The sequence below is a fragment of the Ipomoea nil genome, unplaced genomic scaffold, assembly GCF_001879475.1.
Source record: "Ipomoea nil cultivar Tokyo-kokei standard unplaced genomic scaffold, Asagao_1.1 scaffold0980, whole genome shotgun sequence".
Lineage (NCBI taxonomy): Eukaryota > Viridiplantae > Streptophyta > Magnoliopsida > Solanales > Convolvulaceae > Ipomoea > Ipomoea nil.
In genome coordinates, this window is record NW_017617408.1 from 816889 (window position 1) to 888977 (window position 72089).

Genomic DNA, 72089 nt, shown 5'->3' on the forward strand with positions numbered 1-72089 from the left:
GTTGTTCTTCCTTCGGGTTGTAAAACCTCTAGATCCTAAACGGATCACTAGTCGGAAGATAAAATCGGTTGGTTATATCGAAGTAAAATGGCCGAGCTTGTAATTTTAAATTACATGCAATGGGAGTGCCACAGTTACTTCAATATATATTCTCTTGTGATGAGAATGAAATCCATTAGGATGCTACTTCCTAAGAGCTGTTTAGCGAAACTTGGAAGTTTATCGAAATGGATGTATCGCTTTCTTAATAGACATGGAACAACCCGAGGGTTTCGTGGTTCCGCGCTATGGAAAGAAAGTGTGTAACTGGTAAGATCATTGTTTGGTTTGAAGAAACAATTGCCTTAGTACTTGGCATGTAAGTTTTTATCATACAATGATGTGTCACTAGTTCAGTATAAACAAATGTGATAAATGTCTACGTAATGCGTATGATAGATGAGGTTATCACTATTTGTCTATACACGATAAACTCAACGTGGGTAGTAACGATCACATGATCAATTCTACCGAGAACATGTTAAATTTGAGATTTGACATGCGATCAAAGGTGTGGGCTTGGCAGATTTAATCCTTGAGATTAAAATTGTGAGAAGACCGTATGGTCTCGTGTTAAGCCAATCTCATTGTGTTGATTAAATCCTTGCAAAGGATGTTAATCAAGTGGCTTGGACATCGTTAGATACTAACGTACAACTAGCCAATAATCACGAGTATTGTACTTCTCATGGAGAATACATTCAGATTATTGGTAGTTTAATTGTACCTAATAGGTTGTACTAGGCTGGATATTGCCTTAGCGGTTAACGAACTCGGTAGACATACGAGTAACCCTAGTGTTACGCACTAGAAGGCAATAGTGGAAGTTATGAGATACTTATGTATGCTTGTGACTTTGGACTGCACAACGTGGATATCTAGCCATACTGGGAAAGTATAGCACGGATATCAAAGGACGCTAAGTCCATCAAAAGCTACGTCTTTACGTAGGCCAGTGCAGTCGGTTGGACGGAAATTCTCGAAATGAATTTGTGATAGCTAAGATCCGACGGGATCAAAGCTGAGAGCCTTACACTCGTGTCGCGAGCGAGTAGGCCGAATGGCTAAGCCATTATTTCGAGAATGTTCCTAGTGGTGAACTCGTACCTCCAATTTGTGTGCATTGTGATAGTCAAGCCAAAATTGGTTAAGTACAGAGTTAAATGTGGAATGGTAAGTCTAGACTTATAAGTCGTAGATATAATACCATTAAACAATTTCTCACAACGGGGGTTATCTCTATTGACTACGTGATGTCAAAAGATAACGTAGCGGCCGCTAACTCGCTCCCGAGGGTAAGCAAATGGTTGTGGAGAAATTGGAACGAGGAATGGGTCTAAAGCCCTTAGACTAAAAGTTCTATAGTGGACACCCAACCTAGCTAGCACCTAGGTTCAATGGGACAACTAAATTATGGAACGGAGCGTGTCACTGTGGGGGTCTCGGACTCCCCACCACTCCTCGTTAGAACAGTGACTCCCGCGCTAGGTTAGCATGTTGATGCTTTAATGATTCGAATGTCGGTTGACATGTGTGAGTATGCGGGATACTCGGAAAAGAATCACCTATGTGAGAGAGAAGTGAGGGTCGCTTCAAAGGAGAATTGATGGGCACAATTCTTCACAAACTCTTGCAGAACCAGGACGGTGACCCACGACCAAAATGGGCACACTCATGAGAACAGAGCATGGTTGGGAGGTTCCTGTGTGAGATATGTCATCGTCTACACAAACGGCAGTCGGTTCAAAGACATCGCGTTCTACCGTACAGCCAGTAGAGTAAACATGTCTTTACAAGGGAAGGTTCAAAGGGTATAGTGATCCCTACCTATCCTATGCAGGGATCGACCGTTTGAACACAGTTGTTTCCGATTTCAAAATACCCTGAAAATCAATTTTTCATTCATGTGGGGGATTGTTGGAAAAATAGCATTAAAATGGCATAAAATGACACATTAAGTGGCTATTTTGTGGTACAATTATCAGTGGGGTCCACTTCCAATTTGGGTCGGGTCAAAGTGGATTCGGGTTCTTCGTAGTGAGACGAAGAGATTGATATATTGTACGCTCAAAACGGATAATGGGTGAATGAGATATTGATTCTCAAAGTAGATCCATTGAGTTGGAAAAATGTAAGGGAAAAGTGAGCTTTGTCCCACATTGATTTGGAAAGAGGATTTCACCCCCCTTTTATACAAGAGTTTTTTTAGAGCTTGTAAAATTGTATAGCATAGAGGCTCTCTCGCGCGGGGGGAGGGGGGGGGGGGTGCAAATCAAATTCCAACTAGACGAGATTGAAAAAGGCTTGATTCAAGCCTGAGCTCGTGTGCGCCGGCACCTGGGGGCACGATTGTCGTCCGGAAATTGGCTGGCCTTGCGGGCTAAGTTATGCCAATTTCTGTACAGTTTTCCAACACTATATGGCCACACCACGAGAGATCACCCGAGACTCTCGTGTGACTTACACGAGAGTCAAACTCTCGTGTTGTGAGCACACACGAGAGTTCAGTCTCGTGTGCACTGAAGCACGAACTTTCGTGCATCCCGAAAGTAACTGAGCTGAAACAGCGCGGACCATTTGTTGGTTCTGGACTGTTACAGGATTAATCTTGTATTAATTCCACCTTTTGAATTTTTGAGTTAAATCTCAATAATGGTGGCTGTTTCAGGTGTTACAAATCGTGGATTAAATGCTAAACTAAATGCTATTGATTCCTTACCTCCTATATAAGAAGGGGTGTAGCAGCAGTGTTTCAACACAGACTGAAAACAACACACACAACACTGAAATTCTGTTTTCCCAGCTCCAAAATCTCTGCTCCTACTCCCTTCTTGTAGCCGTGTTCGTCCCATGCTCTTGTTCGCCAAGTTCATTCGTTTGGGTGCTCAAACGTCGAACCGTTGTACGTTTTATCCTGGGAAGCCTAGGCCACAACGCTCCTAGCACTTTTGGGAGGTGGCAAATAAGGTTTTAAGGAAAGAATGGCACTCGCCTAACTCGTACATTTCTTTCTTCCTTCTCCTTCTTTCTCGTTTGGATTATGCTTTTAAGCAAAAATCTGTTCTCTATCTTTTGATATATTAGTTGGATTGGACTTATAATCCGAGGATTATTAGTTTCAATTTTGGTTAATATATATTGGTATATCTTTTTCGTAGATATACATGTATATATAACCTTCGGATCCGTTTATATATATTTGTGTGTGTATATATATTTCGGGTAAATATCCAATAATATTTTATATACTTGTGTGTGTATATATAAATATTATTTTTGGGATATTAAATCGATTGTGGTTCATTATCTCCAACAAACATTTCACGAAAAGTCAATTAGCCCCACAAACTTTTTAAAAGCTCAATTAAACACATGAACACACGATTTTTAGTCAGTTGACCCTATTAATCGGTCACCTCTCACGTAAAAACCGGTAAATGCCCCGTTGCGCGCCACATAAGCGTTGGAGTGAGTACTTAAATGCCACATAAGTATAAATAAAAAATTACTTGATCTTAGACTTTGTAATTCCAAACTACTTTTCAGATGCATATTTCCCCCCCCCCCCCCCCCCCCCCCCCCCCCCCCCCCCATCCGCAAAGTTGAACTCTTCGAATCAGTTACAAACTCACTACATTGTGCCTGCAGAACAGCAACCAAGTTTTGGGATTCAGTCAATTCCCGCGATAGTTCATCATTCTTTGTGAGAATTTGTTGCTTCACATCCTCAAGTTTATTTAGGGCTGAACGTGATTTTAAATCCTTTTTTTTTTTTAATTTCTTTAATTTAATTTTTTTTTATTTATGCTTACGTGGCAGCCAAGTACCCACTCCAACGCTTATGTGAAACGCATAGGAGCATTTACCGGTTTTTACCTGAGAAGTGACCGGCTAATGGGGTCAACTGATTAAAAATTGTGTGCTCATGTGTTTAATTGAACTTTTAAAAAGTTCATGGGGCTAATTAAATTTTCGCGAAATGTTTAGGGGCCTATTTGACCCTTTTCTCTTTATTAAATGCAGACACATAATTTATTAACTACAGATACATAATATGTTAATTGTATTAGATACATTATTTATGTGCCTACAATTATGTGCTTCCAGTTAATATACTATGTGCTTACAGTTAACATATTATGTGCCAACAATTTATTCATAGGCACAAGAACAATTAACGAATGCACATAATATGTTAATTGTATACATATAATCTTGATATTTTTGGGATCAAGTTCACAATTCAAGATAAACCCTGATCCATTGTATAATTTGTCGGGCAAAACTAGAAGTGTTTACTGGGGATAAAAATGTAATTCAATATTAGAATGAAATTCAACGAGCTATATTAATTTTGAAATTAACATATATATATATATATATATATATATATTATGGTCAGAGGATCAAATTGGGGAGAATAGGATAAACACAACTAAAATGACGAATTTGCCATTGGTTTTAATGCCTAATCGACCGCATCCCTGGGGACGAATTTGAGTAAAATTTTCACAGTCAAAAGACCAAATTAAGTTGCGAAAAAGACAATGACACAAATTAACAAATGACTATATTCAAGGGATCAATTTGAAAATTTACTCTTAAATATTTATTTTAGTGTACTATAAGTTTATTTTTTTAGGTCCAATACTAAAAATGTAATATAGTATACACTAAAAATAAAGTACACTAAATGAACCTTTAGTATACTAAAATTAAACACTTGTATCCAAAATATATGATTGCTATATTTGAGGGAGGAAAAGAAGTATTTTCATATAATTAAGAATGAAAAGTGTTATTTTTTCATGCATTTAATAACTAAGAATCAATAATTTCTCTAATTAATAATTTAATTAAGCTCGTTGCTTGACTATGTCACGATAAAAGACATCAGTGAGGGGTTCGAATCCCACTGAAAATATGAATGAGAAAAAAATTTAATATGTTAGAAGATGTAGATTGGATCTTTGTGCAGGGTCCCGTGAATTTGAGATTAATTTGACGAAATTAGGATCACTTAAGCATAAAAAATAATAATTTAATTAAAGTAAAATAGTAAATGCATTTGCAATTATTGCACATCAGATAATTATTAAAGTTTAATATAGTCATATATATTACATTCCTTTTTTTCATTTATTTTATTGGAGTACTACTAACATAGTATCTGTTCATAATTACTTTCTCAATCTACTGAAACACAAAGAGCCAATAGTCCACCTCCCTTGAAGCTCGAATCCAGAACTTCCCACATAGAGGAGCAACTAGATGTCATATATATTTCATTCCCTTTTCATTATAACTCATTAATTTAATTTCACTTATGTTTTGTACTCCGTATTAAACTTTTTTTAAAAAAATTAATTATAATAAGATATTTTTTTCTCTGTTTAACTTGGTGTGAGATTAATTAATTCATAGGTAACCTATAATACCTGATAGTACTAATCCCACGTGTTAAGCGGTCAAGGTACTTAATACGATCAAGTCAAAGCAAATAAAGTCTTTTATTGATCAAGAAGGACCTAACACAATCTAAGTGATTATCTCGAGGGCCGACTGACTGCGGTCGGGCAGCTCTGTAGATAATCTATCGATCGTTCCAAAAGTCCCCCACACTATAGCCGTCGCGGGTACTTATAGCCGCTAGGCCGGAGACGTCTCCGGCCGGCCAGCATGTAACCCACATAGCATCCACGCGTCACCATCCCACGAGCCCTCTCTGTCAACGTGTAATATTGCCACGTGCCTCTTCTCGAGATCCTTAACAAGTGTAGCTAGTCGGGTGGCGAAGGCAATCGGTCGGGAAGTCCACCGGTCGGGTCCGACCGTCTTCTATAAGAATATCCAACCTGTCAAACCTGCACAAAGAACAAGAGAAACCGAGGCATGTCGGTCGGGATATATCTTACCAAAAGCCCCCCAGCCCAGGCCTTTTTGACCGCTCGGGAAAAAACGGGACGAGATGAAAAGGTCCAATCACTCGACCTGCAATCCCGACCGGACAGCTGTCACTTGTCGTGCCACGTATCCGCTTCTGCGCGCCTCAGAGTCTGTAACGGTCAAATCGCGCAAGTGGGGCATTTCCGGCCCAAATATTTTCCTATAAATAGGCCCTTCTGAGGTTCATTTGAACTTTTACCAACTCGTGAAAGGCAATCGGAGCATCCCGAGCGAATTGCACTGTGCGTCGATCGAGCAAACATCTTTCAACCACTTCAATCAATCAGCAGTCGATAGGTAAGCTTTCGTTTTCCTATTATTTTCTTTTATCTTTTACTTTACTCGCACAACGGCTAACTTCGGCAGCCAACTAACCTCGACCGAACCATAATCGACCCCTCCTGCTGAAAACGCGACCGTCTCCTTTAGGAAATGTCAAGTTCAGATAGTCAAAATATCTCGGGAGCGGATTACGACGATGCGGTCGAGGAACTTAGCGCGGAAATAGAAATAGAGGCCTCCTCGCCTGAAGCTATCGAGGTCGTTCAACGACCACACAGAGTTCCCAGGCGCCACCACTCTTCCAGCTCAGAGAGCTCATCAAGGTCGAGTCGTTCAGATAGCTCGAGCAGCGAAAGTGACAGTAGCAACGGCACCTCAACAAGTGGCCGAGGAAATCCGGACGAGGACGTTCGGGAAACGCCCACACGGACAATAGGAGCTGACCTCGAGGCTTCTACCGCAACCAACGATCGGGAAACCACACCAGACCCGATCGAAGAAGAGCCGATCGCACCGGCCGTCGGACCGGAGCTAATCTTCCTTAACAGCGAAAGCGTCGAGTAGCAAGAATACCTGCTGACGACCGGCGAAGCAGCAAGGATTGCTGAAAGGCTGAACGGTCGGGTTCGATTCGACACCCGACGATCCTTAGGAAACATAAAGGAACGCCACCAAGGAAAGTGGATCGGGATGCACTATGATTCCCTACTAACCCCGATCACTTTCCCTTTCTCCGGCCTCTTAACCGCGTTCTTGGGCTATTACCGGGTATTACCCACCCAGATATGCCCGAACGCCCACCGAATCCTAGCATGCTTTCCCTAGATATGCGCTCGGCATGAGGTCGCATGCTCGATAGAGTTCTTCAACTTCATCTACCAGGTCAAGCCCTTGGCGGCGAAGTATGGGGGCGGCTTCTTGATGATTCAGTCCCGAGCTGACCTATGTACAATTGACAATCTGCCCGGGAACAACCGCGGGTGGAAGAACCGCATATTCTCGGTCGAATACGACCCTTGGATTCTCCCGGTCAACCGGACGTGGGGAACGCATTATCCGAGGCAAGTCCAGCCGATCGAGACCCAAGCCCTCCTAGATGCAGTCTTTCGGATCTCCAGTGAGATCAATGAATACAAGATATTCCGATCGAGGGAGAGCTATGACGCTGCCCGACTGCCGCCACCTCAATACGACCTAGAGGAGAAGTACAAACCCCGACCAACGGGCGTATCGATAGCAGTAGCGGCTTCTCGGGCTAAACCGACCAAGAAAGGTCTAACACCAATCTAACCTTCCCGACCAGAATTTTTCCCGATTAAAACTTTGATTTATTATTTTAACCGTATGATTTTATTTGCAGAGATGGGTCCTCCACGCAGCTTCCAGTCGGGTAGCGCACCCCGAGCCCCCCAAGCCAAAATAACGCTTGGGAAGAAGAAGAACGATGCCGGATCATCCGGCAATAAAGAAACCGAGGGCGACCCTATCCCGACCGCTCGCCCACTAGGCGCTTCCACAATAACCACGGCTGAAGGGGCCGTGGTCGAGGACATAACGACTGATGTCCTGGCTCCTCGGGCCGTCAGTCATAAGGGAAAGGAGACGGCGACCGTGGCGAACACGGAAGAGGGGGGCGCACTCGAGCGCCAACGGAAACAAAACAACCCCCCGAGCGGAGCTGTCACGGGCAGCGACTCTATCCTCACCCGAATCGACAATCTTAGACCGGTCAGGGAGGACCTCAGCAAGCTCACGCCCGGACAGGTGGCCGAGAAAAGCGGCCATGACTTAGTAGAGGTATAATTTCATTATTTCTTTAATTTCATAACTATAGTCGCTCGAGCTAACGTGCTTCCTCTTGCAGCTATCTCGAGCGATCCAACATCTTCAGCGCCAGGCGCTGTTAGCCAATGAGACCGACGCTCTGAAGAAGATCGCCGATCGACGAGGGAAAGAAATCACCGATCTTCGGGACAAGCTAAAGTCGACCGAAAAGGCCTTGGCTATTGCCGAGAAATCTACTGGGGCGTCCCTAAAAGAGGCGCCCGACCTCAAGTCCCGACTGGGGAACCTTGAGGGCCTTGCAAAGTTCCTTTGCCGGGATGAAGCATCGGGTGAAAAGTTCTTCAAAGAACTAATGAAGACAAAGGTCGGGGAGGACATGATCTGGATGTTCGGGCATTGGGCCTTCAAGTCCGGCCAACGGACTATACGAGAGGAAACCCGATCCATTATGGAAGAGGTTTTCGAGGGTGATGATCTGAAGTCCGTGCTGTCGACCCTTCCGGACGAGGTTGCCGACCCCGGCCTAGCGCCCTTCACCGAGCCATCTGTTGAGGATGCGGCCGAGCCCAGTAGCGCTGCGAAGAACGTAGACACGGTCGTGTAGTTGCCGACCATGTAATAGTTTATTTTTTTCTTTTTTGAAGTGCACTCCTTCGGGAGCCCGGTCCCGTTTTGTACCGGGCACGTTTATTATTAAATAAAATTAACTTTTTGTCAAACTCTGTCTTGTTCGACTTTCACGATTTTAACTAATCACTTCTTGGTCGTTCTTTGCCCGACCTAGTGGCCCACCGGTCTTCTTCTGACCTGGCCTTTTTGACCGGGCATTTGCCCGACCGCTCGGCCTGGCCCTTTCCCCTAGCCCCCACACTCGCCGTGCTCATGAGGCACGAGTGAGTGCAACAGTGGAAAGAAGTAATGCTGATCGGGTATGTATCTTGAAGCTCTGATTTCCCCGATCGATGGCGTGACCCGAATGTCCGCCGAAGATGAGCGTAGTAAGCCGAGCGTTATTAATTGTCCGGCTGAAATGTAGGCGACTTTTTAAAGCCAATTTAGGTTTGTACCCCTATCGGTCGGGACCGAGGGAGAGGTGTGTACCTTTGTCAGTTATAACTGAACTCAAATCCCGGTAGATTCGGGCAAGTTTAAGCGACATTGTGGTCGTGGGGCTTACACCCCTCTTCGATTGTTGATGCTGAATCTCGGTCTGGCGTAGCACGAGCAAGATCAACTTTTGAAGTAGATTTAACCAAAACTACTTAACATTTAACTGATGCGAAAACCGATCGGACCACCGTGTACAAACGGTCGAGCAATCACCGATCGATATTACATTATTAATTCCTGTACGTAGACGGTCAAATATTTACAAACCTAACAAAGACAATTAACGATGGACGTGCCCACTCGCAGGTTGAGCCCCCACTCCATCTACAATTATGTAATTACATTAATGTCTAAACAGTACAAGGTTTTCCGAGTTCCAAGTGCCCTCGATTACTCTCCCGGTCGTTGTCTCCAACCGGTAAGTGCCCGGGCGAACAACGGCCGCAACAACATAGGGGCCTTCCCAATTTTGAGCTAATTTGCCGCCTTCTAACGGTTGGCTTGCCTCTCGACGTCGTAGTACATAGTCTCCAACTTGAAAATAGCGGGGATTGACCCAGACTTCCTTTGTGTTTTTGACTCTCTTCTGGTACTCGGCCATACGCCGAGCTGCAATCTCTCTTTTTTCTTCAACACCATCTAGATCCACGGCCATAGAGTGTTCATTTTCTTCCGCATTATAAGATCGCTCCCTGGCGGTCGGGATCCATGCTTCGATCGGTAATCGTGCTTCAGCTCCATAAACTAAAGCAAACAGTGTTTCCAACGTGGCCTCTCTCGGGGTCGTACGATATGTCCAAAGCACGTACGGGAGCTCATCCGCCCAGCTACGACCGGCAGAGTGCAACTTCTTCTTTAAGCCCTCCAGGATAGTGTGGTTGGCGTTTTCGACTTGTCCATTGCCTTGCGGGTAAGCCACCGACGATCGAACTGAGGTTGTCCCGTTCGTTGCCAAGAAATTGTGGAAATACTGGCTTACGAACTGCCGGTCGTTGTCACTGATCAGATGAATGGGCACACCGAACCGGGAGATAACATCCCTGGCGCACTGCTGAGAAGTGATCGTGGCTAAGGGTTCAGCCTTGATCCACTTGGAGAAATAATCGATAGCCACGATGACGAAACGTCTCCGACCGGTTAACTGTGGGAAAGGTCCCAAAATGTCCACCCCCCAACGAGTAAAATGAATTGCGGTCGTGACCGGCTGATAGAACGTAGCCGGTCGTCCAGGCATCCGAGTATATAACTGGCATGTCTCGCACCCTCTTGCTAGCTTTTCGCAATCAAGCTGAATAGATGGCCAATAGTATCCGATCACCATAATACGTCGAGCGAGTGACCGACCTCCTTGATGCGCCAAGCAAATGCCCGAGTGCAATTCCTTCATCACAAGGTCCGCTTCGAATGAAGTCAAACAACGCATCAATGGACCTCCATACGACCGTCTATACAAACGACCTTCTTGAGCTTGAAACCTTGGTGCTCTTAACTTGGCCTTCCGGGCGCGTTGAGGGTTGTCTGGTAACCGACCGTGCTGGATATATTCCATTAAATCCGAAATCCAAGTTTCCTCGGCCGGCTAGATAGGTGCAACTGGCAATCGGTGTATGCTATGCCTCAGGATCATCAGGATCCGAGCTATCATGGACATGTGTTCAGGGGCATCTTGTGCCAGCTTAGATAAGATGTCGGCATTGGCGTTGTCCAGTCGGGGAACATGATGAACGCTGTACCCCCGAAACAAAGTTAGCTTCTCCATGGCGAGATCTCGGTAAGCTTGCAACCGCTCTCCGTTGACTTCGTAGTCGCCCAAGACCTGTCCGACCACAAGTGCAGAGTCAGTGTGAGCCCGAATGTATTCAGCCCCTAAGTCTCGAGCACACTGTAGGCCATTGACAAAGGCCTCATACTCGGCTTCATTGTTGGTTGGGTGGAACTGATACATCAATGCATAGTAGACTTTGAAACCCTTCGGGCTTGTAATTACGACTCCCCCACCTGATCCTTTCTTGCTGCTCAATCCATCGGTGGCCAACAACCACCATGCCGCCTCAGGATCCTTGACCGCCGGGGGTCGTGTCTCTCGAGTGGTACACTCGACCAAAAAATCTGCCAAAGCTTGACCCTTTATAGCTGGTCTCGGTCGGTACTCAATTGCATACTGAGTCAGCATCAGCGCCCACTTGACTATGCGTCCAAAAGAAGAAGCGGTGCGGAGAACTGCCCCGATCGGCTGATCGGTTAACACATGAATGACTCGACCTTGAAGGTAGGGGGCCAACTTCTTTGCCGCTATGTACAAAGCATAGACTATCTTCTCTAGCCGGGAGTAACAGAGCTCGGGACCATGGAGCGCATGGCTCACATAGTAAACCGGTCGTTGCACTCCCTCCGAACCGCACTTACAGCTCGATCGGAAACGGCGAGATAGACATCCAGTTCTTCCCCGAGCTCGGGTTTTGACAACACGATCGGTGATATTAGATATTCTTTGAGCTCGTCAAAAGCCACTCGGCACTCGTCATCCCACACGAACCCATTAACTTTGCGCTATACCTTGAAGAATGGTAAGGTGCGCTCGGCCAATTTTGAAAGGAAACGGCTCAAGGCAGCCAACCTGCTGGTCAACTGTTGCACCTCCCAAACGGTCGTGGGTGGTTGCATATCAAGAATAGCTTTGACCTTGGCGGGATTGGGCTCTATTCCTCTCTTTGTCATCATGTAGCCGAGGAACTTTCCTGTTTGCACCGTAAACGTGCACTTGTTGGGATTCAATCGCAGCTGGTATTTCCTCATGATTTGAAAACATTGTCGGAGATCCTGAGTGTGGTCAGCTCGGTTCTGACTCTTCACCAGCATGTCGTCAATGTAGGCTTCCATTATTCGGCCTAGCAGGTCTTCAAAGAGCATATTGATCATCCTTTGATATGTCGCTCCTGCATTTCGGAGGCCGAACGGCATGACCCGATAGTAATACAACCCATCGGGTGTGACAAAAGCCGTCTTACTTTCATCTTCGTGGTTCATCATGATTTGATGATACCCTTTAAATGCGTCCATAAAACTCATCAGCTCGGCCCCGGCCGTCTCATCGACCATCTGATGGATGCTCGGCAACGGGTACGGATCTAATGGACACACCTTGTTCAGGTCGGCGAAATCTATGCACATTCTCCAGGATGGAGGCTTTGGCACGAGTACAATGTTGGCCATCCATTCAGGATAAGTGACCGGGTGGATATGTACGATGACCTCCATCTTTTTCACCTCCTCTCGAACAAACTCTCGGCGATCGGATGATAGATGCCGAGTCTTCTGCACGACTGGTCTCGCTGCGGGATCTACAGCTAGTTTGTGGCAAATTACAGTGCGGTCGATCCCGGGCATGTCTTCAGGCCCCCACGCAAATACATCAGCGAATTCCCGAAGGATCGCTAGCACTTCCACTCGTAGCTTGGGGGTAAGGGCCCGACCAATCTTGATCTTCCTCTCCGGTCGTTCCTCAGATAAATAAACCTCTTCAATCTCTTCGGAGGGCTCGGGTTGTTCCTTCCGATCTCCGACGGTTTCCTTGATAATGGTATTTACCCGGGAAGAACTGGCATCACGTCGATTGACTGCCCGAGTATAACATTTTCTAACCGATTGGACATCGCCTCGCACAACTCCGACCCCGGCAGGGGTGGGGAACTTCATGCAAAAGTGAGGCATCGATATGATTCCGCCGACCCTCATAATGGCCGGTCGACCTAAGATGACGTTGTGGACACAGTGAAGGTTGACCACAACGAATTCCAACTCCGTTTTCACTGACTTTGGTGGGGTGCCAATCTCAACCGGGAGCTTGATCTTGCCTTCGGGGCGAATGGTGGCCCCGGTAAATCCTGACAATGGCACGTCGACCGGAATCAGCTCTTGCTTGTCCAATTTTAACTTCTCAAACACGTCCAAATAAAGGACGTTCACACTGCTCCTAGTGTCCACCATTACTCTCTGAACATTAGTTCCCATAATGTCAATCGTGATAACCAGGGCTTCCATTCCATGATCGCCGCTTTCCGGTTGGTCTTTCAGAGTGAAGGTGATGGGCTCCATCTTTTGCCTCTTACCGGTTTCCCGGGAGTCGACGATCGCGACCGGGCAACTTTCCCGAGGTCGGGAAGCATCTTCCAAACCTACGAATATGATGTGGATGGTCGGTTTCGACGCCGGTCGGCTACTAGATGGAAGATCGGGATCCCGTCGATCTTGATCTCTACGATCGGAGCGATGATGAGATCGCCTTTGATCTTTTCTCTCGCCCACTCTTTTGTTCTCTTCTCTTTTCCCCACACATTTGTCCAGCTTTCCCAAGTTCAGCAAATCTTCCAACAGCTGTTTTAAATGTGTGCACTCCTCCGTGTTATGTCCTGCACATCGATGGTAGGCACAATGTTTTGTCTTATCCGGCCCATCTGGTCCCGGTTGAGGTAAACGGATAAGGTTGCAGGACTGGGCGTATTGCATAGCTTTCGCCGCTGATCGGTTCAACGTCTTGAACTCTCCTGGTCGGGTACGGGGTCAGGAATGATCTTCTGACGGATGATCCGCCCGACCGGAAGGCTTCCGGGATGATGTCCCGACCTCTTGACGACATTTGCCTCACCAGCATTGGCATAGTCCGTCACTCTACGGAGGGCTTCCTCATAAGTGGTTGGAGGGTGGAGTATAAAATCTTGATAAAGATAACCAGCCCGGAGGGAAATATGCAACATGTGGATAGCCGTCAAATCGTCCATCGGCTCAACCTCCCCGACCGCCGCCTTCCACTTGACTAGAAATTCCGTCAAGCTTTCCCCCTCTAACTGCTTGGCCTTCTCAAGGTACATGTAGGGCTTCCGAATAACTTTGGAAGTGACAAACTTCCGCATGAACTTGGCCGCCAAATTGGCAAAATCAGAAATAGAGCCCGGTTGTAGCGTTCTAAACCATTCCGCCGCTCGACCAGTGAGCGTGGAGTAGAAAGCCTTACACATCACGGCGTCAGACACGCCCATCATCATCATATTGCCGTAGTAGGTGTTGACATGAACTTCTGGGTCTATCCGCCCATCATATTCCTTGTTGCCGGGGATGCGCAAATCGAGCGGGTAAGGCTGGGCCATAATCTCTGCCGTGAAGGGTGTCCTCAAGAGAGAGGCTGAATGATCGGTGGGAGGCCTCACAGTGTGCTCGGTCTGCCAGCGAGTGAATTCTGCCCGGAGTTCGTTGATCAATCCTCGGGTCTCGTCTTGTATGGCCGGTTGGGTTGGTTCCCGAGCCCGTCGTCGTCGATGAGATTTAGACCCACTATGCCGAGACGATCCCTCCTGGCTTGCCGCTCGCATGGGCGAATCAACCGAGCGTCTGTTTGGATCCTACGGTCCCAATCTTTGCCGCATTGCTGGTCGGAGTCGCTCGAACGCCATCACCCGGTTGGCTTCTATCTCAGGGTCTTTAACTACCTGAGCATGCGCTTCCGGCTGGACATGCTGAGCCTGCCGTGGTTCCTCCATGGCCTCGGCACGCTGCGACCCCAACCTCGAACGAGCCGAGCTCCTAGCCCAGGTAGCAGGATGAAGCTCCGGCTCGGTCGGCATGGTCGGGTAAATCGGAGGAGCGGAAGCTGGAGCCGTGTACGCAGGCATATATTGTGGATATCCAACCGGTGGTGGATAATACATCGACATTCCGGGCCAACACCCATACTGTGGAAGAGGGATCGGGTATGGGTACTGGCCGGGGAACGGATACTGTGGACCGGGCGGCGGGTATACCGGTTGAATGTAATTGACCGGGTTCTGTGCCGCCGGATGAGGTGGTGATAAGTTAAGGTTCAGATCAACGGTTTGACCTGATATTGCGTATGCTGATGGTCGGATGAACTTGCTGCATCCGCTTGGTCATCCTCGAGTGCTTGGTACATGAATGGATACATGGTGTTGATCGGGATCCGGACACGTCTACGATAGCTTTCTTGTTCGATCCCCACAGACGGCGCCAAAATGATAGTACTAATCCCACGTGTTAAGCGGTCAAGGTACTTAATACGATCAAGTCAAAGCAAATAAAGTCTTTTATTGATCAAGAAGGACCTAATACAATCTAAGTGATTATCTCGAGGGCCGACTAACTGCGGTCGGGCAGCTCTGTAGATAATCTATCGATTGTTCCAAAAGTCCCCTACACTATAGCCGCCGCGGGTACTTATAGCCGCTAGGCCGGAGACACAGCTCCGGCCGGCCGGCATGTAACCCACGTAGCAATGTAGCATCCACGTGTCACCATCCCGCGAGCCCTCTCTGTCAACGTGTAACAATGCCACGTGCCTCTTCTCGAGATCCTTAACAAGGGTAGCTAGTCGGTGGCGAAGGCAATCGGTCGAGAAGTCCACTGGTCGGGTCCGACCGTCTTCTATAAGAATATCCGACCTGTCAAACCTGCACAAAGAACAAGAGAAACCGAGGCATGTCGGTCGGGATATATCCTACCAATACCAAAAAAAAAAAAAAAAAAAAAAAAAAAAAAAAAAAAAAACCATTTGCAAATAAAATCAAAGTAAGGAGTTGAAATGAAATTTTTAAAGTATGTATTTTAATGTTTAATTTAATCAAATTTAAATTATTAGATATCTATCTAATAAGATTTTAACAGGACTAGAAAATGCATAAATTTAATTATTTACATTATTAATTTGTACATTATGTTTACTCTTTTTTTCTTTTTTTTTTTCGTTTTTTTTTTCCTTAAGTTGTCATTGCCATTAAGGAGGAGTTTAATTCACAATTTCACGTAACATGAGATTACATCATTATACGTAGTACGAGATTATGATAATCTACATCTATAATCTACAATTATCTCTACAATTATAATAAGAGCCAATAATGTTAGGCCCTTAACTGGAATAAAAAAAATATCGGTACTACTTGTTTCTTAAAATGAATGGTTCATAGTATTTTGATTTCAATATTTTTAATGATTTTTCTTATTTACCCTTTATTATATTATTTTCTTTCCTTAAATAACCTTAAATTCCGTTAGTATAAACTTTATTAACGGAATATTCCGTTAACTATTTATTATTCTTAACTTACTCATTAATTTCTATAAGAAAGGTCTTAGGTTCGAACCTCATTCCAATTAGAGTTAGCATAATTGTTAAACATATACTACGAATATGTTAAAATGTATTAAAAAATAAAATATAAAATTTAACATAAACTTTGGCCAAATAATTAGCCCGACTAAATACATAGCATTCAATGATTATAAATCATGAACTTTGATAATCATTTGATTTTCTTTCATTAAAAAATAATAAATTTAAGTTCAGTTTTTTTTTTTCGTTTAATTAATCTTCTTTTGATTATTGAGAACAAAACTTAATATTTCAATTATGCTTTTATCAATGCATAAAAACTTCTAAAGAAATTTATAAGTTAATTTTTACTATATTATTATAACAATATCTATTGTAACCTTATATTTTGAATTATTTATTATCATCATCAATTGACAGCAATTGTCTTTGACAAACTCTCAAAACAATTTGTGTCAACAACAAATGAAAATTAAAAAAAAAAAATCAATGATTTCATTATTGGGAATGAAAAGTATGTACGCCACTTTATTCGGTAGTATGCCGTGGAACTGTGTCCACCTTGCAATGTGGACACAGTTCTATGTTCATAATTACTGAACTATATGTTCATAATTATAAAGCTATATATTCATAATTTTTAACTTCATATTCATAATTATTGAACTCTATATTCACAATTACAGAACTCTATGTTCATAATTATTGAACTATATGTTCATAATTATAAAGCTATATATTCATAATTTTTTAACTTCATATTCACAATTATTGAATCTCTATATTCATAATTACAGAACTATATGTTCATAATTATGTTCACAACTTTATGTTCATAATTTTTGAACTATATATTCATAATTATGAACAATTTTGGAACCGTGTCCACCTTGCAAGGTGGACACGGTTCCACATCATAATTTTCCCACTTTATTGCTCTTATTACTTAAATTAAAAAATAAATTGGTAGCTACAACAAAAAAAAATATATATATATATGCATTTAATTAATTTAGAATTAGATGTCTCACAACACATGAAACATGTAGGGAAAATTACCACTACCAAATATCAACATGTGCTTGTAAGATAAAGAGTTCATAGCACAACTAAGATCTCAGTCATATACACAACAAAGACAAATCTAAAACTTCATACACCATAATCTCATTGCATGATGAATCCCTCTATGATACTACCAATAAACCAATTGCACATGACACACTACCAATAACAAAAAAAAAAAAAAAAAAAAAAACAAAAAACAAAAAACAAAACAAAACAAAACAAAACAAAAAAAAACAAAACAAAAAAAAAAACAAAAAAGAAAAAGAAGAAGAAGACATGTACTAAAAATGAAAACAATAACAATGCTACCTAAAAGAGAATTAGAAACATTTAAACCAAAAATAGTATTTATTTAGACTATCGCTTTTAGACTTAGTACTTAGATTAACGTTATTACAAAGTTGCAAACATTTATTTTTGTGACAGTTATATATAATCAATCTATCATATATTATCTTGCATTTATATACTTTAAATTACCGATTTAAATAAACAAATTCAACATTTATTTACCTATGCATGAACATCTTCTATATAATATTACATTGATATACTTTGAAATACTTATTTAAAAGTAAGTATTGGGCATTATCCTATTCGCGCAAAGCGCGTAGAAAAACTAGTATTGTTATAAATATTAGTATTTGTGCTTGTGCGGTGCACGGAATGGATTTGTTGTAATATATTAAAGGGGTGTATTCAATCATGACTTCATAAAGCTTTAAAGACTTTTATGAACTTTAAAAGTTTGGAGGTATTCAATTCAAACTTTTTAGAGAGTCTTTAAAAGTTAGGCGGTATTCAATCAAGATTTTTAAAGAGTCTTTCAAAATCGTATGGTATTCGATTAAGACTTTTAAAGAGTCTTTAAAACTCATGTGGTATTCAAAAAGTTATGAACTTTTGTAGACTTTTTAATTTCAAAATTTTTGTAGACTTTTCTTTCTCAAATATAAATAGTTGAAATCCAACCATCAATCCCAAGATTTCAAAATTTTCTTTCTAACAACTTTGAACGTTGTCTCTCTATTTAAACTCTATTTTTTCTCCCTACTTAAAGTTTATAAACATATCTAAATTCAATAAATTTTTTTCTTCATTATCCTATATTTTCCTCATATCTAAACTCTACTAATTTTTCTTTCTCTCCTAAACTTTACAATCTTCATCTAAAAATTCGAAATAATATTATTTTTACTTCATTATTGCTTGTTTATATTGATTTTTATTTTTTATATGAATTTTTTATCCCTAACTTTCTCTAATTCTCCCTAAATACATGAACAAAGCAAATTTTTCATCGTCAAATTTTAGTATATGTTCCATAATATTCATATAAATACTTATATATTTTGATTTTTATTCTTTTTATGTTTATATTCATAATATATATTTTTCATTTTTTTAACAACATGTTACTACGAATAGCGAACTACTGTTCGCAACAACAATTTGGGGTTGCAAACAGTAGCACCTTGTTGTTGTTCGCAATCTCAAATTGCTATTGCAAATAATAGTATTTTGTGTGATGCCAAGCAATATATCAAATATAATTTTTATATATATTATTAATATTAGATTTCTATTTTTTATTTTATGCAAGTAATTATATTTTTAAATATTTTATTTGATCAATTCTTTTATTATAAATTTTATTGTTTAATATTGTTATGAATTTCTAATGAAATGATTTTTTTTTGTTGATGTTTATTAATATATATATATATATATATATATATATATATATATATATATATATATATAAATAAAAGTAGTTAGCATTTTTTTATGATTAAGTAATTAGCATAGAAATCTCAGCATACTATGGATAAAAATAATAATGTTGAGAATATTGATGTGTGTGAAGAATTGTATAATAAGAAGACTTTTATGATATATTATAAATGTTTTGTAAGAAAATTATAAATGATAAGAATCAAAATCATTGAAAGTTTTTAAGGATGTATTCAATTTAGAATTTCAATGACTTTTGTTGACTTTTTAAAATAAAAAGTTGATAAAAATCTATAAATATTTTTTATATAAACTTTTATAGAGTCCTATAAAGTTTTAAAAAGTTTTGAATGACTCTATGAAAGTCAATAAAAGTTTATTAAAATCTATAATTTTAAAAGTCTTTAAAACTCTACAAAAGTCATGATTGAATACACCCCCTAAGAATATTTGAATTGATATATAATTATTTAGATTAGAATATCAAATATTATATAGTACAATGCAATTGAAAATATGATTTGGATCGTTTATATGTTTTGATGTTATCATTGTTTGAATTTGAGTAAATAATTGCTCAAATTAATAGCTAATGTGTAGATGTACGCATGCGGTGCTTAACTTTGAAGATTTTATTTATCATTGTTTAGTATTTTTATAAATTAGGCAAACGTACTCATTCTTTAGCAACTTAGTTATAGGAATGAATTGCTATCCTAATTAATTTGTATTGAAAATATATTTTTTGTCCAGATATATGGCACTTTTGTCATTTAAAAGAACATAATATCACCGATTGTATTTACACATTATTGAAACCTCATTGTATACGACATTGGTAGTAGCAACACAATCTTGTCAATCCTCCTCTATAGTTAACATCTTCAGTCCATTACGATGGGTGACTCGAGTGAAAATATATAATTGTAGAATATCAGTCAATTAGTGATCCTTTTATATTTTCAGTCAATTACTAATATCATATTCATTTTCAGCCAATTGTTATTTTTTATTTTATGTCAATTAGTCAATTAGAATATCAGATGTAGTGATATTTTTACCTAATTTCCGTTCTATTTTTAATTGATGATGTAGAATATTATTATTGAAATATTTCCATTCCATTTTTAATTTACCTTTACTAATGTTTAAAATATGCATTTAGTATTGATGATGTAGAATATTATTATTGAAATATTTTCGTCCAATTTTTAATTAAAATGCAATAATCTGACCAATTTTTTCACTTTAGTCAATTATGAATCATTTTTTATTTGTAGTCAATCCTTTTATATTTTCAGTCAATTAGTAATATCATATTCATTTCCAGTCAATTATTTTTTCTTTTTCAGTCAATGAGTCAATTAGAAATCAGATGCAGTGATATTTTTACATAATTTTCATTCCATTTTTAACTGATGATGTAGAATATTATTATTGAAATATTTTTGTTCTATTTTTAATTTACCTTTACTATTGTTTAAAATATACATTTACTATTGATGATGTACAATATTCTTATTGAAATATTTTGTTTTCATTTTAAATTTACCTTTACTTAATGATGTAGAATATTATTATTTTAATTTATGTTCCATTGTTTAAATTTGTGAAATATTTATGATATAATTGTGATTTGATTTATTCTACAGTGTAATATTATAGTGAAAAATTAAAAAGTAATGATCTGACCATTTTCTTTTCCATTTTAGTCAATTATGGATCATTTTTTCCTGTTAATTATTAATATTTATTTTTTTTTTCAATTAACCTAATTTCCATTCTTTTTTTAATTTTTAATTTTGAGTCAATTATTAATATTCATTTTATTTTCCAATTTACCTAATTTTTGTTTCATTTTTATTTGAAAATGTAGAATATTATTGTGAAATATTCATGTTCCTTTTTAATTTCCATTTTTTTTTAATTTACCTTTACTATTTATTATTGTTTGTGTTGAAAATAAGGCAAATATGATTTTGTTTCTAATTATAGTATAGATTATAAATTAAGAGGGCTGGTCACGATTATGATTTTTTTTATATTACGAATTAAAATTAGGATTTTTATTATACTTGAACAATAATATTACTAATTATATTATAAAAAATAATATCATACATAATATTACCAATTAATATATTTTAGTTAACTTCCATTTTACATTTTCTTACCAAATAAGCCTTATTAATTATTTGACCAATAAAATATTTAATTAATTAACTACAAAAGTTTGGACAGAAAAAAAATTAAATATGAGGATTTTGCTTTTATATATATATATATATATATATATATATATATATATATATATATATATATATATATATATATATATATATATATATGGAAATTTCTATAAAATAATTTCAATTATACACACACACACTTCTAATTCTATATTTGATAAGCATAATTTCTGTACGTATATACTTAGGAAAATACTCATTATTAAAAATGGAATATAATTTAAAAAGTCAATTATTAATTAGATTGCCTAATATAATTGTCCCACTAATTGATTCCATGATACTATAATTCATATATTTGAAGATTTTTTAAAGTTGAATATATATTAACTGCCTTAATAATTAAGTTAATTATTAGTCACATCTATAGCACTAAAAGTGTTACTTTTAATTTTTATAAATAAGATATAATAATATTATTAAATCAAAATAATAAAAAATAATTTGTTCACAGTACAAAAAATTTTATAATTGACATAATAATTAACTATTAATTTTTATTGCCTAATACAAATTGTCAATTATTAAATATTATTTATGGTAATTATTGTATATCATGTAATACTAAAGTTGTTAGGTAGAATTTTTATAATTAAGGTATAATATTATTAAATTAAAATTATTAAAAAATATATAGATCCACATTAAGAAAAATCTTATTAATTTCGGATATTAAAACTATATATATTTAAAGCCATATATTTAGATTAAAGTTGAAGTTATAAATAATTAAGTTTCAATAAGTTTATTTATTTCCTAAGTTATATATGGTTAATAATGAATATTTTTCTATATTAGATTATGCTTATATATGGTTTATCCGTATTAACCATCACTATATTAGATATTAATCTTTTAATATAATATATTATTAAATCTAAACATATGGTTAATATTTATTCAATATTATTATGAAAGTATTACAATTATAAATTTTATTATATTTTAAATGACTTAGCATATCGAAGCAAACATGGTAAGTCAATAACATTATTTCACATTAGAAAAGTGATTTGAATCAAGGGAAGTCAGCTAAAGAATAAAATCAAAATAATACTCTATTCAAACTAAGCTACAGTACTTCATAATTTTTTTGGCCCCAAAAAAAGTTTTAATGCCAAGAAAAACCTCTTGAAGGGAGAGACAAACTACTCTCTTATTACAGAAAATGCACACTTTAAGACGAAGAGATTGAATCGAAACAAAGTTCAACACTTTGATATATTGACAACTAAAAATGCTTTGAATTTCATTTTGGTTTTACTGTATTCTTATCATACTTCCCTCTATATCTCTCTACATATACACAGAATCCGTCCCTCCTCAAACTTTATCCACTTGATGAGCAACGAACTCTATTGCTTCCCGATCAATCTTTCTAGATCCGTATCTTCTCCACACAAAAAAAAAAAGAAAAAAAAAAAAAGAAAAAAAAAAAAAAAAAAAAAAAAAGAAAGAATATATCAACATTTTTTATTACAAACCACTTTTCTTATTTAAATATTGGAAAGGGAAAATGACACTTTTTCCCCCTGAGTTATATACTTATAGCATTTCCCCCCCCTCCCCCTGAATTATTGAAGTGGCTGTTTTCCCCCCTGAAATATTAAATGGACATATTTACCCTTGAAATAAATATTTTATTTATTTTTTTTTCAACAAATTATGACCATAATTTGGTTCAAACCAAACAAACACTATAGCAACCAAACCGAAATATTCCAATTACAATTTAGAATCGAAATCCGATATTTAGAGTTTATTAAAATCATGAACCGGAACGGACGGTTTATATTCCGAACTGAAAAAATAAAATAAATTTATTGTTGAATTTATACTATTTTAAAATAAAAAATAAAATTTTAAAATAAAGACGGTTCAAAATTGAGAATCAGATCTGGAACCGCAGGTTCACGGTTCAAGATTCAATTTTTTTGATACATAATTTTAATAAATTGACATTTAAATATTGGGTTCTAGATCTGAATCATAATTGGAAACTATTAATTCGATTGCTTTAGTATCCGGTTCAATTCAAACAAAACCGTGGTCATCCCTACATATACGCAATAATTTGTTGGAGAAGTAAAATAAATAAAATGTTTACTTTAAGGGTATAAATGTCAATTTAATATATCAGGGGGAAAAAACACCACTTTTAGAATAATTGAGGGGACTAATGTGCTTACCTAAATAATTGAGGGGGAAAAAGTGCTATAAGTATATAACTCAGAAGTAAAAAGTGTCATTTTCCCTATTGGAAAATCCAAAAAAAAAAAAAAAAAAAAACAAAACAAATTATCTATGTGGAGTGTGGACGAATTCAAATAACCAATATATGAAAATAGTTCCTGACACAATTTCTATTCGTTTTTGAAATACCTGCACACGGAAGACGTGTTGATAAACATACACATACACGTGGAAAACTCATAATTTGAAAAGAAAACCGAGAGAGAATACATACGAAAGGAAATGTTAATGCCGACCAGGACCGGGACACTCTCTTGTGCTGGGACCGGGAACGATGACGGCAATCCACCATTTTTGAAAAAGCCTTAGAGAGAGAATCTGATTCTTGAACCTCTGATCGAGTAGTACAGGGGAGGCAAATCCTATCATTTTATAGCCATAAAAAAATTGACCATATATAAAATTAATATTATGTAAATATTTTTATAATTATAATTAAAATTAATTAAATATATAATTGAAAAAATAATAAACGGATACTGATTCTATATATATATACTCTGTCTTAATTAAGATATTTCATAATTATGGTATTGCATAGTATTCACATAGGCAATACCATAAATATGCAATATTATTTGGTTACCAAATACGATTTATTAATTATTTGACCAATAATTAAAATATTTAAGTAATTGAGTAAAAAAGTTTGGGCGGTATGTATATATATATATATATATATATATATATATATATATATATATATATATATATAGTACTAATTGTGGACATTGTGAATAGATTATGTAACCATTGAAGATTTATGATTGCCTTTAATACCTTTCGTTATAAAGATATATTATATATACTAAATCATTTGTATTTGAGTTGAGGTTGGAATAAAAATTGTTGCGGGCCATTACATTGTCTCTTTCTTTTCATGTTTTGCTCTTTACATTATACAAACTGTTCAACCAATCCATTTCACCAGGGAGCGTTACACGCTAAAGGAAATCAATCAAAACAATATTATGCAGTATGTTTATTTTAGATTGTAGGGATGTAATATTACTTTGGGATTTAATTTTAAACGAAAAATGGTCAAATAGACCCCTAAACTTTATCAAAAAAGTCAAATTAGACCTCTACAATTTGTAAGGGTGTAATTAAACTCATTAACATGTTATTTTGGTGCATTGAAGTCCAAAAACCGGTTAGCGACTTGTAATAATAGATCACTAGGGTTACATCAACCTTTGGCGATCCTCTAGGCAACTCTAACACTATTTCTGGCAACAACACAACCGACGACTGGCAAATAGTCGTTGGCCGTCTTCGAATCAACAGAGAAGGCAACCAACCTTCTCTATTAATTCGAAGGCAACCAACGACCGGTCATCGATTGTTTTATTACAGAAAATAGTGTCGGAGTTGGCCAGAGGATAACTGGAATCCTAGTGACATATTATTACAATTCACTAATCGGTTTTTGGGTTTCAATGCACCAAAATAACATGTTAATGCATTTAATTACACCTTTAAAAAGTTTAGGGGTCTAGTTGACTTTTCTAGTAAAGTTTAGGGACATATTTGAATCTTTTCCCAATTTTATTTGATAAAGTTATCCGTAGGGATGTGCAAACCCGACCCTATCTGAATAACCCGACCGATCCGAACTCCGAAACAAGGCCACCCACCCCGATCTGCATCCAAACTTCATTATCCGATCCGTGGCATGAAACGATGCCAGATAAGGGATGTTGGGTAGGGTAGGATATTTTCATATCCGACCCGCCCGAATATCTGATATTTTTTGGGGTTAGGGTTAGGTTACCTAGGGTACGACGTCGTTTAAGCCTAGTATATATGTTAGTGTTTGCAGCTCTAAGCCCCTAACTTCATTTGCTCAGTCATTCATCGTTCCTCATCGTTCTTCTTTCTACTCCTCAGCCCTCAATCCCCTCATTCATTTGTTCCGGTCCTCCCTGTGAGTCTGTTCTCTAGACTCTAATCCAGTAATCCTCTGTTCTCTCTTCTTCTCCGATAGTCCGATTGTCCGGTTCTTCCTGTTCTGTGTTCTTTGACTTCTTTGTTCTTGTTGGTCCCGAAAGGGTGGCGAGAAGTCTAGAGGGGGGGTGAATAGACTTCTCTAACTTTTTCAAACTTCTTCTGCAAACAACACTTTGTAACTTCAACTCTAAGTAACAAGCATAAACAAGTATAACAATTTAGAGTGTGCACAGCGGAAATGTAACGGCAAAGTGTTATGCTTTAAATTGTGTCGTGCTCAAGAGAGTTTTCATACATGCATCACGTTAGAAACACTTAATATAGATGTAGGATGATGTATATAAAATTTCACTTGCATGCAAACGAGGGAACTATCAAACCCAGACAGATAAAGATACGCAATAAACCGTAACGGGTTAGTTCACAAATAATATAGGCATGCAAGGAATATATATGAGCAGTAAGTAAATAGAGAGAGAGATTTATAGTGGTTCAGAGGTGGTGTAATCCTCCTAGTCCACTCTTCTCCTTTCACTTCAAGGAGGAAATTCACTATTCTTCGATCACCCAGATACAATAGTGAATAAGTGCCCAACGACACTTCTCCGAGTGCTTCGCACAAAGCTACACTCCACCAAGGTTTTTCGCAAGCTCCTCTTGTTACTCCGCCTTCCCGAGTACTTCGCACCAAGCTGTACTCCTACACCACGAGAACTACGCACAAAGCTACGCTCTCATCGGGTTTTCACAAGCTCCCCTTGTTACTCTGCCCGTTACAACCGAGTGCTACGCACAAAGCTACACTCCAACTGGGTTTTTCACTCTCCCTAGTTACTCTACCCCTTTTCTACACTCAGTAGAAGATTTACAATGAAATACAAAGATTTCTTCTCTCAGACTTGGATTCTATCTTATATAGCTCAATATACCACTTGATGATTGATTGGATAATTTTCTTTGTTGTTCAAGTGTTTTCTGAATCTCTGTTAGATTCGTGCTTGTCTTCAAGTCTGCTTGGGCAATTTATAGCAGATGAAAGCTATTTGCCCGTTGATCAACTTTCGATCTCGATCGTCCATTTTGAATTGTAGTTGATCAAATAATTTTGCCAACTTGGTCTGCAAAAATCATTTCGCCGTCTGTCAGAAGATTTTGAGAAATCTCGTCGTTGCTCTCCTTTAATCTGACAAAGCTTTTCTGTGGAATGGGTAGCCTCCAATTTTGAATTTTCTCTGGCATGACTTTTGTTGAATTATTGATCTGATGTGCCAAGTTGATCAAATAATTTATCTGCTGATTCTTGCTTGAGTATTAAAAAGATTTCCTTCGTATATCAGCTTCTTCTTCTCCTTCGACTTCTTCTGCAGAAACAGAGCTTCAAAATAATGTTTCTGTCTAATTCTATCATGATGTCATAGCTCTTTTTGATGATGTCATGTCCCAATAGTGTATCATGGACTATATATATCATGTTCCACCTTGTATCATGGACCATATATATATCATGTTCCATTTCATATCATGAGCTAGCTATCATGTTCCACCTTGTATCATGGACCAGATATCACGTTCCATTGTATATCATGGACCAATATCATGTTTTCATAAAATTGCTTCGAGTGGGAATTGAATTATGGACCATTTGCTTTGCTTAGCAAGGCTTCTTCCATCTCAGCTAGATATCCAATTAATAAAATCCAAGACTTAAATTCTTTTGTCTTGTCTCCTCCACGTGTTCTCCACTAGCTTTATCACATTGTGATGTCATTACCCGATAGTCGTGATGTCATCATCCGATAATTCTCAACTATCACGATAAAAATTGTTCTTTCATGATAGTATTACCTTCTTGTGACATCATCTCCTGATATTGCTTCTTCACGATAGCATTTCATCTTTACACCAAAATTGCTCTCAATGAGAATCAAACTATGGATCATCTCGCATTAGGCATGCTTCAACAAGTCTTCTACCATCTCGTCCATCTCAACCTTTGGTGACTTGATGCTTCATAAATTTGTTAAGCTATGATCCCGCTTTCATTTATTCTTCCTTCAAAACTGCTTTCACGTAGACTTCATGTAGGCTTCATGGCAGTGGTGCACTATACTTTGTGAACCAAAACTGACTCAAATAAAATAAAATTGGGGTCTACAAAATACATTTGGCTCATCAAAACTTATACAATATATTCCTAACAGTTCTTGTGATCTTGTCCCACTCTCTGAGACGGTAGGACTTGTGTCCGAGAAAGTTGTCTACTCGTCTCTGATTCTCTGGTGGCCGTTGGAGACTTATAGTGGTGGAAGCCCTTCTCTATGTTCTGTGTTCTCTGACTTCTCTGTTATTGTCTCACTCTCTAAGACGGTGAGACTTTTGTCGAGAAAGTCATCTCCGATTCTTCGGTGGCCGTTGGTGACTTAGAGTGGTGGAAGCCCATTCTTGTGGTGATTACTTATTAGAGGTCCTTGTTCTCCGGGAAATATTTGGGGGAAACTAAGTAAATCGCAAACCCTAGTTTATATTTCTGTTTTATTAAATGTATTGTGAAATATTGTGATATATTATGGATATTTTCTGATATATTGTGATTTGTTCATATGTATCGCAAACGCTAGTTTTATATTTGTGATTTATTATGTGTAATGTGATATATTGTGATATATTATGAATATGTTTCTGTCAGTTATGATATATTCTGATATATTATGAATATGTTCTGTTAGTTAATCAGTTATGATATATTGTGATATATTATTGTGGAAGCAGTTTGATATTTGGAATATATTGTGCAATATTATGGTCGAAGTAGTGTGAAACTATGATCATTTTATGATATTATGTGATGATTTTGATCTATTGTCCCTTCTACAATTAAGGCTTGAATGTGAAATTATCAAGGTTGAAACTTAAAATTTCCATTTATTGGTGGAAGCCCTTAACTGAAATCCAGATAATGATGAACTGGATAAAGTTCCTGAATTTGGATTTCTTTGTAAAGTCAATACGTGATATGTTTATGGATGTATGACCCTTAACTGTTTGTACTGTAAATATGTGATTGTGAAATTGTGAAATCTTGATAAATGATGACACAAACAAGTGTTTGAATCTTGATTTCTTTGTATGTTTATGTGATTGTTGCCTACTTGGATTGTTGGACCCTTAACTGATGCCCATCATTTTAGATGGAGAGCATCAATTTACCTTATTCTGGACCTCAACCCTCAACTCAAGAGGGACATGGAGGACAAGCCCAAGGCACTGAGAAACCTGCTCAGCAGCCTCAGGTGACTCCTGCTATTCATGTAAAAGAGAGGAAGGAGGTTGAGTCTAGTTCAAAAGTCTGGGATCACTTTGAAAAGATCCTAGATTATGAGGGGAAAGTCATTAAAGGCAAGTGCCTTTACTGTGCAAAGCTATTTGCATGTGAGCCTAAAAAACATGACACATTATCTCTGAGAAATCATATGTTGGGCTGCCTTAAAAGTCCTCATTCAAAAAATACAAGGCATTCTGTAACACCCCACTTTTCTAAAACTAAATCCCAAATACTAAACTTCACAAGACAATTAAACGAGATTAGATAACTTAAATCATCAAACGTGTGTCACCGCCACAGTCACCACACACGATGTCTGCACAGGTTAAAGAAAGGTAACTGTCTAGAGTCAAGCTCATCAAAAACTACAAAAGTACTTGGGGAACAAACCCTGGTGTCCTAGCACCATCAAAAGATCAAACATCAGTATCTAGACATTAACATCCAAACAGAATCTAAACTAGAATCTAACAAATCATATCTACGCACTATACTATCTCGTGCACGCTCAAACACTGGGCCCACCTGAAAGGGGTTATAAAAGCAAGTAGAAAATAAACTCGTTAGCATGAATATATGCTAAGTATAAAGCCACTCAACCCTGTAAAGTACTATAGATATAGATTTGAAAATCATTTGGCAAACACACTTAATCTCAAATACTTTCAACACTTAAACAACAAACTCAAATCATGCTCATAAACAACTCTATATGCTTGCAACCTATACATCAAATAATCATGCTTTCTCAATTACTCAACTTAAACATAATTCTCATGCTTTAAACATATAATTCAAATCACATGCTCAAACTGAAAGATAAAGAGGTACTTAAACTTAACAAGCAATCTCATGATATCATGCCAACTCATAAACATCAACAAAGTACTATACTTCTCATCATACTCTAAATGAGAGTCATGCAAGACATATAACAATGCATATCATGATGCTATAAGTATAGATATATATACACTCTCGCTCTTATGTAAAAAGGAACACTTTTTATGTGGAGGTTTCTGTTGAGTCACATTGACTCGCTTTTCTCTTCTTTCTCTTGAGTCTCTTGACTCGCTTTCTTTCTTTCTTTCTTTCTTTACTCATGGGCGAGGTAGGAACTTCACCAATATGTGAACGAACCTATCCGGGCTCGACATCTAGCCGACCTAATACTCATCTCGCCCACAGAACCACTCTCTTGGTTCTTATCTCAAACTCTGTGGAATCAGGTATCGTACTTGTCAGTGTGCACACCCCCTATCTAGGATTCCAAGACCGGCGGGTAGTATCCAACCTAGTAACTCGGAAATATCGACCTCGTTACTTCATATAATCTGTCGGTTCGCAATGACCGTTTCTTTCCTTTCTCAAACTTTCTTTCTTTCTCTTTTCTTCCGAAAGGACATAGTCCCTCCAAAATACTATTTTTTTCACAATAAATAGCATATAGATATATCTCATGCAACTTCTTTAACTTATGCAACTCATGCATATAATTATCAACAACTTCTCTTTCTCACATTTTGAAAATCAAATATCATGCAATCTTCTCAATGCAACTAGATAATGATTTTTCCAAAATAATATAGGTTTTTGAAATAGATCTTAGGCTTACTTAGAGCCAATAATGCACTTTAAACAATGAAATCTACTAACATGTTCTTCACTATAAAACATACTTTGCATTTCAATCACTATGAAACAAGGAAAATCATGCACTTGCTTCATGCTAAAATCTCAACACTAACACATCTTTTCATTAAATACTAACAAGTATTTAGACATGCTTCTCAAATCAAAACATACTCAAATGCTAGCAATTCACTCACTGTATAACAGGAAAATCATGCACTGATCATGCTCAAATTCTCAAATTCTTAGTAAAGCTTCTCAACAAATACTATCAAGTACTTAGACATGCTTCTCAAATCAAATAGTAATACTCAGTTGCTTCAATTCAATTGCTGATATACTTCACAGACAATAACAACAACAAAGAATTCAATTCTCACATTTCTAACTGTAAAACATGTTTCTTAACTCCAAATTCAACGAAACTAACTTCTATTAATGCGTCGTAACGAGCCCAAGTGTTCGAGCCAAGGGCCCACGAGTCCCGATCTGAAAGACACGTAGCTGAGCCACAGAGGGCCCGGCCAGAACCAACTTTGGCCTGACAGAGCTTGGTGACGGGGCTTGGGAAGCCCCACCAAGCAGCGGTGCAGGGCAACAGATCTAGCCAAAATCCATTGCCTTAGTCCGCTACTCAACGGACCTGGCTAACGGATCATGCCTAGATCTGTTGGTTAGGTCCGTTGGGTTATTGGTGCACCATTGTGTGCACAAGACCCATTTCTTCTTCACCTGTTAGACAAAACATATGCAATCCAACACTTCCAAACCTCAATAAATCAATCATAGATCAACAATAACTCACAAATAGCTCAACAACAACATTTATCTAATATTTCTACACATCTAAATAACATTCTAGCATTTAACAGAGTCCAAAATATAGTTTGGGAGTCCATGGTTTATACCTTAGCTTCTTCTTCTTCTTTTTCTTGTGTAGATCCCCCTTTCCTCTCTACTTAGCTAGCACCTCCTTCACCACCTAAACTCCTCAACAAACAATACAAACAAATCTTAAGGAGAGATTCCCAGAGATTGGAGACAATAGATGGAAAACTAGAAAGAAAACGGAATGAATGGATGAGATTGAAGGCTAGAAACCTTACTATGTCTTCTTCTTTCTTCTACAGAGCTCAAAGAAATGGAGATGCAAATGAAATGGGTTTAGGTTTCACAGGTTCCTTTCCAGTTTTACTCAGATTGACTTTTTGGGTCAAAACTTGATAAATGTACCCGAAATTTAGGATTTTCGAAATAGTATAAATCTTGGTGTCGAATTTATTTAAAAAACTCAATTTAAAATATTTAATTCAAACACCGTTTTCAAAATAAAATTTGTTGGAATAGTGAAAATAGCTATTTTGGAATTTTATAAAATAGAATTTAGAAAATTATTATTATTATTATTATTATTATTATTATTATTATTACTATTATTATTATTATTATTATTTTTCTTTTTTTGGTTGTCACATAGTCCCTACTCACTTTCAATACTGTTTCAACTTCTGGAACAAAGGCTCCTGTGAGGGGTTTTGGGGACATGGGTCTTTAATAAAGATGTCATTAGGAGGGCCTCATGTGAGATGTTAATCATAGATGAACTGTCTTTTAGGTTTGTTGAGGGTCAGGGGTTCAAAAGGTTTATTCTTGTAGCTTGTCCTAGGTTTCAATCCCTTCTAGGTGGACAATTTCTAGGGACATCTACCAAATTTTCCTAGATGAGAGGCTAAATCTTAAGAAGTTGTTTAGGGTAGGCACCCAAAGGGTCAGTTTAACCACTGATACATGGACTTCTGTCCAGAGAATTAATTATATGTGCATTACTGCACATTTTATTGATGACCAGTGGAAGCTTCAGAAAAAAATAATTTCCTTTGTCCCTGTTTCTTCTCATAGGGGGGAGTATATTGCAAAAGCCTTAAAGAGTTGTCTATTGGAGTGGGGGATTAAAAATGTATTCACTATTACAGTGGACAATGTTTCTTCTAATGATACAACTTTGAGTTTTTTTAAGAGCAAGCTGTTATTTTGGGGTTCTTCTCCTGTTAGGGTGCAGTACATGCACATGAGGTGCATAGCCCATATCCTAAACTTAGTGGTTAAAGATGGGTTGAGGTTTGCAAATGAGTTAGTGAAAAGGGTGAGGGATGTAGTGAGATGGGTTAGGAACTCACCTGCTAGGCAGAGAGCTTGCTGAACTCATATGGGGGGGGGGGGGGGGGGGGAGCTAAATCAACTTTACAACATGATGTCCCTACAAAGTGGAATAACACCTACATTATGCTCAACACTACCATTAAATATCAAAGAGTGCTTGATGCATATGAGCAAAATGGTCCCTCTTTTACTATTGACTTGGGTACTCCACCTTGTTTCCTGGATTGGTGTTCTGTTGAAAGCTTAATGAAGCTTTTGAAAACTTTTTATGAGATGACAGTGATAATATATGGTTCTCTCTATGTCACTTCTAACACATTCTTCTTTGAGATCTCTAATCTCAGTTGCTTGCTGGAAGATATGCTTAAAAATGATGCTGGGACTAAAAGGGTAAAACCTTGTAATTGTTTTGTAATTGGTTAATTGCATATTTGCATTGCTTGATTGTGTTTAACTTATAATTTTTTATATGCTTTATGTATTTAATACTTAATAGGCAATGGGGACACAAATGAAAACCAAGTTTGATAAATATTGGGGGGATTTAGAAAAATGAACTTTGTCATTTTTTTTTTTTTGCTAATATTATGGACCCCAGAGATAAGGAGGAATACATGCCTCATTAGTTTGTCCAGCTGTATGGAGAAGTGAAAGGCAAAGATTGTTTTTCCAAGATCCAATATGCAATGGCTGCATTGTTTAATGACTATGCAGCTACATATTCTGTCAATTTTGCCCAGAGTGAATCCTCTACTGAATCTGTCCAGACTGAAGCTACTAGTTGCGTTGGTAGACCTTGGTCAATGTTGAAGAGTCAACTGAAAAAAAAAAAAAAAAAAAAAAGAGATTGGAGACTACTGGTGGTGGAAGCAATAAGCAGATAGAGCTGCAAGTTTACTTGAGTGAAAATCTTGTGGAGGATGATAAATCTGTTGATTTTGATGTTTTAAAGTGGTGGAAGTGTCAGAGTGAGAGATTTTACATTCTCTCCAAAATGGCTAGATATGTACTTGCAGTTCCTATATCCACAATTGCCTCTGAAAGTGCATTTAGTACAAGTGGAAGGGTGCTTGATGCAAAAGCCTTAAAGAGGTGTCTATTGGAGTGGGCGATTAAAAATGTATTCACTATTACATTGGACAATGTTTCTTCTAATGATACAACTTTGAGTTGTTTTTAAGAGCAAGCTGTTATTTTGGGGTTCTTCTCATGTTAGGGTGCAGTACATGCACATGAGGTGCATAGCCCATATCCTAAACTTAGTGGTTAAAGATGGGTTGAGGTTTGCAAATGAGTTAGTGAAAAGGGTGAGGGGTGTAGTGAGATGGGTTAGGAACTCACCTGCTAGGCAGAGAGCTTGCTGAACTCATTTGGGGGGGGGGGGCTAAATCAGCTTTACAACTAGATGTCCCTACAAAGTGGAATAGCACCTACATTATGCTCAGCACTACCATTAAATATCAAAGAGTGCTTGATGCATATGAGCAAAATGATCCCTCTTTTACTATTGACTTGGGTACTCCACCTTGTTTCCTGGATTGGTGTTCTGTTGAAAGCTTAATGAAGCTTTTGAAAACTTTTTATGATGTTGGTTTGTTGCTAATGTGTTATTATAACATATTATGAGCATTTTGCCCCCATCCTTACTTGATATGGAAAATTTCAATCTGAGCCTATTAGCCTAATGCCCCTACAACATAGTATTCTTAGTTGTTAGTTTTGTTACTTAGCTGTTTACTTAATATGTTGCCTAATATTGTTTCAAGTTTTGATATTAACAGGAAGAAGAGTAGTGTAAGTTGTAAAGTGTAGAAGTGCTGACTGCCTGACTTGCTGTTGACTGCTGATAGCTAACTTCTGAAGTTCTGAGTGCTAAATATTTTGAAATTAGAACTTTTGAAACTTAAGTCTAACTTAGTATTTTGTTCAAGTTAAACTTAGATTTTTGTTGTATTTTGTTGAAGTTAATCTTAGATTTTTGTTGTAAAATTAATATATGTTTTTGTTACTTAGCTCTGTATAATTAGTGTTTGTTAAGTGTTTGGCTGTTTGCTACTTTGTTAAAAGTCTAAAACAGTATTGATTTTACTTTGTAATTTGTAAAGTAGAATGTTGTTATAGTTTTTAACTTCTTATTGACTTTTTGTTAAAAAAGTATTGTAATATTATTTTAATCATATCCGAATAAAATTCGATATTTGAACCGTAACATTCGAAATCTAAAATTTCATATCCAAATGATTAAGCTTAAAAAATGAAGGGTTGGGTGAGCAAAACGTAGTCCGAAATCCGATCGGATGGACGGATGGGATATCCGATCCGTCTGTATCCATCCAATGCACAACCCTAGTTATTTATGGTTATTCATACTCTTAAATCTATAATCTATAAATAAGTAGACAAGTAGGTATGACAAATTATATCATGGATCATAGTTCACCTTGCATCATAGATCATAATTTATTATTATAATATTGTATTGTAAGTTTATTAAGTTGTCATTAATTTGTATATCATACATATACTATTTATTACTCCGTATTATTTTTATAAATAAAATCGGTATTACAAAATATATTATTAAAAATATTTCATTAAGATCTTTTTAATATTTCAGTATAATGATGTATTTGAACTTGTATGATAAAAATAAACATACAGTAATTTAAAAATGAATTAGTACTTTATTAAAAATAAATCTAATATATTGATTTTTTTTTTTTAAAGTTACTGGCTCTATTACATTGTAGTATATGTTCATATACTTTCTCAACCTACTGAAACACAAAGAACCAATAACGCCTCCACTAAGGCTCAAACTCATAATCTTCCAAATAGAAGTCCAACCCGGGTACCATTAGACCACATGTCCACATAGTCCTAGTTAATATATTGACTTAATATAATTGATATTAATTTAAAACATTAAAATTAAAATATAGATATAAATACCAGCATCGTTGAAAAAATATTTCTATATTAATTTTATTGGTATACAAAGAAAAAGAAATAAACTTAAATTGAAAAGAAAAATCTTATTTGATTCAGTTTTAATGTGGACTATGTTTCATGGTATAACATGCGAGTATTTGTACATTAGTTTAGAAAATAAATAAAATAGGAAAGAAATAAAAAGAGGGAAATTCCGATCTGCCTGGGATTCTCCGATCGCTCGCATGGCGTCTTCTACCCAAACCCACATTCCTCTTGCTCCTGACCCAGGTAATTTCATTTCCTTTTTTCATTATTCATTGCTGTTATGTTAAAATTCTTGTCACTCTCATTTGATTGAACTTGAAACTGTGTCTATGGAAGCTAATTTTTCATTGGTTAATCGTTCACTTTTGTTTAGATTTTCAATTCTGACATTACTGCTTTAATGGTAGTTCTTCATGGTTATGAATAATTTATCTGCAGCGAAGTTGCGTTTGCGTTTTCCTGGCGGCCTTGAACCATATGGGGAATTCTGCGAATTGATTTTTGTCTGTTGTTTTTGGTAGTGATTTTTGTGAGGAATGGATAAACAGGGATTTGTGGAAGTGAAATGTGAATTTTTTCTAAATCATTTGTATAATCTATCTCACTTTATTGAACTTGAAACTCTTTGTGGGGAAGTTTAGTTTCCAGTACTTAATTAGAGCTCTGGACTTACTGTTTTTGTGCATTTATTTATACGTTAACAACGATGATCACTTTCCTAGCTGCATCAATCATACAGTCATATTTTTGAATAATTACTTTGCAGTGGAGTTGTGTGTGTGATTTCTTGACGGCCATTAGAATTTTGTGGACCATATATTGAAGTTGTGATGGGAAAATCTGCAATGTTCTTTTTGTCTGATAATCTTGGTTGTATTTTTTGTGAGTAAAGGAAACAAAAAAGAGGGATACTTGAAGTGAAATGTGAATTTGAGGTACATTGATTTTATTTTCCTCCTAGGTGGTGAGGTTCGAGAGGATGAAAGTCTGTTTCCTTCAGTTCCTGTACATATCGTGACTCAACCAGGCCAACTACCTGTTGAATTCTTGGAGCCTTCTCCTGAGAACCAGCTTGTAGTTGGTTTTGATTGTGAGGGTGTTGATCTTTGCCGCCATGGGACTCTTTGTATTATGCAGGTAACCTCAATCTGTCATATAATTTGGAGACGTGAATAATTACTTTCATGCTTAATTATCTACTTCATATGTTGTCTACAGGTTTATTGCTTGAAATATTATGATGAAATGAAAATAGGGTTTTGATTCTGCTCTTTTTTGACAGATCGCCTTTCCAGACGCAATATATTTGGTTGATGCCATTGAGGGGGGAGAGGCTTTGATCAAAGCCTGTAAGCCTGCAATGGAGTCTAGTTACGTCACTAAAGTTATTCATGATTGTAAACGAGATAGTGAGGTCTCTTTTATTCTCTTTTGGAAACTACTTATATTTTGAATGAATATATCATGTTTAGTGTTCTTGGTGATTTGTACTTTGCAGGCATTGTATTTCCAATTTGGTATCAAGTTGCAAAATGTTGTAGATACACAGGCAAGTATTTTTACCTCCAAAATCTTGTGGATGTAGGCATGTCATGTCATCATCTGGGAAATTGAGATGTTTTAGGGGCTTTGCTAGTATTTTTCAGTGTTTTTAGTACTAGTATTGTAATCCTCTATGAACATCTGGTGAACATTTTGGCCGTATGTTGGATGTGAACTATCCTCGTTCCTGAGCTTAAAGTTACTAACTTGTTTCCAATAGAGCTAGTTTATTAGTGGTGTATGCTATATTTGTTCACAGTTTTTTTTTTAAACAGATTGCATATGGGTTGATCAAGGAGCAGGAAGGACATCCAAGGGTTCTAGATGACTACATATCATTTGTTGGTCTCCTTGCTGACCCATGTTATTGTGGTAGATAGTCTTTGAATTATGTGTTTCGTAGCTTAGCACTATGGCATTGTTTTTATGAATGATATTTACAAGATCAGGTGTTCAATTCTTGGATAGATATGTAATGGTTGTTGCATTTTCTCAACATATGTTTATCTGGCTAGTATGGGAGCTAGGTTAAAAAGGAGATAAAACAAATCTATTTGCTTTTATTGTGCAGAGTCCTTTCGATAAACTTTTGTCTTTGCTGAAGCCTTCTTGTGGTTCACTGTGTTCACTTTTGCTTTCTGCTGCATTGACACTTTAATACCTGAATGAATTAAAACTCGAATTTCTCGTAATGTTTCCCCTTTTTACTTGGATTTTCACTTCAAATATTTCTGTGCAGGATTTTCTTATGATGAGAAAGAAGAAGTGCGAGTTCTTATGAGGCAGGTTGGTCTGAAATTTTTGTTGTAATATCAATGGTGGCTTTCTACGTCTAAACCACTTGAAGATATAAATAAAATGCTATCCACTAATCCCTGCCTTAGACATGTTCAATATTTTTTATTTGATTCTTTGGGATCTTAAATCTTCTTATGCATGAACTTACTTGTGAGTTCTGTAAAGTTGTTACAATGTGAAGAGGGGATGAAATCCGTATGTTATTTTTAATTAAAGCAATGACAAATAAGAATGATGATGTTGCCTGAAATTGGCTACATTTTTTTTTTTTTTTGGAACACTCCATAACCATTAAAGAAATTAAAAGGCATACATGAGGAGTAAGGAGGCAACTTTTTTGGATAAAGCTGAATCTGAAATCTATTTAGTTATACACAACGAAAGGTGGAAGAAGAAGAATCCTTACAAACCCGTCTTTAGACACAGAAAGAATTGAAGATTTTCATTACCTATTTTGCATTTTTACATATTTCAGAAACTTAATGAAGGAACCAGTTAGGCTTTACATTTGATCAATGAATTTTATATCCTCCTTATAATGGATGATGATATGTCGAATTTATCTATGTATTTAAACTTAAACCTTATTTTCATGCTTCTACTCCATTTCCAGGATCCTAAATTTTGGAAGTATAGACCGTTGTCTGACCTGATGGTCCGTGCTGCTGCAGATGATGTTCGGTTTCTTCTTTCCATATATCATAAGATGGTAGAGAAATTGAATGAAAGGTCTTTATGGCTTCTTGCAGTCCGCGGTGCACTATATTGTCGATGTTTCTGCATCAGTGATAATGACTATGCAGATTGGCCTCCTCTTCCGTTGCCCCCAGGTATTCCTGCATAGACACACACCCCCTCCTCTTCCCATTCAAACAAAAGCAAAAGGGGGTAACCCCAGCCAAGCTGGCTAAGGATACAAACTTGTAATCACAAGGTCATGAGTTTGAATTCCAGCCTTCTTGGTTTGAGCCGGTCAGCTATGGGCAACCTAGGCTAGTTTGCCTCCTTGTAGGGTCACAAGGCGAGGTTTGCCCAGTGCACACGTTCTGGTAGTGGCTGCGGGTTTCCCTCATCACCCAAAAAAAAAAGAAGGGGAAATAAAAAAAGAAATACAAATTCTTCTTAAATACTTGCTTTCAGCTATTATATTTGCTTAATAACAATTTTAAAAAAAAAAAATCCTTAATTACTGATTGATTTTGTTATAATCATGAAAGTTATTAATAAAACAATTTGTGCTTCACAGAGTCAGCTCCATGGTTGATCTAAAGTGATTAACTTCTGCCTTATCACTCCACACATTTGATTATATTTTCTTCTCCTAGTACACTGACTGAAGAGATAGCCAACACACACACACACACACATATATATATATATAATTTTGTATCTTCATGGAGTCCCAAAAGTCAACAGCTTTCCTGATTGCAGAAAATCTTGTCGCTGATGGGTCCATTTCCGAGGAAGAGACTTTGTCTGTTCTTGATGTTCCCCGGGGTAAAATGGGGCGTGTCATTGGAAGAAGAGGATCTTCTATTCTCGCAATAAAGGAATCATGCAAGTATGTACTCCATATGTGCCACATTTTTCAATGTAAAGAGAAAATTCAAATTGCTTACTTTCCTGCTCTAAACAAACACAAGCTGGGGTAAAAAATGAGGAACTCCCCTTTTCTTGAAAATATTTAATACATAGTAATAATAAATCTTTCAAAAAAAAAAAGTAATAATAATTAATTTTATTTCTGGATTTACTTTTTCTCCAAATTTAAAACTTTGAAAACTTTTACTGACCTGATCATGTACCAAGCTCTTGGATCTTAAGCATTTATTATGGGGTGTGATAAGGTCACAAGGGGCTCAATCTTTGACATGAGCTAGTTGAGTTATCCTCAATGAACATAAAGTGATAAAGGTCTTACAAATTATATTTATTATAATTATTAAAGCATTTAAGTTGTTGTAGACAAGGTTTGAACTTAAATGAAATTTATTATCAATCCATTTCCCTTTGGGAAAAAAGATGTGTCTTTTGGTTGTTAATTGTAAATTGCAATTCAATTGAGACTTCATAGTGTTGGTTTGTGAACAATACAAATGCTTAAATTTTAAGGTTTTAATGTAACTTCCATGGTTGAGAAGTTAAATGAACGAGTTTCTACTCTACTTTAATGTTGGGGTAAACAATATTTGGTGTTTACTTGACTATTATTGTACATTTGCTGCTGCATACAGTGCTGAAATACACATTGGAGGTGACAAGGGTCCCCCCGACAAGGTTAGTCAACTGAATATGCTTATATATATATATATATATATATATATAGAAATAGTTATTCCTAAGTGAGTTTTCAAGTTATGATCCATGATTTAGTTTATTTTTGTTGGTGTGCAGGTTTTCATCATGGGACCAGTAAAGCAAGTTCGGAAAGCAGAAGCCATGATAAGGGGAAGGATGCTGGATTTGTGAACTACTACACCACCTATCATATTCTCTCTGTATCACATACATTATACAATACCCCGCTTTCAAGTTTGAACCAAACAAACAAAAACAAAAATCATTGGGTCGAACGAAGCCTATTTATTATCCATCATCCCTCCGTACATATAAATAACGTACTGTTATTTAACCTTTTAGAGGGGGGAATAGCCATTTTGACTTGTGAGGTTGGTTAGTGAGTATATTCTGTATCTGTTGTGCAAATCCTGTGACCAATTTTACTACTAGGGAGGGGGGTATGGGTATGGGTATGGATATACTCTCTTGTTTCCTTTTATTCACTGCAACTTGTATCACACTCAAAAGGGGCTTCACTGTTTTTTCTTTACAATTCCTTGGTCCTATTTTGAAGGGCATATAAATCTGTTTCAAATGAGCAGGCAGCACATAAAAATGAGAAATTCAAACTACTGATCCTGTTTCTGAAAACTGCATTACCAATGCACACTTTTAAACAATCGCAAAAAGAAGAGATCGCACACACAAATAAACATTTGATCTCTTTGTGAAATTCACAAAAAGAAAGAATATATGAAAATTGGATGGATATCATCATAATTTGAAATGCCAGATTTATGGAAATCATTTTGAGAAGCCACCATATTGTTGACCGCTGCTAAAGCTTGAGAAGATGTCATCTTTGGAATTTGAAGTAAACCCGGTTTTTCCTAGCCCAGACCCCTGACCCATCGCTCTCCCCATGTAAAACGTCGTCTGCACCGTAGGTCCCTTGTCTTTCTCCTCAAATCCGTCAGTCAATCCACCAACAATGCCAACATCTGACAGGTTCACTTTCTTCGCTGCAAATACAAAAAAGATAATTCTATAAAATGAGGAAAGACATTCTGCAATTTTCACCGACAAAAAGAAGAATCCTGAGTGAGATGGTCAACAAAATCTAGTTCAAACGATCTATGTCAGCAAAGAAGATAAAACTTACGTGCACTTATGTTAAGATCAATCAGTCCACGGCTTAAAGAATCAGCCCATATTCCAGACTTGACCTGAAAAGCATCCTTCTTGGGTGGGGGTTTGGATTCTACCGAAGAATTGTTTAAGTTTCCTTGATTTAGACCACTGGTAGCAGTCTCATTGGGCGTTGCAGATACAGGAGGATCAGTTTGGGAAACAAATGAGCCAAATGGGTCAGAACTATCAAATGTATTTAATGGAACTGCAGCAAAGGGATCAACTATATTAGTATTCATGGGCTCTTGTTTTGAAGATTTCACAGCTGGATCAGGTACTGAAAAAAAATCAATGGATGATGACTGAGGCATGGGCATTGCTGAAGGAGGGGCAGGCAAAGGTGCAGGTTGTGAGAACAGATCAATACCAGTCTGCAAATAGAGTACATGTTAAATATATATACACCATCTAGACAAAAGAAATTAATTATTATAAGGACTTATTATGGTGGAATAGTCACCACCTGAGGTTGAGAGCTTCCCCCTACTTCAGGTTGGGCGAACAGATCAACACTCGTCTGCAAAGTTAGCTAGATGAATGTCCTGTAACTAATTGAGACAAAAGAAATTGATTACAAGGAATATAAAGAGGATGTGATACTCACCTGAGACTGAGAGCTTCCCCCCATTTTAGACTGGGGGGTAGCAGATACAAAATCTGCATCAGCAAATAAATCAACTTCCGAGCGAACACTGGGATTGTCAGTTGGAGCAGACACTGGTGCATCCAAGAGGTCACCAACCAAACTTTCCCCAAAAAGATCTACTTGGTTAGAACTTCCAACAGAAGGCTCTGTCCAATAAGATTAAAAGGCCAGCATAAATTTCAACCAGTAACCACCAAAATGTTTGCTGGTACCCTGACTGATAGTCCAGATTCTAGTGATAACCGCGCCTGTTTAAGTAGGGCATCTCCAAAAAACTAATCTGACTCCTAAAGTTCCAACTAATAAAGTTTCAAAATTTTCAGTAAAGATTACTTTCTGTTTGTTATAATGCACATGGGCCAACCCTCACTAAAAGACTAAATCCAATCAATTAACTAGTCTAACCCATGACCTTATAAACCTATACGTTCTCTCTTAATTTATCAATGTGGGACTCTTAAGACTGTCCATCATTAACAAACTTTTGGTTGAGATTGCTTCTTCCTAATGGCAGACAGAAACAGTATACACATTTGAGTGTGGAATTCCCAAAACTGTTTAAGTGGCATGACAATATACAATTAAAAAAAAAAAAAAAAAAAAAGACACTTACTAGCAGTTGAAGTCCCAAGCAGAATTAAATAAACAAACAAAGCAGCATAAATTACACAAGCAGTTGAAATTCTAGAGGGATCAATGTATGTATTTCATATAGTACACGCATCTTGTCACCAATAAAAACAAAGAAATAAATACACACAAAAAGCATCCATAAAGACACTTACTAGCAGTTGAAGTCCCACGAGGATCAAAATCATCAAAATCATCGTCATAATTGCTACTTGGTGTACTTGAGTTTACTGAGGGTTTTGAAGCATTTTTATCAGAGTAGCTCTTGTTTGTCATCTTTGATCCACCAGCAGAAACACCACCTTGGCTCTTACTGTGTGAAATTATGTTATATAGATTAGAAGCAAGTGATTTTTTGGGTGGGGGGAGGGGACCAATCATGAAGATGATCCTATTATTAATCATTTAATCTAATCTTTGAATTGCTGAACTATATCTTATACACCTGATTCAGCAACGAAGCAAATCAGGAGTATTTGTTCCATAAAAAATTCAAGACTGAAATCTAAGTGGGGTAGATTTCTATCATGTGCATCAATAATAAAATTGAGAAAAAAAGACAGACATGCACTTGTTCAGTCACCATAGACCATTATTTTTCTCTATGGTGAGAAGAACACAATGCAAAATGCAAGTCGTGTATAGCAGCTTGGCCAAGAGTTTCTTTAAAAATGATAATGAAATGAGATTCACCATGTGTCAATTTTACAGGTTTTTAATAATTTTAGTTGTGCTTAAAATTGACTATAAGCTGTTCAGTCACCATAGACCATTATTTTTCTCTCTTATTAATTACATATATGCTGAGAAGGTGGATGCATTATAAGCATCAACAAAAAGATGTGCAGATTTGAGCTATGAGTTAATGCACCTACATAGTGTGATTTGTTTTTCACTATTGAGGGTTAAGCAAGCAGACCTTACATAAGGAGAGGCCCCCTTATTTAAGCTGCCATCTTTCTCAGAAATCTCCCTTCGAGATTTGTAAGTGGTATTTTGATCAAACTTATCTTCACCATATCGATCTCTTTCCTTGTAAGCAAATGAGTCACTATCAGCATTATTGCCAAAACCTCCATATCGACTGCCACTACTAAGAGAGGCAGACCCTGACTTGTATGTTACTCCCGTAGATGATAGTCCAAAATACCTAGAGAACAATAGTATAGTTCAACAAAATGCATCTTAGAAGAAGATTTAGAATTTTTGCATCAATCATATCCAAACTTCAGAGCATGCACTTACTTTTCACGATTTGCAGAAGCCTTGTTCCTAACTTCATGTATCTTGTCCTTGTCATTTAAAAGTGACACAATGTTTTCTGCCTTCTTCCTTACGTTAATTCCCATATCCTTTCCACTTGGTTCGACATACTCAAATTTTGTAAGAGACTAGGCAAAATAAACGAACAAAAGGAGAAGTTCAGGGTCCAAATTTGAAGCAGAACACTAATTTGCTTTGATAAACAATACTCAAGAATTTTGTTTTAAGCTTGATCACATATTAAAAGCCAACAATTACTTTGGTATGCCCAAAATTCGATTTTAAGTTTGATTAAATGTCTGTACGGATCCTCAGAGTTGGGAAAGATTCTTAAAAAATAAAGTAAAATGCATACAATAACCTAATCAGTGAAACAGTTAAGTCTCGAGGAGAAACCAATTTGTTTATGCATGACAGAATTAAGCATTAAGTTTTAATATTAAATTTATAAGTGAAAAGAGTTTTGATAAAATAAAATACAAACCGAAATCTGATAAGTATGTTCTACGATCTCATCCACGGAACGTTCTGATCCATGTGCCACCAAATACTCTAGAACAACCAATGCCTGATACAAATGTTTTAAAATTTCAAAATTACATTTCCCAAAGTAGAACAAAATTGTGGAAAGAGTTACTTAGTGGGAACATAAAAAGAAAAAGACAACAAAAAAGTTACAATTGGAAGTTGAAATACAATAACCTCGTACTGTTGAAAGTTTTCAATTATTCCCTACCTTGTAGACATAACGCCAGTTCTTGTCAGTCTCTTTCAATCTTGTCCAAAGAACATTCATAACAATTGAACATTCAGAACTGCACAATATCTCAACACATCAACCACATAAGGGATAATTTCATAACCTTACTTAACATGAAAGGATTTCAAATGCAAGCATGCAAGTAGAGTGGCTAAGACATACAATTTCTTTGTAGCCTGTGCTATCTCAGCCATTGCAGTACCATGAGGGCCCCAAGGTTCATCGTCCGTCGCATCCAATACCTTATTAATCCAAATGTAAAACCTTATCAATTCACCCATAATCAAGGAAAAGGAAGAGGTTGAAGTCTAGCATTCATCAATGCAATTAAGGCTACTGAAACTTCTAATGATTACAATCTTACAACATGCTTTTAAGATCCCTGACTAGTGAGTTTACTCGAAAAAAGGTTGGTAAAGTCATACTAGCAAGTTAGGAAGTCGCATAATACTTAAAAGCATTATCGTAAGGAGACAACATTTCCAACTGAAATAAAAAACTAGGCATTGGATGAGAAATGTTCCTGATTCCTTAATAGAATCCAACACCAACAAAACTAAGGAGCATGGATATTTAGAATGGAAAAAATGTTTACTTCTAGCACCCCTGTTCAACTTGACAAAAAACATTAATAGAAATCCAGAGAAAAATAGGAAGCCATGAAGTGCTATTGCAACTACAGCCAAGTCATATGCTATTTTTGATGTTATATATTATAATAGTATAATAGACATACTACTCCACAAATTTCATTACAAAATAAGAAAGAGAAGTCAAGTGCATCCTTGATCAAGGGACTTTTAATAAAAATATAATGAACTGAAGAAACTTACATATCTTTGCTATGTTACGAGAACCAATAAATTAATAAAACTCCCAAAAGGGTAGAATGATACATTAGCCTCTCTCCAGCCACAAATTAATTATATATATCGAAGCAAGTAGTAATGTAGTATTGGTGGGCAAGATGTCACATGACAATTCTGAGTTTTCTAAGTTGAGGAATTGACACTTAATGACTTGAATCCAAAATCTCTCTCGAAAAAAAAAGGAAAAAAAAAAAAAAAACATTCAATATTTATAGTATTTTCAGGATAATGAAACAAACATCTAAATGTTGAAGATTGAGATTCCCAGATCATTGTATGAATTCACAAGCTATAATCAATAATTATTTCAAATTTTTCCTGAGTAGTTGTATCACTGATGTCAATAATTTTTGCTGCACCTACTCTCTACAAAGAATAAATTTGTAGCTAAACAGTAAGTTTCTACAAACTTCCTAACCTCACTAGTATAGTTGTATTCAGCTCAGCAATAGGTAAGTAAAAAATACAAAACCTCAAGCATTCCGATCTAAAAACACATTAACTTACAAAAGAAATTAACCAAATGAAATATTTATTCGTCAAGCCCTCTAAACTGTAGTTTGGAACAACATGCCAAGTTTTGATATTTTGAACATACCTTCTGTTCGATCTCAGGTACCTTCAACACTTTCAAATTCACCTCCCTCTTTCTGTAAATCAATTACGAAGTAAAAAAAAAAAAGTATATAAATTTACGCATGAAGATGCTAAAACCAAAGACAATCTAATAATACGTTCAAAATTATAAGCAAAAAAAAAAAAAAAAAAAAAATTACAAAAAAAATATGAAAACATATGCTACGAGGAAATGACAGAGCTGCTTACATTTCGCGGACTGTTTGATCGATGACTTTCATGAAATCCATGGCTGGATCTACAATTTTAAAAACAAAAATAAAACAAATTAATCAGAAATGCGAGAAGAAAGAGTACCGTTTGAGATTTATGGATCTTTAGATTGGGAAATGGAAGCCTGAGTATCGAGAGCGCACCTTTGATTATCAAATGAAAGCAACAATATGAAACGGAGATAAGATCAGATCAGATCTGATCTAAGAAAAATATGGTGTCCTGACGAAGAAGAAAATATAGATAGGAGTTTGAAGGAACGCTCGTGATCAATTTTGATCATTGAGCATGATTTTCCCTTTTTTTTAATCTCCCTTACACTTTTTTTTTTTTTTTCTTTTTCTCCTTTTTTTCCTTCAAATTTCTCCCTCTCTCTCTCACTCTTTGTAATATTAATCTAAGAAAATTTCAATTAATTACAATACGACTTTTAAAAATGTTAATTTAGTACTTCGACAATGCAATTTCTATCAATTTTGATCACGCCGATCAAATTGTTGATTAAATCTCACCGAAAAATTTAATTGGTCAAATAATGAGGGTATTTTAGTCATTTTACTCATCTTTTCTTTCTTCTCCCATGAGCTTCTCTCTATTTCCACAAATGGTTCTCTGACTATTGAGCTAGTACTCATTTTAGTTTCCGACTTTCAATTCGACCAAAACATGTACCTTGACTTTCATTTTTTTTTATCACAAATAGTCTTTTGTTAAGATTTTTGTTAAATACTTAGATGAGTGTTAAATTTAGGAATATTATCGTCAAATATGTATATAATGGTGATAAAATACAAAATGTTTAGAATTTTTCACCAAGCATAATTGAAACAATAACGAACATAAATACTCCTAAATAAAAAGAGTAAAAGACAATACAACGGTGGCTTCATTTCTTACTGAGCAAGGTACGTCATGAGATACTGATTGTGTTAAAGATATTTTCAATAGCCGCGATACTGAGTTAATTCTGAAAATTCCAATAAGCATTCGTAAGCCTCCGGACTAGTGGGTTTGGTATTGGGAACAAAAATGGGAATACACTGTGAAGTCTAGTTATAGACGGCTAATGGGAATGATACATGATGTTCGCCCATGGAAGAAAATATAGGATATGCACATTCCTCCGAAGGTAAACTCCTTTGGTTGGCAATTGGCATCATCTTATTTACCAACCCGGGATGCGCTTTCCAGAAAGCATATTCAATATAACTTGATGTGTCACATGTGCAGGCGTGAAGAGGAAAGTGCTAGTCATCTTTTTGCGAACTGTTCTGAGGCAAGAAGAGCTTTTACTATGGCGCGGCGCGACTGTCAATACCTTCAGCTACGGGTAATGGTGTGTCTGAATGGTTCTTCAACTGCCTTTGTTTATTACGTGCTGATTTGGTCCCTAAATTCATAATGGTTTGTTGGGGCATATGGAACAGCCGGAATCAGAGTGTATGGCAAGGTGCTAGGTGCTGCTTTCGATCTTTATCCAATGTTGTGGCATGCTCTTTTATTTTTGGAAAATTGGTGTGCAGCCAATGAGGAGCCAAATACACGTCACTTATCTGATAGTGTCGGGAAATGGCAGAAACCAAGAAGGGGAAGAATAAAAGTTTATACAGATGTGGCTATAGATCAAGTTAATAATACAATGGGTCTTGGATGAGTTCTTCGAGATAATTATAGCCTATTTCTAGCTGTGAAGAACATGAATGCGCATGGTATTTATGATGTGAAGGAAGCCGAAGCCCTTAGCATGAGGGAAGCTCTGAGTTGGCTCATTCATACCAGAATGGGTGAGGTTAACATGGAAACAGACTCTTAGATACTTTTTAAAGTTATTTCCAGCTCTTCATTTTTTTTTCTCCGTTTGGTTTATTAGTAGGGGATATTAAAGATCGAATTAGCATCTTCTTTAAACGATGTTGAATTTCAGTTTGTTAAGCAATCTGCGAATCGCGGCGCCCACACTATTGCTCGGGAGGCTGTTTCTAAGTCAGGTTGCGGGAGTAGTTTGATACCCCAACCCCTTGTCTTGTTCACTGTCTTGCTGATGATTTAATGAATTAATTTTTTATTCTAAAAAAAAAAAAGACAATACAACTTATTCTCGTAATTATGTGTACAAAATGAAGATTTAATAGTAGAGCTATTTGTTTTTAACCAACAAATTAAAATTGATGAGTTACAACACATGGAGATTTACAAGTATAGGCCATACCTAAAAAACCTACTAAATATGCAATTCTTTAAAGAGGACCATTAACACTATTACACATTTAGTCATTTAGAATCACACTCACATGCGAATGCTTCACCCATGAGCGAAATAGGAATGGATTCTGTCCGTCCACATGTCCAGATCTAATGGATGAGAAACACTGATTTTTTTTTAAAAAGCGCGGTGGCATTTTTGTAAAGAATTGAACATCGAAGTGCAAGTAAAATGTATTACAAGTGCATGTAAAATGTATTATAGGTGCAAGTAAAAATTTACACTGAGCATCAATACTAAGTGCACCTATAGTTATAAGTAGTTGCACCTATAGTTCTAAATAGTTGCACAAATAGTTATAAGTAGTTGCACCTAGGTGCATGAATGTTTGCGAGTGGTTTTCAGGAGTATTACTACCCGCTGAACTCAGATCAATGAATGTTAACAAGGCAAAGTTACATGCACTTATAGGTGAAAGTAGGTGCACCTATAGTTATAAGTAGGTGCACCTATAGTTATGTGAGCATATATCCATTAATGTGTATCCAACTATCAGCTTAGGCTTTTAGTTGAGATGGAACACATGCTTCAATTTAGCATCAGAGCCAGACCAAAGGTCATGGGTTCGAATCTCAACGTCACTCGTAAGCGACTACGATTGACTACGATTTCTCGATCCACGTGTTGGTTGGAATTCACCATACACGTGAGGGGTCCATCCAACTATTAGCTTTAGGCTTTTAGTTTGGTTGGAATTCACCATACACGTGAGGGGTCCATCCAACTATCAGCTTTAGGCTTTTAGTTGAGATGGAACACATGCTCACCATACACGTGAGGGGGAGGGGTCCATTAATGTGTATCCAACTATCAGCTTTAGGCTTTTAGTTGAGATGGAACACATGCTTCAATTAGTTATAAGTAGTTGCACCTATAGTTATAAATAGTTGCACCTATAGTTATAAGCACACCTAGTTATAAGTAGTTGCACCTATAGTTATAAATAGTTGCACCTATAGTTATAAGCACACCTAGGTGCATGAATGTTTGCGGGAAGTGAATGCTAACAAGGCAAAATTACATGCACTTGTAGGTGATTTTACTTGCACTTCGATGTTCAATTATTTACGAAAATACCACCGCATTTTTTTAAGCTATTAGATCTGGACACGTGTCGCGCGCTGATTCGTTCGCATATTCCTTCCTGGGCACTTATTCGCACCTGAGTGCATCCCTAGTCATTTACACTAAGCATATATACATTTGTTTGATTTAAATTTCATATGCATTCTCATAACATTCTCGCTTGTTTAGTTGTTTAGATATAAAAGTACCACATTTTTACTTGTGCTGAATTCGCAAAATATTGCTCCACCCTTTAATAGAGAAGAAGAAAATTTAAAGTAAAAATATTTTGGTCAAGAAGAAATTGGCCGGTTTGGAAGAATTTTTTTCAAAAACCGCATAAACCTCTCAAAATCATTTCCATGTTTGTTCATACATAGTTGATCAACAGTTTTTACTCTTCATTATTAATCGATCAAACATTTCATTTGGGACATAATTGAAGGCCGCCGCCGTTGAATTAATATACAGTAATTAATCAGGTACTAATTACGTACATTAATCATGAGTTTTTCTTTAATTTGTTCATTTATGTGATTTGTCACGTTCATTTTGTTTCTATATTTATTAACTTAATTTGTATTAATATTTGAAATTAATTATGTTGTCATATAATTCTCTAAAAGAGGTAATCGCAATCATATTAATTAATTTGATGATAATACCCCTATATTTAACACCTATTTAACAGAAATTTTAACAGATGATTATTTGTGGTCGAAAATGAAAGTCAATGTATGTGTTTTGGTCGAATTGAAAGTCGATTACTAAAAAGAGTACTAACCCAATAGGACCATTTGTGGTATTAGCTCTAAAAGAAATATCATAACTTATTATGTGCCAAAGACCTTGAGGTCAAGCAACATGACTATGTTCTCCTAAATGTGAGGTCACAGGTTCAAACACAAAGTTGAGGAAGGACGATTACCAACATAATTACTGATAAGAATGTTTTTATACATTCATCAAGTATTAAATTACAATATAGACCTTAGATATTGTTCCACTGGAGATAACTCTTGTAATGTTAGGAATTGGTATAATGTGGAGTTAAGCACAAGCTAAAACTACCATTTTAAAAGCTAGGCCTACCGTTAATGAGTTGAGTTGATAAGATTAAGCAAATAGAAAATAAAACAAGTAAAATAATGGACCGGCATTTGGTTTATTCAAGCTAAGATGCCAAATATTGTACCAAGGATTTGAGATTAAAACAAGGCATAAGGTAAGTGAGATGCACATAAGTGTCCAAATACCATTCTCGTAACTATTTGGACTTGCAACCTCACCTTGAACTCTACTCTCGTGGCAATTCAATCCAAAGTTACCCACACAATAACACAAGCTAAGGCATAAATTCTCTTTAACGCCCGAAATATTCTCGTATTCAGTGTCAAGTGTGTGAATGTGTGGTTAGTGTACAAGCTCTACTCTCATAGCAACAAACACACTCCAAATAAAGCATATAATTGGGATCTAATAATTATACACAATTTCACAACAAACCCTAAAACACTCAAATAATCCCCTTTATGAAATACAACTCATATAAGCATCAATAGCAAGAAATCAAACCAAATCATAGTCAGGGCCGGCCCAGAGGGGTGGGAAACATGGGCACCCGCCCAGGGCCCAATGTTGAAAGGGGCCCCCTAACCTGGATTTTTATTTTTTTGATAAAGTTAAAGAAAAAAAATTTATTATATAAGCAAAGATTTGAACCCACAACTTCAAAATTATTATTTAACATTAAATCGGGTTAACCATTACAATCATTTAATATAATAATTCAATTAATAGATACTCCGTATATATTAGAGAATTTTAAATTAATTTATTACTTCGGGATTAGTCCAATTGATTTTTTAAAAAATAAAGTCTTAAAAAAATTATATGTCAATAAAAATTCAAAGTTATCATTGAATAATTTTCAATTAACACAATCTTTTGAACTATATATATAAACATTTTAACTTTATATCAGTGTTGCAAAAATCGTGCCTAGGCGTGATTAATCGGATCGGCGCCTAGGCGCTAGGTGATCGGCCTCCTAGGCGCCCTAGGCGGTCCCCACGCACCTAGAGGGGTGCCTAGCGATTTTTTCAACATTGCTTTATATATTAAGGGCCCTTGTTTTTACTTTGCCCCGGGCCTATAAAATGATAGGACCGGCCCTGATCATAGTCTCAAAACACTTAGACACTCATAATATAACAATAGGTACACAATATTAACAAAGTCATTGAAAGCAAAGAAAGAGATAAGTAAGAAGAACTTCTCTATTGAAGCATGTAAATCATATATCTGCAATGCTATTGAGATTGGAAGTGGAAAGAAACAAGTTATCTCTCATATTCTAAGCTATATTAGAGCTACACCTAACTAGGAAATAAAGGGGAAATGAAGTCGTGTTCTTGAATGGAAAAATTTCCCTTTTAAAGAGGTCAAAACTCAAAAGTCTCCTGGCCTAAAAAATTGCAGACGCTGACAATGGCACCCGTCGCTAGCAAAATGGACACACTGGGTTGTGACCACGAGCATGGCCACAGTCGTGCCAATGCACGTGCCCACCAGGCAGCAAAATGCTAATGCATGTAAAAAAAATGTTGTCTTATTTATTTTTCCTCTCAAATATTCATATTTTATTATTGAATTGGTTATGTTGACCTACCGATTGACTACGTATCTCGTAGTTATAAAACTAACAAGGGGTATATATGGGCGTTAGCTTACTTTCTACAATCGTTATACCCTACACCACGGCGCGCCTAGCACTGTGCGTCGCGCGCTTCCCAAAACGACGTCGTTTTGGGAGGCGCGGTAGGAAGTTGCTGTGATTATGTGTATTTGTTCACACAATTATGTGTATTTGTTCATACAATTATGTATATTTGTTCATATAGTTATGTACATTTTTTATACAATTATGTACATTCTTTTTATACAATTATGTACATCCGAATCAGAAAATTTGTGTGTATTATGTTAAGAGTTGATGTGTATTATGTTAAAAGTTTATGTTTATTATGTATTATGTTAGATTATGTGTATTGTCTTTTAAAAAGAGTATGTATATTTTGTTATATAATTATGTACATTCATGTATACAATTATGTGTATTCTAGTATAACATTATATACATTTTTGAACAGGAGTTTTTTTTTAAAGAAAAAATAACTGCCATTCACTGGGGCGGGAAATTTAAAAATAAAAAATAAAAATTAAAACAACGCTGTTTTGCATCTGGGCGCACAGTGTAACACGCGCCGTGGTGTAGGATATAAATTGCCTACTTTCTATGCAAATTAAATGTCACTGGACTGTTTTAAAAAAATGTCACTGGATTTTGAAACATTATATTTGGCTCGTAATATTCATTCTATGCTAGCATACCTGTTTAATTTCTTCAATTTTGTGTTATTTTAACCTAAATTTGTTTTTTAAAAGTGTAAGAAATTAAAATGATTTTCATGGTTCCTAACTGATTTATAATCTTTGAATGAAAGTATTTGGATATTAACTCTTTTATTTTTATTAGTAGTATAAATAGACAATATATAATAGATTTGGAAGATTTTCTTTCTACTATTATGTTTTAGATTTCTTTTATTATTATTATTATGTTTCTTTCTTCCCAAGATACACATGACCTTATTTATAATGGAAGCACCCTGAAGAAGATAATTGAGAGCTTGACATGGCAGGTTTTGTTCGATACGTGAGTGTGCAGATGGTGATCACCGACTACGGCGGCGCTCCTTACGGCCCTTATCCATCCCGTTCCCAATTTTTTCGCTCAAATTTCTCGGGGTATCCGAATGGTTATGGTTATACCGCCGGCGGCGTTCCTCTAAGCCGTCCGAATGGTTATGTACGTTTATACCCAAGTCTGGCAGGAGGAGGATAGCAGCGAAGAAGTAGATGATGTGCAGGTGAAGAAGGGAGGAGATTCTCAAAATAACAACGCCCTGCACAAATGCTTTAAATTCATTGCGGACTGGTTTTATCAATTCTATCACAACTTTGACCTATTCCTTGACGACTTTAAGGAATTCCTTTACAACTTCAACTTCAAATATTATATGGATACATCTATGGAGTTCCTGGAGAATTTCGCCGAATTCATGGCCAGCTTGAACCAGTATATATGTAACTAAATCTTTTTTTTTTTTTTTTTTTTTTTTTTTTTTTGATGTACGTTATTAGGCTTACTTTTGAATTGGAGTATATTATTGTGTACGTGTGTGTCCACAGTGGCGGACCCAGGAATTTTTTTTAGCGGGGGCAAAATATTAAAGGAAAATTGATAATTAGAAAAAAAAAATGAAACACTTAAAAAGTATAACCATAAATAATGTTGGATATAGAAAAATTATAAAACACATCAAAACATTATAAAAATATTCATAACAAAATATGAATATAATCAATTTGATAAAATAATTTGAATAAAAGATCCATTATAAATTACACATCTCATCTCATTATTAATATCAATGAAGATTATAGTATTGTGTTGAAGCAATATGCACTATTAATAATATTGAAAATGTGAAATAATGTGAAAAGATAGTGTTAATGGTGAAAATGTGAAATAAAATGTCAAAAAAATTGAAAACAAACCACACACCTAGCCACAAATTCAAACCCTGGCCTACCTTTAAGCCAACCATGCGCTCTGCCAACTAGGCTAAGTCACATTCTATTATTATTTCTCTATTTTTTAATACTTATAATAAAACTTCTACTATATATACACATATACATACAAGGATTATATAAGAGGTGGGGGTGAGTGAGTGGGGGCAGCTGACCCCACTGCCCCCACTGTGGGTCCACCTCTGTGTGTCCAGGATTATGGAAGAATGGAATGATATGAAGGCAAATCTTGCGAAGGATGGTACACAGGCAGCAGGAGATTCTTATCATTGTTATCATTATTATAATTATAATTATAATTATAATTATAATAATAATAGCAATAGTGGATGTTGTCCGTGCACTGAATTTCGAAGAGGCGGCTCTCCCTCACCCTCAAATGGTGGATATCACCCAGGAGTCCGGCGGGAAAAAGTGGTGCAGAAATGCTGCAAATTATGTAATCCCCCAAGAGCTAAGGCGAATTCAAGCAGTAATTATAATCCAACAACATAATGATGCCTGCTATTTCACAACTAACTGTTAAGTTGAGTTAGTTGTTATTAGATATTTTTCTTAGCTTCTTCTTTCTTATCTTAGTATAAATAACTACGAAATAGAGATTTTAGGTGGTGGGATTATATTAGGCTTGGAAATTAATAACAATTGTTATCTCTAGCTTAGTTTTTCCCACTCTACCCTCTCTGATATGCATTTCTTCTTTCTTTACAATATCTAATTTCGGTATTAAAAAATCTGGTAACAATTCTATGTAACTCTTTAATTGGAGTCTTTACATGAGGGACCACTACAGGATTTTTTGGGATAAATCATCAAACAACTGTGGACTATTTTTTTTTTTTTTTTTGGAATAAGGTTCAAATTGGCCACTGAACGTAACCTGAAAATGCAATTAGGCCACTGAACGAAAAAAAAGTGCAATTAGGCCATTGAACACTCAAAAAATGTGTAATTAGGCCACTGGACTCTCCAAACGTATGCAATTTTACTGGATAGCAGGTTACCATCAATTTTAGCAGGTTACCTGCTTACGTGACAGCTTAGTTGGCATTTTTAATAATTTTTAATAATTAATTTTAATAATAAATTTTATAAAAAAATTGGAAAAATATTAAATAAAAAATAAAATAAAGTCGTTTTTATTTTTTTTAAAAAAAATTTTAATAAAAATTTATTATTAAAATTTATTAAAAATTAATTAAAATTTATTAAAAATGTCAACTCAGCTGCCACGTAAGCAGATAACCTGCTAAAATTGAGAGTACCCTGCTATCAGGTGAAATTGCACATTTTTGGAGTGTTCAGTGGCCTAATTGTACTTTTTTTTTTTCGTTTAGTGGCCTAATTGCATTTTTAGGTTACGTTCAGTGGCCAATTTAAACCTTATTCCTTTCTTCTTTTTTTTTTTTTTTTTTTTTTTTTTTTTTTTTTTTTTCTAGTTTGAATTCCTGAGAGAAGTGTTGAGTCAGCAAATGCAATGAAGAAACAGAAAGATATTAGTTATAGTATATAATGAGGCAGAGCTGTTGAGCTGAGGGTTTCCATAAGTGCTTAAAGTTGTTGCTATAGACAATAAAGTAAAACAAAAAGATATAAGTTATAGGTAGAAGATCTTTATATACTAAAAACCTGCACACTAAGACAAAAATAAATGGATTTTTTTTTTTCTTTTAGTTGTGTGGTACAATTATGACAACATTTATATTTTCAATTTTTTTTAGCTTTTAGTTATGTGGTACAAGAGTTAATTACCAAAATGTCTCTTGACTATAGCAAAATTATCAATTTGGTTCTCGATTATTTTTTTTTGACAAATTAAGACTCTCAACTTTAAAAATCTTAACCAATTTGGTCTTCCGTTAGTTTTGCCGTTAGACTTCCGTTAACTTGGGACTAAATTGGTAATTTTGCTATAGTTAAGGGACCATTTCAGTAATTAACTTTAAGTGTGGGCAATTCGATTCGATTTTCTCAAACTGAATCGTACCGAACATTGAAGTAATTAACCATACCGAACGATTCGGTTAAAAAATCGAAAGGAAATACCGTTTTGATTTTATTTAAACTATAATAATAATAATAATAATAATAATAATAATAATAATAATAATAATAATGAAGTAAATCCAAGTCCCTTGCTGCCTGCTCCACTGTTCAACTCATATTTTCACTGGTATCTCTCGTATAAATTCAAAGTCTAATATATAATAAAGCCAACTAATGTTTACTATTTTGTTATAAAATAGTCTAATATATAATAAAGTCAACTAATGTTTACTATTTTGTTATAAAACATTTACCAGAGATACCAGACAGCAAGGGACTTGGATTTACTTCATTATTATTATTATTATTATTATTATTATTATTATTATTATTATTATTATTATTATTATTATTATTATTATATTTAAAAAATTTAAACGGTATTCGATTCGATTCATTTTTTTACCGAATAATTCGGTTCAGTTTAATTTTTTACCAAATCATTCGGCATACAAGTATCCATTACCGTTTGGTTGTTCGATTCGTTTCGGAAAAACCGAATCGAATTGCCACCCCTAAAGTTAATTACTGAAATGGTCCTTTGACTATAACAAAATTACCAATTTGTTCCCAAGTCAACAGAAGCCTAACGACAATTCGTTAACATTTTTAAAATTGAGAGACTTAATTGGTCAAAAAAAATAGTCAAGAATAAAATTTGTAATTTCGCTATAGTCGAAGGATATTTTGATCATTAACTCGTGGTACAATTATGACAACATTTCTATTTTCAAGTTTCACCTTCACACTCATTTTCATGAGCAAATACCAATTTTGGTCTCACGAGTATTAACAAAATGATGGTTTTGGTCCACATGTTTAATTCATATCAATTTTCATCCATGACTATTATTTTAGTACCAATTTTCGTACACGGCTATTATTTTAGTACCAAAATTTATAATGTCAGTCACCCCTCCATTAAAGACATGCCGAAATCTAAAAATTTTAAGGGCATTTTCATCATTTTCAACTTAAGATTCCAATTTGAGCATGAATAAAGGGATTTAAGCCTTAAGATCGATCCCAATTCGCAATTCTCATCCTCATCCTACCTTAAATTTGAGGAGGAGAACTACGAATTGTGACAGATCTTAGGGTTTAAAATCCCTTTATTCATGCTCAAATTGAGATCTTAATTTGAAAAGGACGAAAATACCCTAAATAAATTTCATTTTTCGACATGTCTTAAACGAAGGGGTGACCGGTGTGATGAGTTTTGACACTAAAATAATAGTCGTGTATGAAAATTGGTACTAAAATAATAGTCATGGATGAAAATTGGTAGAAATTAAACATGTGGACTAAAACTGTCATTTTGCTAATACTCATGGGACTAAAATTGGTATTTGCTCCATTTTCATTTAGCCTAAGACAATTTTTTTTTTTTTTCAACTAGTATTTGTGCCCGTGCGTTGCACGAAATGAATTTGTTATAATATTTTAAAAATATTTAAATTGATATACAATTGTATAAATTATAACATCGAATATTATATAATATAATTAAAGAATTGAGTTGCACCGATTATGTTTTCTGATGTTATCAATGCTTGAATTCAAGTAAATAATTTCTCAATTAATAGCTAACGTGTAGATATACACATTCGTTGCTGCAACGGTATAGATTTTATATATCAATGTTTATAATTTGTATTAATTGGGCTAATTAATTCGTTGTCTAGCAACTCAGTTATAGAAATTATTTATATGGAAGTTATATTTTCTATGTAGATATATAGCAATTTTGTCATATTTGTATATTAAAAAACATAATATCAATGGCTTGAATTATACATTATTGAAAATCTCTTTGTAGACGACATTGGTAGTAGTAACGAGATTTTATTCATCCTCGTCTAGAGTTAAAACAATCAGACCATCAAGATGTGTGACTCGGGAAAAAGTCACATACAATTAACCGTGATTAAAGACTGATTTTTTCGGTAATAACTCAACGTGAATCATTGTTCACATCTTTGAATTATTTATTTTTTTCTTTACCTATTATAAACAGAAATTACGATATTTATCAAATTGTATTTTAAAAAAAATATATAACATTTACACATGTTATGAGGGGTTAAAAAATATTTTAAAAATATTTTTTATTAATATGTATTTTTATTTTAAAATATTTTCCAGCAATCCGAACACTCCCTTAGCTTCCCATAAAAAATTGATAAAGAAAAGTCACTTCATTAAGAAAATTAAAACTAATTAAAGTAAATCTAATCATGCTATATTTAATTGTAACTGTATATTAATTTCATTTTGAAATCATTGGTTCACATATTTAATTTTTTTTTTAATTATTATAATTTATAAATAGAAAGGATATTGTACTAATTAATTTATGATATTTATCAAATTCTATTTTTAAAAAATATAAGATTTACACATGTTATGAGGGTTAAAAAAAATATTTTAAAATTATTTTTTATTAATAAGTATTTTTTTAAAAAATAATTTCCAGCAACCCAAACACTCACTTAGTCTCCCATCAAAAAACTGATAAAGAAAAGTCATATTATTAAGGGAATTAAAACTAATTAAAGTAAATGTAATCATGCTATATTTATTTGTAACTGTACATTAATTTCATTTTGAAATTATTGGTTCACATAGTTGAATTATTTATTGTTTATTTAATTATTATAAACATAAATGATATTTTACTAATTCATTTATGATATTTATCAAATTATATTTTTTAAATATAGTGCTTTATCCATGCAATCCACGGAATTTTATTTTTGTTATTATGAATTTAAAATAAAAATAGAAAAAAAAAGATGTTAAAATGTACCATATAATAATATAGTTGGACTTTTATATATTTAGTCAAGTATCTATTTTCATAACATACAAAATTAAAATTTAAATTTTGTATGGTTAATATAATCTCTAATCATGTACATATTTAGATAAATTTATTGAAAAAATTAATATAATTAAGTTGATTTATTCCAAATTGTATTTCATATCTATATATGAAATTTAAAAATATGAATAATAATAACTAAGATAATTGTACTTAGAAATCAATAAAAAAATGTAAATTCTAAATTTTGTATGAATAAATAAATATTCTAATCAGACGCATATCCTTATATGATTGTATAATACTTTGTATATACACATAATATTTATTAATATGTATATAGGAAAGTCCTATAATATAATTTCATTAATTATAATTTATATTGATAGATTTATACTTAAAAAATTATATTTAGAAATTTAAAGAGTATATGTATGTATATTTAAAAAAAATTATAAATATTCATGTTTTGTTAATTTTATAATTTCATTTCTTTAATTATATTTCATATTTTATTAATTATAATTTAATAAAATTATAACAAATATTTCTACGGAAGAAATTATATATTGCTCAATTTCATTAATTATATTAATTATAATTACCAAATTTTGTGGCAATTACCACAATAATTTCATTAATTATAACATTTATTTTATTTCAATATTTAAATATATATATATATATATATATATATATATATATATATATATGTAAAATCCTCCTATTTTATTTTCCCGCCCAAACTTTTGTAGTAAAACTTATTTGGTAACTAAATGTAAAATAGAAATTAATTAAAATTTATTAATTGATAATATATTTCCATATTCATGTATTAACCTAATTTGTAAATCTATTAATTGGTAATATTTTTTTTCCTTATATTCATTTATTCATTTATTTATATTGAGTAATTTATATATAGAGATATAAATATGTATACTAACATACAATTGTTACGGCTCCAAATCCTCCAATGTTTATCCTTGCACATTATACTTCTCCATTGAAGACTTGCAGAGTTATTAGACTGCAATTGGTGTGCACCTATATGAAGTTCCATAGAGAAAGTGGAGTGATTCCATAAAATCTAGAGAGTGCATGTTTCACAATCAAGAGGTATTTTTTTTTTCTATTTTGTTTTTTTTTTTTTCTACGACTCCAATGATTATCCTTGCCCATGATATTTATACTTAGCTCATTTCGATCATTCCCAACTCGTGCCTTAAGGTAGAAAATCTCGTTTCGCATAAAGGCTTCGTGAGAATATCAGCAACTTGGTTTTCCGTAGGGATATATTCAATCTTCAGATTTTTCTTTTCAACGTGATCCCTTATAAAATGGCGTCGAATGTCGATATGTTTGGTTCTTGAGTGAAGCACCGGATTGTGAGTGATAGCGATTGCACTAGTATTATCACAATAAATACTAACGTCATCACAATTAACTCCGTAATCCTTCAATTGTTGCTTCATCCATAAAATTTGCGCACAACAACTTCCTGCAGCAATATATTCGGCCTCGGCGGTACTAGTTGCGGTGGAATTTTGCTTTTTGCTGAACCAAGAAACAAGCCTTCCCCCCAAGAACTGGCATGTCCCGGAAGTGTTTTTTCTGTCTATTTTGCAACCTGCAAAATCCGCATCTGAAAAACCCGTTAGAGTAAAATCTGTACCTTTTGGATACCACAATCCAACATTGATTGTGCCTTTCAAATATCGTATGATCTTCTTTGTTGCGGTGAGGTGGCTTTCTTTTGGATTTGCTTGGAATCTTGCACACACGCCCACAGCATAAGAAATGTCCGGCCTGCTTGCAGTAAGATATAGAAGTGAACCAATCATTCCTTTATATTTTGTTTGATCGACATCTTTTCCATCTTCATCTTTGTCTAGCCTTGTTGAAGTGCTCATTGGAATTTTGATCGATGATTTTCCATCAAGGCCAAACTTCTTTATCAAGTCGCGGGTGTACTTTGCTTGATTGATGAATACTCCTTCTTTCAGTTGTTTGACTTGTAAGCCCAAGAAGTAATTCAATTCACCCATCATGCTCATTTCGAATTTATTCTGCATAAGCTTCGAAAATTTCTCACACAAAGAATTGTTAGTGCTTCCAAAAATAATATCATCAACATATATTTGCACTAATAAAATATGATCACCATCTTGAATTCTAAATAGAGTTTTGTCAACAAGGCCTTTGGTGAATCCACAGCTTATCAAGAACATTGACAAAGTATCATACCAAGCTCTAGGTGCTTGTTTCAACCCATACAATGCCTTTTTAAGTTTGTAGACTTTATCACCTTCGCCTTTTACCTCAAAACCTGGGGGTTGTTCGACATAAACTTCTTCTTCGAGTAGACCATTCAAGAATGCGCTTTTCACGTCCATTTGATAAACGGTGAAATCTTTGTGTGCGGCGTAGGCTAGGAAAATTCTGATTGCTTCAAGTCGAGCCACCGGTGCAAAAGTTTCATCAAAATCAATTCCTTCTTCTTGAGAGTATCCTTTTGCAACGAGCCTTGCTTTATTCCTAACAATCACGCCTTCTTCGTTTGCTTTGTTCCGGAAGACCCATTTGGTTCCTACAACATTGTGGTTCGGCGGTCTTGGAACAAGTTCCCAAACATCATTTCTTTTGAATTGATCGAGCTCCTCTTGCATAGCATTTATCCAATCCGGATCATTGAGAGCTTCGTCAATTTCTTTTGGTTCAATCTGAGATAGATAACACGTGAACAATGCTTCCATGGTAGATGATCTTGTTTTCACACCTTCATGAATATTCCCAATAATTAATTCTGGAGGGTGATTTTTGAGCCATCTTAAATCTGATTGAAATGGGTGCATGGTACTGGGTGGATCCATTTGTTGTGAATTTGCAGTGTTGGTTCGAATTTCATCAATTAAATTGTCTTGAAATTGATTACCAACATCACATGCAATTTGATCATTAATTGGATCACCAACTTGTACTGCATCTCCATTCCCACGTGAGGCATCACTCCCAAAATTATTATTTAAAGAATTTCCAACTTCTTCTGGGTGAGGGATGGGATTTTCTAGAGAATTAATTTCCAACTCATCCATTTCCTGCAAAACATCATCTTCACACGTATCATTAGTATCACAAAAATCAATATGACACTTGTTACCATTTTGTGCAATTTCTTCGTCCAGAGCGCCATTTTTGATTTGTGATTTTTCATCAAATACCACGTGTATGGATTCTTCAACCACCATTGATCTTTTATTCAGAACTCTGTACGCCTTGCTGGTAGCTGAATATCCTAGAAAAATTCCTTCATCTGCACGCTCATCAAAAGCTTTTAGATGCAATTTATCATTAATATGAATAAAATATTTGCATCCAAAAATATGAAAATAACTAATATTTGGTTTTCTCCCTTTATATAGCTCATATGGCGTCTTCTTGTACTGCTTATGGATCATGCTTCGATTTTGCGTGTAACAAGCAGTGTTGATAGCTTCCGCCCAATAGCGTTTCGGGAGACCGGCAGCACTAATCATCACTCGTGCGGCTTCTTTGAGCATCCGGTTTCTTCTTTCGGCAACACCGTTTTGTTGCGGTGTTCTTGCGGCAGATAATTGATGAGAAATTCCATGTGAATTGCAAAAAGCTTGTATAACTCCATTCACGAACTCGGTTCCGCGATCCGTTCGTATTTTTGATATTTGCAATTCTTTCTCATTTTGTAGTTGCTTCAACAGCTTCGGTAGAACTTGCTCAACTTCATTTTTCTTCTTGAGAAACACGGTCCAAGTGTACCTGGAAAAATCATCAACAACAACGAGAGTATATTTCTTACCACTTACACTTATTGGATCAACCGGTCCAAATAAGTCCATATGTAGTAAGCTTAGCGGTCTTGACGTTGACTCGTGTGTCTTTGATTTGAATGATGATTTGATTTGCTTTCCGCGTTGGCATGCATCACACACTTGGTCCTTCTTGAAGATAATATCTGGCAAGCCTTCTACTAGATTCTTCTTTGCAAGCTGATTGATGGTCTTGAAGTTTAAGTGGTTGAGCTTTCTGTGCCATTCCCAATTAGCTTCATTTGAATTTCTGGCCATTAAGCACACTGAATCTTTGCTTGTGCTCCAATCCACAATATACATGTTCTTTCGCCGTTTTCCAGATAAAATAATCTCATTTGTGAGCTCATTTTTGATTAGGCAATTATCTTTAGAAAATTCTACAAGATAGCCTTTATCACAAAATTGACTAGTGCTCAACAAATTAAATTTTAATCCTTCAACGAAAGAAACATCTTCAATCTTCAAACCATTTTTCTTGATCGTGCCAACTCCTTTTGTAATTCCATAATTTTGATTTCCTCCGAATATAACTTTTGGTCCATCGATTTCTTTGAAATTAACTAGATAGGATTTATTTCTAGTCATGTGGCGTGAGCAACCACTATCGATGTACCAAACATCCTACAAAAAAGATTAATTAATTTTAGGTACCCATTCTTGCTTGGGTCCTTTACTGTTAGTGATTTTTGGTAACCAAACCCACCTTGATCTTATTGAATTAAGATGAGGCGATTTGTAACCATTTGAGACACGATAATCATAACTCACTTTAGAAAATATTTTTGGCGCCGGGTTTTGAAAATTATTTTTATATTTTGGCACCTGGGAAGAGAATGGTTGTTTTGATCTATAAAAAGTATTACATCTGTTGCACAACCAATCTTTTTTAGTGGGATAAAATCTCCCAACTTTATTTCTAGAAAAGCTTCCTCTTTTCTATGAAATCTTTTTGCACTTGACTCTTTGGCATATCTTTGCTTGTAGAATTTTTGTTGCTTTGCCGTAGTATAAACTTGTTTCGGCCTTTCAACATTCAACTTTGCATTTGATTGATAGCCAAGTCCTTGTCTCATTGTGCTATTCTGACTTTTAACAAATTTTACCACTTGAACTTTATTATTTAAAGTAGTAGTAGAATTAGTCAGATTTTGAGGGGTTTGAGAACATGTGGAGTCATAACCAATTCCGGTTCTATCTCCTGATGGCTTTTGCATGTTCACCATTTTATCTATAATTTTAGACGAATTAGTGAACGTAGCAATAGTAGCTCTAAGATTATGTTCTCTAACCTCTCTTGCTTTACACTCTTCTTGAAGATGAATATTTTCATTCTTCAATTTACTCACTTCAAGTAAAGCATCTTGCAATTTTTTATTCATTTCTTCTTTTTCAAGAATTAGAATATTATTGCGCTCCTTGAGTTGAGGATGAGTGAGCATAATCTCTTGACATTCTCGCATTAGATTGTCAATAGATTCACGAGAAAAAGAGGAATTAACAGAATTGAAAGAATTAGAACTTACCTCTTCTTCCTCTGCGTCAAGAGCCATAAGACAATCTTCACTTGTACTCAACTCATTTGACTTGCATATTAGCGCCGTATCATCATCCGAATATGAGCTTTCATCGCTTGATGATGAATCCTCCGAATCATCATTTTCGTTTGGTTCGTTGCCAACGAGAGCTTTTCTTTTGTCGCGCTTGAACCTTTTGCTTTCGGATTTGTTCGGCGTAGATTCAACATTTTTGCCTTGATACTTGCTAACGATCGGATACGGACAATTTATTTTAAAATGTCCAGGTTTGCGGCAATTGTAACACAAATCCTTATTTTCTTCGACTTTTTCTTCTTGTGTTATGCGAGAGATGAATTTTCCACGAGCAGAATTTTTGTTGTCTCCTTTTCGCATAAACCTTCTAAACTTTTTGACAAAAAGAGCAAATTGTTCGTCAGTCATAAAATCAACATTATTTTCTACTGACCTGGAGGTTGATGGTTGTTCGGCCATTAGAGCAGCATTTCGAGCTTCATGAACATCATCTTTGGCCTTCATTTCGAACTCATATGCTTTTAGATCACTAAATAATTTGTCTGTTGACAACATTCTTAGATCTCGGTGATCGCGCATAGCCGTAACCTTCATATCCCATGCAGATGGTAAGCCTCGTAGAATTTTGAGATTAATTTCTTTTTGGCTAATATTTTTGCCAAGATCACTAATCTCTCCAAGAACTTTGATCATTCGAGCTTCCATGTCTGCAACACTTTCATTTGAGAGCATTTTGAAATCTTCGAACTTCTTCATGGCGATTGTGAGCTTATTGTCTTTTTCTTGTTCATCTCCTTCGCCAATCTTGATGAGAGTTTCCCATATTTCTTTGGCAGTGGCACACTTTCGGATCTTTGGAAATATTGTATCATCGACGGCTTTGAATAGAATATCCTTGGCAATATTGTCAAGATTATTCCGCGTTCTATCGTCCGATGTCCATTCCGGTTTTGGCTTTTGTACGTACTGTGGAGCATCCGGGGATATAACAAACACCGTATTGACTTTTAATATTTCTATAGGGCCAGTGGAAATAACTTCCCACATTTCATCGTGTAAAGCCGATAAGTGTACCTGCATACGAACTTTCCAATCATCAAATTTATCAAGAGAGAATAATAGATTTTGAGCTAAATCTTTCTTCATCATCATCACGAGAGATATGAAAGATTAATCCAATTCACACACTTTGTAGAATGGATCAGCCTAGCAATCAAAAACAGTTAACCCAGTTGGGCAACGTGTTTAAATACCAAAGGTTGGTATAAACTGACTCAAATAGGCTACAGGCTCTGATACCAATTGTTGGTCCCAAAAGAGGTTAGGTGAAAGTCTAGAGGGGGGGGGGGGGGTGAATAGACTTTCAAACTTTTTCGCACAGCACAACAATTGCTAAGACAGAGATAAACCAAAACTCTTAACTAGATTGTTAGAGTATGGTGCACAGCGGAAATAAATAAACATAAAGTGTGTGTGAGATTGTGTGAGCAGTATATCTTCGTGAGAGCGAATATGTAAAGAGCGGTATGTAAAGAAAGCAGTAAAGAACACAAGACAATTATAGTGGTTCGCGAGGTGGTGTAATCCTCCTACTCCACTTGCTCTTTTCTCCAAGAGCCAATTCACTATATCTACCACTCCTTGGTTCCAAGATACAATGAATTTCCGTGATCTAGTGCTTTGATCACAAAGCCCGCACTAATCACGCCCAGTGACACCACACTGCTGCTTCGGGTTTCACGTCGCCGCGCTACTATCCCAGGATTTCACGACTCCGCGTTACTTTCCCCCCGTCTTCCACACTTCGGTAGAAACGTATCCCGTGATCTGGTGCTTTGATCACCAAGCCCACACCAATCACGCCCAGTGCCTCCGACACTGTTGCTTCGGATCTCACAGCTCCGTGTGACAATCCAGGATTTCACAGCTCCGTGCTACTTTCCTCCCTTCTCTTGTTTTGCTCCAAAACAAGTGTTGTCTTGCTTCCAACTTCTGAGACTCTGTAGATGATCTTCAATGATGCGCAGGTCTCTTTGATGAAGATAAACACTCTGGAATGATTTCTCTTGATAGCTCTGAGTGTTTTCTCTCTTTGAATATATCAAGTAAAGCACTTGATATTTTTGCTCTGCTTTGCTCTGTTTAAGAACTCTCAAAATATTTTTCTCTTGAAGCTCTCTGAGTTCTTTTCTCACACTTGAAGATTTTAGCTCTTTTAAGCTTAATTGCTCTATTCGATCCTTTGATGGATTCGAATTTTCTGCTCTCTTGTTCGTAAGTTCCCCATCTTCAAGTCTTCATATCTTCATCATTTTATAACTGGTGATGAGAATTCGTCCGTTGGAAAGAGACGCTCCCATGTCAGAGATCTTATCTTATCTTCTGCAAAAATGTCAGAAAGAGATAAGCTAGCCGTTTGAAAGATCTTCATCTCCATGTAAATGAGCTCCCAAACTTCATATGATATTCCTCTGTTTTAACGTTGGATGGAAATATCTGGGTCTCAGTTTTGGTGTAGAATGGCTTCTCTGATCAGCTCTGAAGTGGTCCTTGTATCTCTGGGATTCAAAAATAATCTTTATTTTAATCCCATACTAGTTAGACTAGTATTTTCCTTGTGAGAATATTTTTCACTGTAAGTTCTGCTTAGACTTCAAACTGGCTTTGAACTTCCACCCAATTTGAATTTCTCCTTTGTAAGTAATTGACACCCAATTTGAATTTCTCCTTTGTAATTGGCTCCCAACATCTCCTGGTGCTCCAAAATTGCATCCCATTCCACCCAATTTGAATTTCTCCTTTGTAATTGGCTCCCAACATCTCCTGGTGCTCCAATTGCATCCCATACTACAACTTGAATTGGCTCCCAATTTCTCCTGGTGCTCCAATTGCATCCCATACTACAACTTGAATTGATTCCATTTGAAACTTGCTCCCAAGTGCAATTGCATCTCAATTGCCACCCAAGTGAAATTGCTTTCCAATTTCCACTTGTAATCGGCGCCCAACTCCATCAAATTAATTTAATTTGACTTCTCAAATTTTACTTTGTGAAATTGTTGATGGTGAGTTTCGAACTTGAGCCATTTCGGATAATATATCAAGCATCATCCACTTCGTCCGTACAGCTTTTGATTAAATCTCCAATCACATTTGATGTATTTCTTTCTTTCCATAGATGCTTGATCTCTAAGTCAATTTCATGCATTCTTCCAATATTAATTTTCTTCACGAAAATTCTTCTGGGATATCTTCTTTGAGTAGTAGCGACGTGAATATTGTATCATTCATCTTCTTCTTCAGTTTGTCATTTTCTCCAGACAAATTCTTGATTTTCGGCTTTATATCTTCTTCTTCTATTTTCATCCATTTTCCTCTGTTTCTCTCTTTTCATAATTAAATAATTTCCCGATCACGGTCTAAGACTCTACTAGACCTATAAATAAAATTGGGGGATCTACAAATACAAATTTGGCATATCAAAACCATTACACTTTATTCCTAACACAAGGATATACACAAGTCGAAGGAACAGACTTTGAGGAAACATTTGCTCCAGTAGCCAGAATTGAATCAATCCGGCTTCTCATAGCCGTGGCTTGCATACTCAAAATAAAACTCCACCAAATGGACGTGAAAACGGCATTCCTAAATGGTAACCTAAAAGAAGAAGTTTATGTCGCCCAACCAAAAGGGTTTGAAGATCCTCATTTTCCACAAAATGTATTTAAACTCAACAAAGCACTTTATGGACTAAAACAAGCACCACGGGCTTGGTACGAACGTCTCACTGAATTCCTAATCAAAAAGGGTTACCAAAGAGGTAGCGTGGACAAAACTCTATTCGTTAAACACTATGGTCAAGACATAGTCATTGCCCAAATCTATGTTGATGACATAGTTTTTGGCTCAACACTTGAACACCACAAAAACCAATTCATCACTCACATGGAAGGAGGATTTGAGATGAGTATGGTTGGCGAACTAACCTACTTCCTAGGACTGCAAATCAAACAACAAGACAATGGGATCTTCATATCACAAAGCAAATATGCAAAGAACCTGGTCAAGAGATTCGGACTAGAAGAAAGCAAAGTTGTCAGAACACTTGTTCCAACAACAGAAAGAATCTCAAAAGACATTGAAGGAAAACAAGTTGAACATACCCTATATCGAAGTATGATAGGAGGTCTACTATATCTAACTGCTAGTAGACCAGATCTAAGCTTTGGTGTAGGAATATGTGCAAGATATCAAGCCAATCCTACTGAACAACATCTAAAAGAAGTAAAAAGAGTCATTAAATATGTTAAAGGAACTACCGAATTAGGAATATGGTACTCTTTCGATACCAATCAACACCTATCAGCCTATTGCGATGCTGATTGGGCAGGAAACATAGATGACAGAAAAAGCACCTCAGGAGGTTGTTTTTTTTCCTGGAACAAATCTCGTATCTTGGATAAGCAAAAAACAAAGTTCTATATCATTATCAACAGCAGAGGCAGAATACATCGCAGCCAGAAGTTGTTGTACTCAACTACTTTGGATGAAACAGATGCTAGAAGATTATGGAATACATCAAACAACTATAACCATACACTGCGATAACAAGAGTGCAATAGACATCTCCAAAAACCCAGTACAACACTCGAGAACAAAACACATCGACATCAGACATCATTTTATAAAGGAGTTAGTAGAGAATGAAATTAACAACCTCACACATATCAATACAGAAAACCAGCTTGCTGATATACTAACCAATGCACTCGATGGAAATAGGTATGCAAAATTAAGAGCCGAAATAGGACTGTGTACCTTGTGAACAAATACATGGGCCAGTCACTTATATTTTTTTTTACATATATATATATATATATATATATATATATATATATATATATATATATATATACACTAGTAATTCACTCGCGCGATGCACGGAAGAAAATTATGTTATTATAAATATAAATAAAAAATAGAAAAACTAAAATATTTTAAAATATTTAATATAATAATATTTTTGAGCTTCCATTGGTCTATAATAATATTTTTGAGCTTCCATTGGTCAAGTATTTATTATTTTTATAGAATAAAAAATTACAATTATAATTTTATATGGTTAATATAATCTCTAATTATGTGCATATTCAAATAAACTTATAGAGATAATTTACATAATTACATTGATTTATTCTTAATTGTATTTCATCTATATTATAATTTTCACAATACAAATAATAACTAAGATAATTACATTTGAAAAGCAAATTTCAAATTTTGTATGTGTAAATTTAAATTCTAATTGAACATATTTTTTATATGATTATATAATATATAGCTATTTTATTTTTCAAAAGTATATTTTTTATATGATTATATAATATATAGCTATTTTATTTTTTAAATGTTGTGCTTTTTTTTTTTTTTTAATAATAAAGGATGTTGTGGCATTAATTGTAACATTAATTATTTCCCAAACCATATAGCTTTATTATATAAAGGATATATATATATATATATATATATATATATATATATATATATATATATATATATATATATATATATATATTTTTTTTTTTTTTAAAAAGGAGGTCCATAACCCGGTCCACTTCCGGAAATTCCCAAATCAAGAATGTCATCGTGGACATTCGACTGAGATCTCAATTGTCCTTAACCCGGTCCACTATACACTTATTAATATATAAGCAACCCATACTACAATCAAAGGAGGCCCAACCCAGTAATCAAATATAACCCGGTCCACTTCCAGAAATCCCCAAATCAAAAGTCATCGTGGACATCCGACTGAGATTTCTCATCCACGATCTCACTCCACGCTCATCCTTCACACTCCACAACTAAACATCAATGGTGAGAACAAGAAATCAAAGGAGAGGGAAGATACCTCAAAAGGGAACCACCCCACAATACGCCGGCACCGGAGTTCCATCAAACCCGGTATGCATCGAAGAAGAGGACACCACCGCCATCATCATGGACCCGGTCCCCATCTCGCAAGTCCCATTCGGAGAAATTCAAGAATGTCGAAACCCTAACCCAGAGAACAGAGAAAAAGAAAAAGGGCTGACCCCTACGAAGGGGCAGATCCCAGAGCGAAAAGACCCAATGATTTTCCAATTTCTGCTAGACCTCCCCGAAGAATTCCTAATATACCTCCCCCAAGACAGAGTAATACTAAGAAGCAAAAAGGAAAAATTATAGAAGAAGAACAAGATTGGATTCCTGATGATATAAGAGAGGATACTGAATGTGGGGAAGAAGCCTCAGAAAAGAAGAAAAAGAAATTGACTGCAAAGGAAAAAGGAAAACATAAAGTTGTTAGAGATGCTGAGAAAAAGAAATTACCTGCTAAGGATAAAGGGAAACAAAAGGTAGTTAGTGATGCTGACCTATCAAAACTACCAAAACCCTATAGTCCAAAATTCTTGACTAGAGAAAATCCCAAAGAATGGAACAAATTTATGGATAAAAAGGTCATCAGTCAAAAGCTTTTAATACTAGACAGGCTAGAAAATTGTGAACAAATCACTGAGGTTCTAACAAAAACCAAACTCTTAGGATCAGTCATCAATATTGACCCCTATGAAGAACAGGTTGTCAAAGAATTTTACTGCAATCTCACCAAAGGCACATCATCTCCCAACAACCCTATGTATGAAAAGGCATATCTAAGAGGGAAATTTTATGATTTCAATCCAGAAATCATCAATGCTCAACTAGGAACACCCAGTGAAGAACAAAATATTCAACTAGAGAATGAACAGGTTATTCAAGAGCTTACAGCTGGGAACGTGAGTTTTGATAAAAACAAAATCAAAGCTCCCTCGTTAACAAGCAAGTATGCTATACTACAGAAAATTGCTCTTGTGAATTGGATGCCCTCTCTACACGAAACAACAGTCAAAAGGAGTTTGGCAAAGCTACTGTACAAAATAGGAAAGGGAATCCAGGTCAACATTGGAGATATTGTGTATTCACAGATCACAAACTTGGCAGAAAGTAGTGAGTCAAAGGCTTCGCTCATTTTTCCAAATCTGATCCACACTATCCTATCCAAGCAAGGGCTGAAAACACATGGACCAAAAACACAAGTCAACACCATAAACACAACCATGAAACTGAAAAAGGGGAGTCACCAAAATGATCTCAAAGCCTCTTTTCCAACTGACCAACAAACCTTGATCAAGTACTTTGAGAAAAGGTTAAAAGAATTGGATGACACAGAAAAAAATTGTTACGAAAACACATGGAAATCAAAGAAGAAAAAGCTGAAGTTCTACAATGGTTGAAAGCCCTAAAAACTGAAAGAAATGAAGAAAGCAGTGAAAATGAAGAAGAAGATCAGGA

At 35.7% G+C, this 72089-nt stretch overlaps 2 protein-coding genes and 1 long non-coding RNA gene across 4 annotated transcripts; 1 reads left to right on the forward strand and 2 right to left on the reverse strand.

The window, feature by feature from the left end:
• Positions 1 to 10005: 10005 nt before the first annotated feature.
• LOC109179855 lies at positions 10006 to 32659 on the reverse strand. The gene is made up of 4 exons (XR_002053992.1): positions 32252 to 32659; positions 27280 to 27282; positions 15530 to 15537; positions 10006 to 10015 (listed from the first exon to the last, which is right to left on the reverse strand). It is a non-coding gene; the product is annotated as an uncharacterized LOC109179855 (long non-coding RNA).
• Positions 32660 to 35746: 3087 nt separating this feature from the next.
• Positions 35747 to 40633, forward strand: LOC109179888. The gene is made up of 10 exons (XM_019329363.1): positions 35747 to 35872; positions 36591 to 36766; positions 36912 to 37043; positions 37128 to 37178; positions 37447 to 37543; positions 37911 to 37957; positions 38583 to 38799; positions 39401 to 39530; positions 40204 to 40246; positions 40364 to 40633. The coding sequence occupies exons 1-10, from the start codon at positions 35827 to 35829 to the stop codon at positions 40436 to 40438; spliced, it is 1014 nt and encodes a 337-aa protein (XP_019184908.1). The 5' UTR covers positions 35747 to 35826; the 3' UTR covers positions 40439 to 40633.
• Positions 40634 to 40865: 232 nt separating this feature from the next.
• LOC109179887 (clathrin interactor EPSIN 1) lies at positions 40866 to 46782 on the reverse strand. 2 transcript variants are annotated; one of them, XM_019329362.1, is made up of 13 exons: positions 46601 to 46782; positions 46434 to 46482; positions 46207 to 46258; positions 44902 to 44981; positions 44716 to 44794; positions 44464 to 44547; positions 43962 to 44107; positions 43636 to 43866; positions 42872 to 43029; positions 42045 to 42232; positions 41904 to 41957; positions 41412 to 41811; positions 40866 to 41271 (listed from the first exon to the last, which is right to left on the reverse strand). In XM_019329362.1, the coding sequence occupies exons 2-13, from the start codon at positions 46472 to 46474 to the stop codon at positions 41054 to 41056; spliced, it is 1731 nt and encodes a 576-aa protein (XP_019184907.1). In that variant the 5' UTR covers positions 46475 to 46482; positions 46601 to 46782; the 3' UTR covers positions 40866 to 41053. The 2 variants fall into 2 exon arrangements, with proteins under 2 accessions (XP_019184907.1, XP_019184906.1); XM_019329361.1 differs by having other exon boundaries at positions 41901 to 41957.
• Positions 46783 to 72089: the final 25307 nt, after the last annotated feature.

Excerpts from the sequence above, each read along its gene's own strand:
- LOC109179888 (XM_019329363.1), top strand. The coding sequence starts at position 35,827 with ATGGCGTCTTCTACCCAAACCCACATTCCTCTTGCTCCTGACCCAG. Across the intron at positions 35,873-36,590 it reads TCCTCTTGCTCCTGACCCAG|GTGGTGAGGTTCGAGAGGAT; the intron begins GTAATTTCATTT and ends TTTTCCTCCTAG. Across the intron at positions 38,800-39,400 it reads TCCTCTTCCGTTGCCCCCAG|AAAATCTTGTCGCTGATGGG; the intron begins GTATTCCTGCAT and ends TCCTGATTGCAG.
- LOC109179887 (XM_019329361.1), bottom strand. The coding sequence starts at position 46,474 with ATGGATTTCATGAAAGTCATCGATCAAACAGTCCGCGAAAT. Across the intron at positions 44,548-44,715 it reads ACTGGCGTTATGTCTACAAG|GCATTGGTTGTTCTAGAGTA; the intron begins GTAGGGAATAAT and ends CATTTGTATCAG. Across the intron at positions 41,272-41,411 it reads TGATCTTAACATAAGTGCAC|CGAAGAAAGTGAACCTGTCA; the intron begins GTAAGTTTTATC and ends TTGTATTTGCAG.